This window comes from Onychostruthus taczanowskii, unplaced genomic scaffold (assembly GCF_017590055.1).
Source record: "Onychostruthus taczanowskii isolate IOZ18803 unplaced genomic scaffold, ASM1759005v1 scaffold201, whole genome shotgun sequence".
In the NCBI taxonomy this organism is placed as follows: domain Eukaryota; kingdom Metazoa; phylum Chordata; class Aves; order Passeriformes; family Passeridae; genus Onychostruthus; species Onychostruthus taczanowskii.
Window position 1 is genome coordinate 361,453 of NW_024499252.1, and position 56,704 is coordinate 418,156.

The 56,704-nt window shown below is 44.6% G+C and overlaps 4 protein-coding genes and 1 long non-coding RNA gene across 8 annotated transcripts; 2 read left to right on the top strand and 3 right to left on the bottom strand.

The window, feature by feature from the left end:
* The first annotated feature begins 494 nt into the window (after nucleotides 1-494).
* LOC121335549 (gastrin releasing peptide) lies at nucleotides 495-7,258 on the top strand. 2 transcript variants are annotated; one of them, XM_041403815.1, is made up of 3 exons: nucleotides 495-3,095; nucleotides 3,500-3,747; nucleotides 6,859-7,258. In XM_041403815.1, the coding sequence occupies exons 1-3, from the start codon at nucleotides 2,957-2,959 to the stop codon at nucleotides 6,910-6,912; spliced, it is 441 nt and encodes a 146-aa protein (XP_041259749.1). In that variant the 5' UTR covers nucleotides 495-2,956; the 3' UTR covers nucleotides 6,913-7,258. The 2 variants fall into 2 exon arrangements, with proteins under 2 accessions (XP_041259749.1, XP_041259748.1); XM_041403814.1 differs by lacking the exon at nucleotides 6,859-7,258 and adding an exon at nucleotides 4,082-4,261.
* A 293-nt stretch (nucleotides 7,259-7,551) lies between these two features.
* Nucleotides 7,552-25,448, top strand: LOC121335564. The gene is made up of 3 exons (XR_005952600.1): nucleotides 7,552-7,694; nucleotides 9,571-9,762; nucleotides 22,676-25,448. It is a non-coding gene; the product is annotated as an uncharacterized LOC121335564 (long non-coding RNA).
* RAX (retina and anterior neural fold homeobox) lies at nucleotides 11,946-13,633 on the bottom strand. Its single transcript, XM_041403836.1, is given in 4 exon segments — nucleotides 11,946-12,398; nucleotides 13,016-13,279; nucleotides 13,384-13,444; nucleotides 13,446-13,633. Coding segments are annotated over 4 exon segments (966 nt in total).
* Nucleotides 19,570-28,765, bottom strand: CPLX4 (complexin 4). Its single transcript, XM_041403837.1, has 3 exons — nucleotides 27,373-28,765; nucleotides 25,367-25,454; nucleotides 19,570-20,148 (listed from the first exon to the last, which is right to left on the bottom strand). The coding sequence occupies exons 1-3, from the start codon at nucleotides 27,537-27,539 to the stop codon at nucleotides 19,921-19,923; spliced, it is 483 nt and encodes a 160-aa protein (XP_041259771.1). The 5' UTR covers nucleotides 27,540-28,765; the 3' UTR covers nucleotides 19,570-19,920.
* Nucleotides 28,766-30,212: 1,447 nt separating this feature from the next.
* Nucleotides 30,213-43,532, bottom strand: LMAN1 (lectin, mannose binding 1). 3 transcript variants are annotated; one of them, XM_041403823.1, is made up of 13 exons: nucleotides 43,313-43,532; nucleotides 42,354-42,508; nucleotides 42,163-42,270; nucleotides 41,641-41,702; nucleotides 40,833-40,932; nucleotides 39,510-39,633; nucleotides 39,103-39,161; nucleotides 38,401-38,533; nucleotides 37,415-37,608; nucleotides 37,238-37,308; nucleotides 34,862-35,012; nucleotides 34,029-34,150; nucleotides 30,213-33,029 (listed from the first exon to the last, which is right to left on the bottom strand). In XM_041403823.1, exons 1-13 carry the CDS (start codon nucleotides 43,494-43,496, stop codon nucleotides 32,993-32,995), a joined length of 1,500 nt encoding a protein of 499 aa, XP_041259757.1. In that variant the 5' UTR covers nucleotides 43,497-43,532; the 3' UTR covers nucleotides 30,213-32,992. The 3 variants fall into 3 exon arrangements, with proteins under 3 accessions (XP_041259757.1, XP_041259758.1, XP_041259756.1); XM_041403824.1 differs by having other exon boundaries at nucleotides 34,862-35,009; nucleotides 37,415-37,611; XM_041403822.1 differs by having other exon boundaries at nucleotides 37,415-37,611.
* Nucleotides 43,533-56,704: the final 13,172 nt, after the last annotated feature.

A 56,704-nucleotide genomic window follows, 5' to 3' on the forward strand; every position in this document is an offset into this window, starting at 1 on the left:
ATTTGGTATTTTTCTCTTATCTTCAAATGTCAGTGTTGCATTTTCAACAAAGCAGAACTTGTTTTCCTTGCTGGCTTTGTTTTTGTAGCTTTGATAAGGAACAGCATGATGCTTTTTTCCTCTGGAGTTCTGTTTCTTCTGTAATCCCTTACCTCTGCAAAAATACTCTATTATACAATAATGACACCTTTTCTGTTGTAACAGCTCATGCTCAGCAGACAACTGCTGAATTTCTCCAAGTAATATTACTTCTTTTGTGTCCTACTAAGCGGTTTTCATGTCCAACTGTATTATAAAAGTTACTTATTTTGTGTCAAATTATATAGACATAAAATTGAGTATAATAAATGGCATGGCAGAATAATGTTGGGATCATTAATGCAGTCTTCCTGGAAGTGTATCATCCCAGTTAAGAAAAAATAATGTGTTTTTTGGAGACAGTGTATGTGGAATAAGATTTTTTTCTTTCTCTTGGTGTTGCTGAAATCCAGATTTATGCTGTCCACCTACCCTAATGCGAGCACAGTCAGCACAGACTTGGGGAGTGCAGTTGGACATTTTGCAGCTGGCCAGTGTGACACTGGGATCCAGTCACAGGAGTGGCTCAGAGCCGTGCCAGGGGGGATCAGAGTGAATGTCAGGAAGCATTTCCGTACTGAGAGGGTGCTCAGACCTGGAGCAGCCTCCCTCGGGAGAGGGTGGATGTCCCAAGTTCAGCATTCCAGGAGCACTTGGACAACACCCTTGAGCTTCTGGGCAGCCTGGAAGGGCTCAGGCTGTTGGGCTGGATGGTCCCTGTAGGCTGTTCTGGTCCACAGGCATAACTGCTTCCCATTTGAATTCTCCAATTATTGAACCCCTCCACCGCTAGAATCATAAACCCAAACTTGTGGCTGCCACAGCAGCCTGGCACAAGTTAAATGTGCAGTGAGCAATCACTGCTTAAGCTTCAACTGTCCAGGGCTTCCCAAAGTGCAGCACAAACAGTGTCAACTGTCTTACACTGGGCCTTGTTAAATGAATGTTATTATTTCATATTATTCAGCCTCTGTAAAGTTGTGGAGCTCTTTTCTGAGAAATGTCTTCAGTTCTTCAGGGAGCTGCTGCTGCACTGAGTCGATGTTGAGATTATTTGCAGAACACCTGCCCTGAGTGCAGGTCAGAAATGCTGGAGATTAGTCTATTCAGCATCTCCAACATTTACAGAGTATTCCTCGGTGATCACGCCTGTTATTACGTTGGAGATAGGCTTGCACCAGTGTTTGTTCTGTACATACGTCCTGGCTGCGTGTAACGCCAGGATCCCTACAAAGAAAATGATGAAAGGCACACCATTCTTGTGTTATCCCTTTTTATAGCCATCTAATATGCATTGCTGATAGAACAATGATGCTTGGCTAAAATGTAAAGGAAGTGGATTTGAATCCACAGTGTTGTCGTGGTAATAGCATTTAAGAACCATGAATGTTTTCCTGCCATGAAGCACAGCAATGTTTTGCTTTGCCATGGGGTATATGAAAAAGGGAAGGATATTTTAAAACAGAGAGAGCTGTTTCTTGATGTTTACACACAAATTGATGTAATCGGGCTTCTTCTTAAAGATTGTCTTGAGTGAGTTGAGTCACTCACAGTTCATAACACCCTTTGGTTGTACCTGGTTCCTTTTCTGTTGTGGGGGGTCCACAATAATATTTCTCTATATAATCAAGTTACTATTTTCCTTAGAAGGGTAATCAATTAAGAATTAGAATAAATCCTTATGAACAACTAAATAAAAAAGGCATAGTACATATACAACATATGAGAAAGGTTTATTTGTTTGCATGGTATTTTCAGTACAAGAGATTTGGAACTGAGTAAGAATTCATCTTTGGTGGGTTTTGGTTTTGTTTGCTGAAAATGGACAACGTCCTCAATTTTTCAATTTCCTGCCTTGATTGCTCCAAACAATTAGAACTTTCTCTGGATGGCAATGTTTTTTTTTGATCAGCTGTCACTCAGCACAGAGCACATGTCAGTAGCTGTACTGTGCGCTGCACAGTGCAACTTGAGGCTTGAGAATACTGTTGTGAATTAAGCAGGAATGCATAATTAATAACCAAAAGAAAAGAATGAATCACATTAATCAGTGAAAGAAGATGAAACAAACTGTGACTAAACAAGGGAACAATTTGGCTCAATAGAGCAGGATACAGGATTTACTTCAAAAGGAATTGTACAAGATTTTGCCTGGAAATTATGTTAATTCACATCCGTGTGAGTTTCCAGTAGTAGGGATAGTTCAGTTCTGTCATGTGGGGCTAGCTGGAGGAGCTGGCAAGTTCCTTACAGTCAGCTCTGCTCTGTGTATCCCAGCTCCTGCCATAGTTCTCTAGACAGCAAAATCATCGCATTACACGTGGCTTCATCCTGTCCCTGCTGTTCTCCTGGGTGAAGTCCTGTAAATGCGCATCCACTTCACTGTCACTTGTGACTGGAAATTTAGGAGATGCTGGAAATTACAATAAGCTCTTTACACCAGACTTGCTGTTCCAGCGAGGGACAGGGAGACCCTTTGCCCCAAGTGCAGCCGAACCGGAGCCCGCACGGTGCGGTCCCGCAGGATGGGGGGTGACGTCTCCCCCCGCGGCTCCCGGGTCCCCTCCGCGGCTGTCGCCGCCCTCCGAGGAGCTCCGGTGCCCGGGCGCTGCCGGCGGCACGGCCCCGCGGACGGAGCAGGGGAGCACGAGCTAGCGGGACGCGGCCGTGCTGCGAAGGGAAGCGAGAGAGAGAACGGCCCCCCCGCCCGGGGCAGCGCCCGGGCCGGCACCGCCCCGGCTCCCCCCGCGGGCGGAGCGGCCCCGTGAGGAGGCGTCAGGCGCGGGCTCCGCTCGGGGCCCGGCTCCGGATAAATGGAGGGCGGCGGCGGCGGCCTCGGCGGAGCCGGAGCGGAGCGCGGCACCGGCGGCAGGGCAGGATGCGCGGCGGGCGGCCCGCGGCGCTGCCGCTGCTGGCGCTGGCGCTGCTGACGGCGCAGGGCGGAGCGGCGCCCCTGCAGCCCGGCGGGACCCCCGCGCTCACCAAGATCTACCCCCGCGGCAGCCACTGGGCTGTGGGTAAGTGCGCTTTAACTCCTGCAAAGGCGCTGGAACGCGCGGTTCCTGCGTCCCGTGTCCAGGCAGGGTAAGTCTAAAACCTCAGCTTCTCCGTCCCCTTTTATTCCGGCGAATCTTAGCAAGAGCCTCTCTCTGTCTCCAGACAAAGCTCTTGGTAATCGCTGCCCCTTTCTCAGCCACTTTTTCTCTGACCATGTAACACAAGAGACAGAAGAAATTAATAGTACTGTGTGACACTGACAAAATCTTCACTCCCAGTAATGCTACAACTCGACATCATCTATCCCTTCCCTTCCCTTCCCTTCCCTTCCCTTCCCTATCAGTAGCAAAGTCCCACTGATGTTTGAACAATCAAATTTTTACCCTTTTTGGTTAATTTTATGCTACTTTAATTGTTGATACAGGACATTTAATGGGGAAAAAAAGCACTGGAGATTTTCCTTACGGTCTTGAAGAAGAAAACAAGACACCATTTTCAGCATTACCTGACAATATCAAGCAGCTGGAAGAGTATCTGCAGTGGGAAGAAATCTCAAAATATTTGCTAAGGCTGCTAGAAAGGAATGAAAATAAAAGTCACTATTCAAAAGGAGGGCTCCCCTGGTATACCAGGAACACCTGGGAGACAGATGACAATAGCAGTTGGAAACATGTAAGTAAGATAAAACCTGTAAAGATACTCCATGTTTTCAGTTTTTGGTTTACAGTAGCATATCAGCTGGTGGATTGTCCAGAAAAGCAGCAGAAAACATTTCATGTATTAGACATTCAGTACAATAAGACTCTGCCCTTGATTGCAGATTGTCACTCACCGACTGTATTTTTGATGACTTCATTTGCTAGTGGGCATAAACACAGCATGCATTCAACAGATTTTAGTGCCTGGGCTCCCTTCAAGCTGCTTGGTTGGGGCATTTTCTCTTTTCCTTTTCCTTTTCCTTTTCCTTTTCCTTTTCCTTTTCCTTTTCTTTTTTCATTACGCTTAGGTGATCACATCGGCAGCAGATATTGCCCAGCAAAGCCAAGCTGGTGTGAAAAACAAGTGTGAGGGCAGGAGGAACAGCATCACACTGACCGCCCCCTTCCATCACCCTTCTGCCTTGGGCTAAGTAAAGCCACAGGACTGCAGAATTTTCTCTGGTGCCAGCTTTGTCCCTGTTTCCTTTGCCTTTTCTCCAGCCCATGGTGCTGGCTACTGCTGTGGTCATTCCTGGGTTTGCTAAAGGAGTCTGGGGTTACTGATAAGCTGCCCCTCCTCATCCCTCAAGCTGATGTTCTTCCTAGTGCTGTTGCACAAGACAACAAGGTTTGGAACAGATTAATCCCTGTTATTTTGGGAAATCCTATAAAATACACTGGGAAGGATAACTGAGGCTTTAAAGAAAGTAGTTGGGGTCTAATGTAAATCACAGGGTCCTCAAGAAAATTCCTTTCCTTATATCTCAGGCACAGTCATGGTGATAAAGCTTCAGAATTCTTTCGGGTGACAGTGAAATAGAATAAAAAGATTAATACACCCCCTTAAAGACATTAATGGGAAGAATTTTTCCTTCCCGTATTCTACTGCAATATGATGTCATTAATATTCCTGGGCTAACTTTCAGCCTGGTTTCCCTCCTGAAATCCTGGTGCAATCAAATCAGTGAATACTTAGGCTTTTATTTGAATGTGGGTAAAAATTCACCCTTTAAATTAAGCTGTGATTTAAATCTGTAGCTTTATGGTAGTGATGCATCATAGTAACTGATTATTAATAATATCTAAAAGAGAAACTATTTATTCCATCTCCAGTTCTGCAGTGTGCAGCTTTGTAATCAAATTAAATGAACAAATTCCATTATTTAATGTAAAGAGGGAAATGTTCTGACTTCTAAAAGTATCTGTCAATAAATCCTACTTAGGAAGGCTGGAAGTTGCCTCCGGTAAGTTGAATCATATCCATATATGTGTACTTTCACCGTAAATTAACATCCGCATTTCTGTGGTCAGACATTGAACATCCTTATGGAATAATGAGGTTATTGCCTTAACCATCCAGATTTCTGCAAGGATTAGTAAAAAAAGCTCATGTTTTTCCTGTGACTAAGATAGAAGACAACTTGCAGAACCTCATTTGGCCATAGAACTTCTGATGTCCATCTTTCAACAGTTTCTTTGTCTCCACCCTGAAGTAAAATCTAATGAAAGGAGCTGTACCTGTAATTTCCTGCTGTTGGACACAAACAGCCTAGACAGGATATGATGTCCTGTTTTCCCCTTGGCTTCAAGAAAGCACCTGAAATTTAAGGTATACTTCTGAGGTCTTCCTTCTAGATGAAGAAAACATGAAGATCAAAAGGAATGTGCTTTACTCTTTTGAGGGCTGCGATAGTTTCCTAAACATTTAAATAGTGAGAAATATTTTTCATTTTAAAGTTATTTTGAACAAAAGAGGCCTTATTTATAAAGGTGTAACTCTGATATACAGAATGTGACATTCATGTGCATGGTGGAACAAATGCATACTGGCCTTTGGGTGTTGATTGTGTAGATTTGTCAGGACGTGAGGGGTTTCAGGTGCACAGGCTTTGGTTAGACAACACTGTGGGGTAAGGTGCTGCTGTACCACAGCTGTGGAAGGAGTCCATGCACAGGAGAAGATTACCAGGTAAAGGAAGCTGAGGATGATGCACAGCGCATCCAGAAAATTTGTCCTTGGCATAAAATACTTTTCCAAGCGTATTTGCTGTGAGTTTGGAACAGAAACTTTTTCTAGGAGGAACCGGACACCAGAATTGCAGCGGGTTACTGTTCCCTGTGCAGTGGCCTGTTAGACTGAGATACTAAATGTGACCAAAAGGAGGTAAATAATGAACCCAGCCACCAGCTTCTGGTATGGCTGTCCCAGGGGCACATGCCCACCGAGGGCTGCATTCCCGTGCACCGACAGAGATGCCAGCCACAGGAGCCTGCCTGCAGCCCTGTGCTCCACCTGCTGCACACAGCAAACACTGCCTGTGTTGGGAAAAACAGACTCCAAGAACTTTGTTCCATGGATGCTTTCAAATATAGCTGATTTAATTCATAACTTGAATTTTAAATTTAAGATCAGGAAGTGCCAAAGCTAGAACTAAATACAGATAAGTGCCTCAAGCAACTCAATTCAGGGTCTCTCTTATTAGCCCAAATCATCCGGTGCATCACCACTGGTGCTCACACTGGGCTGCATATTTCTTAAGAATAAAAGGATTCTTTCTAAAGGACTCACTCAGAGGAGGGAAATAGCTGTAACACACAAATAGTCAAAAAATTGAAGAGGTGAGCCCAATACTTCTTGGGGTTTGGCTTAGGATGGTGCACCTGTGTTATTTTATTTTCAGTTAATGCCTTGCCTGCTCTTTATTCTGTGAATAAATTACAGTTAATGTAGTTAAAAGGGATGGCAGATCTCTCCTGCAAGTTGGACTAAGTGCAAAAGTAAGTTGGCAAATAAGCTTTAAATTGTTTATATTAGTTGGCTTTTTCACACTAATGAGACAGGATATAAATGAGATGGCACACAGAATTATTTGGGAGAATGACTTTCCTCCTACTTTGGCAGTTGGTTATTACACTAACCAAGACAAATGGGGTCTGTTTCGGAAAGATTATTAGGAATATGTTTGTTATGTGAATGCACACAGCAGTTATCTATTAGGTTTATTAACTTATAGAAGCTTTATTATCTTAGCAAATTACTTTATTCAGGACTGGACTATAAATAATGTATTTTTCTTTTTATTAGATGATGGACTATCTGCTTCAAGTTGTGAATATGAAAGAGAGCGCTCCAAGCTGAAAGAAGATCACTAAATCATGAAGAAATCGAATACTTTCTGTAAGAGACTATATTTCACAAGCACTTGATTGTATCAGATAATCAACACGGTCACTTTTCTGTACACAAGAATTCCTTTGTGTAAAGTACTTAAATACACATATTCTTGTATGGTTCAGCAAGGACTAAATCCTCTACTTCATTTTCAAGGTTGCATTTTCTCATTTGAATGGCTTTGATATATATATATATATATAAAATTGTCACGGAAGGGTCTTCCAATTAATTATATTACTTACCTATCAAATAATTTCATCTCTTAGTTTGAAACTACATGACATTGCAACATTCGCAATAAATAGTAACAGGAAAAAGGTGGACTTTATGCTTTTATTTGAGCAGTGAAATTCGCTGTGTAAAAGCCAGTAGCTTTCCCCGGGACAGCGCGTGTGTTGTACTTCCAGCCGCTCTGCCGGGAGCCTCCGTGCCCCGTGTGTGCCCGGGGATGGCGCTGTCCCCGCCGGGAGGGAGCCTCCGTGCCCCGTGTGTGCCCGGGGATGGCGCTGTCCCCGCCGGGAGCCTCCGTGCCCCTTGTGTCCCCGCCGCCCCGGCCCGCGGCCGGCAGGGGGCGCCCTCGGCCCGGCCGTGAGGGGAGCGCTGCGGTGAGCCCCGGGATCGGCTGAGCCCCCTCCGTGAGGGGAGCGCTCGGGTGAGCCCCGGGATCGGTTGAGCCCCCTCCGTGAGGGGAGCGCTCGGGTGAGCCCCGGGACCGGCTGAGCCCCGGCCGTGAGGGGAGCGCTGCGGTGAGCCCCGGGATCGGTTGAGCCCCGGCGTGCAGGGTGTCCCGGTGCTCTCCGGTGCCCGGTGAGCCCCGTGGCTGCGGCTGTATGCCGTATCTCAGTCGCACCACACTGCCCGGCTCCGCAATCCCAATCTTTAAGGGGCAGAAGAGTCATATGACACAGGGATGACTGCCAAATGTCAGCCAGTTTTAACATAATGTCTTAGCAGAACACAGAGATACTCAGAGAGGGGACATGGTATTAATTCTACTAGAGAGACTGGTAGTATCAGCGTTCTGGTCCAACGAGCTTTTGAGTTCACTTTGTTTGTTTGTTTGTTTGTGTTTTTGTTTGGCTTTTTGTTGTTTGTGGGGGGATGTTAGTTTGTTTTGGGGTTTTTGGGGTTTTTTGTTTGGGGTTTTTTGTTTCATTATTTGGTTGGGGTGGTTTTTTTTTTTGTTTTTTTGTTTTGTTTGTTTGTTTGTTTTGTTTTGTTTTGTTTTGTTTTGTTTTGTTTTGTTTTTGTTTTGTTCCACTATTTTCTCCAATGCTAGCATTTTGCGGGTGGGTACTCTGTGGCTGACAAACTACTGAAGGAAATCCCAAGGTTTATAGCAGCGACAAAGGAGGACGGCTGACTGCATAGAAGAGAGAAGCTGAAACGCTGTAGCTGAAGGGAACCCCCTTGAATTAACACTTGTTCATAGTACATCCCTAGAGATGAGGAAAGATGTAATGAGGAGCTTTGAGCTGTTACTTGAGATGTTGCAATAGTAAGAAACTGAATGTCCATAATTGAAATGGCTGTAGGTGTAGCCAGGGCAGATGGAAATAAAATCGTTCAACTTTCTGCGCAGAGGAAGGGAACAGTACTGCCCTCAACCCCAGCAGCTAGTAGCAGAAATTCAAACTATGGCTGAGCAGCGCATGTTTTCATGTCACAGGGGCTGTGAGCTACCATGGCAGTAGCACACACAACAGCCATCCTGCTGCTCCAGAGGGTATGACAGCTTCCAAACCATCCAGCAGGGACTGAGGGTCCCTCCTGCACACAGAGACAGTCCTGCTCCACCGGGAAGCCAACGAGCTGAACCTCAAGTCAAAATTAAAGAGCTCAGGCATCTGCTCGTTTTCTTGAATTTTGAGAGGATTTTGAGCAGGGATAGAGAGAAGGAAGGGAGACCAGAATACACTCTTGAGCACAAATTCCATTATGGCATTTTCCTCATAATTACTCATCCTCTGGCAGTATTTTTCTGTATTATTCTTCCTTATAACTTCAGGTGTTGAAAAGAAGTCAAGTATGGACACTAAAAATACTACGTTGCTAATACAGTTTAAGCAAAAGAAGAAACAGACCACTCAGAAGGCCATGCTAATAGCCTTAGCAAAGTTAGAGTAAAGAAGTGGTTAAGGATCTAGATGATTTAATCCAGTTTTAAGAAAAGGTTTTACAGTGAGCAATTAGATGCTGTTTAAGGAATTAATCGCTAATGGGTCATTAACTCTGACTGGTATTGTACAGTTAACAAGCCGAGGCAGGATTATTAGACTCAGCACCCAATTAAGGAGGAGAAGATATTTACAACAAAATGAACAAATGGGCTTTTAAAATGGAATGGGACAATTTGAAAGAAAGTGTAGGAACACAGAAAACTAGACAGGCTAGAAGAAAGACGCGTTTGCATATCCCTCTGTCTCTTTATTTGCCCATTTCTGTGTAGCTGGTAAAATATTCATTTTTAGCAATAAACTCGCAGCTTTCCTTGAAGGATATGACTGCACAAAGTCGATCCATTTACAGGGTTCACCTGTACAAGGTATAACAAACACTTGTTTAATATGCCAATAAAAGAACGACCACTATATCTTTGCCATAATATTTATTTGTTTGCAGGTGCTGGATCAGGGCCTTATTAAAAGTGAGCAGGTGTCTTCAGCTGCTACTTCTGCTGCCCTGTCGTTGTGGTTTTATCTACTGCCACTCTTCGACTATCTCAAGTAACCAAGCATCACAGCGCTGGTGACAGCTGATCAGGAATTAGAGGGCTTCTTTCCAATGGCTTCACAGGATACAGAAGAACTGTAGGTAAGAGAAAGGGAGGGTAGTAATGCCAAAATATGGGAAAGCACTATGGAAATCTTGGGGAGTTGCTTATTAACCATGAGCAATAAGGACAGGCGAGAATTTTAGGGCAGCAATTTAATGTGCTTGCCTGCAGGAGGGTTTTCAGCTTCAGAGCCACAGCTGGACTACAGCCAAGTAATGATAAGTGAGATTGTTCCTACCCTGAGAAGGAGGAGTGTGGAGAGCCTGTGCAGTCACTCAATAGTGTGTGTCTCTTGCTGACATAAACCCGGCTATGCAGGCACTTCTCAAGCACACCAAGAGAAATCCTTCTCTTGCAGTCACTAAAAATGCCATGCCTTCTTGCAACTGGTGATGCAAGCAAAGCTTACCTGTGAAAGGACCACTAGAATAAGACCTAAAAACTGAAGCAATATGATTTTTCTTCTCCTTTAGGTGTCCTTACTAGAAGTTAGCAAAATACCTCCCTGTTCCTGACAGCAATGGCAGTTATTTTCCTGGCAGCACTTCCTCTCTGTCAAGGAAGCAAAGAGATGTGGGCTGGGGAAGGGTGGGCACAGCCACAAATGCACACACAGTAGAAATGTCAAGTCCAGAGCCCAGCAGGACAGTCTTCCCCAGCAGGGCTTAATTCCCCTCAAATTCAGGGGGGACCACTTACTTGGCTTCCTGCATGCCCTGGACCAGCACAGCTCAGGGGAGGGAAGCTGGGGGTCCTGAACAGTGTGTGCTCTGGTCCAGCGAGGCAGGTTGGATCTGCAGGGAGGCTGGGGACAGAGGAAAAGGCGTTTGAAAACAAGAAGGATTCCTATTATCTGTAAAAGGAGCTCTCCATACAATAGATGGGGACTGCTGTGGAGAAAACTATGAAGGGATGTTTAGAAACTGCTGTCTGAGGTTAAAAAGCTCTCTGAAGTGAAGCTGAACAAGGCTGACATACTTGTTTCTGACTGGACTCTTAAAAGATACGCACAGATTGTGAAAATATAATTAGACGCCAGCCTTTGTCTGGCCACAACGAGTGGGAAATGGTGAAAGGAGAGGTCTCCCAGTCTGCATTGAATCATCCCCAGGACACAATGAGGGCACTTGTGCATCCTTCTCTCTTCCCTAATGAGAAACATTAATTGCCACAACCTCCGAGTGTGTAGAGCACCCCATGCCCAGCAGAGGAGAAGGGGTGTTTCATTACAGCTTCTCAGCCCCATTACAGGCAGTAACGGAGATAATGAAAAATAAAGACGCCGCAGTTTTAGTTCAGGCAGCCTGGCGATGGGCACTGGGTGGGCAGGGGAGCAGGCATGGCCCAGCTCTGTGCCAGCCTCCAGGGGCTATCCTGGGCAGCCAGAGTGGGCAGGATAAGCCTGCCAGGCCCCAGACAGGTGTCAGTGTCCAACCTGAGGCTGTCTGTCTCTCCCTGTGGGCAGCTGGGCTGCAGGGGGCAGGAGCCCTGGGGGTCCTGCCATTCCCCTTCTTTGCAGAGGCAAGGACTGTCACTGACTTTGGCCTGCAGAGCCTACCTGAGCCTGGCATTGCTCCACAAGGGCAATAGTGGGAGTGGTGTGCCTGGCCCAAGGACTGCAAGGGTCTCAGCCCCGCTGTGCCCATTCCCATCTGGGCACACTCTCCATCATGGGGATGCAGGCCCCAGTGCCACAGCCAGCTTGGGCAGGGTTCTGCTGATGGAGAACAGAGAAGAGCCCACAGCCAGGCATCTCCCACCCCTCTGTACATCACACGGAGCAGAGGGTCCAGCCCAAGATGCCCATTTGGGTTCAGAAACATGATACACAGCCTCCATGCAGAATGTGCCATTTAATGGTGTAAAAGTAGAACCCCCTCCCCAGGTACAGCAGTCCTGAGCTCCCAGCCACCTTACATAGCTCTTTGCCCTGCTGTAGCTTTTATTGCAACTAAAGCATCCAGCCAAGGAGGGAGAGCAAAAGAGATTGTTTTTCCTAAGCTATGATCAGGCCCCTAACTCTTCAGGTGTTGTGGAAAAGGGAATTAAAAGGACCACAAAATACAAAAGCAAGTCAAGGCGTAGGGGAAAGGCGGGTGTATGGGACAGCCCTCCTGTGCCTGGCCATCCATCCGTGGCAGCCAAGGCAGGGTAAGCGTGTCCCTCAGGCGTTCTGGGATGCGTCTTCCCCATGGCTTTCTCCCAGGTGCTGAGAGGGAGTTCAGATTGTCTGCCAGGGCTTGCCAATGGACTGGATGTGCTCCTTGGCCTTCAGCCGCAGGGCGGCAATGCTGGTGTTGCGTGGGTCTGCCTCATCCAAAGGGAACTTGTCCACAAAGGTGGCTCCACACTGATAAGGCGGTGGTGGCCCCATGGCCCCCAGAGGCTGCAGCGCGTGGGTCACTGCCGGAGAGTTCAGGAAGGGCGGTGGCGTGTAGCTGCCGGGCAGGCTCTGCGGCGAGGCCACGAAGCCAGGCAGGGTCTGCAGGGCCGTGCTGCTGGGCACCGGTGGGCTGAGCCACGTCTCCAGGGGCAGGCTGCTGCTCAGAGGACCCATGGGTGCTGCCTGCGGTGAGCGGTTGAATGAGAGGATGGGCGAGTCCTGCAGCTTCATGGAGGTCACCTCCAGTTTCTCCTGCCGCCTCCACTTAGCCCTTCTGTTCTGAAACCAAACCTGCAAGCAGAGCTGTATCAGCCAGGCCCCAGGCAGTGGAAAGAGGTTCGCCTCTGGCTGCAGTGGTACACGCAAAACGGAGTGAGGGAAACACGCCTTGCCGACCTGGGGCAAAAGGGAATTTGGGGGGCTCGGAAGTTCCTCCACGACCCACAGCCCCGGCTTGGTGGAAAGCAGTCCCGCAGTGAAGCTGGCCCGCCCATCCACCCGCCACTGCCCTGGCACACAGCAGATTCAGCAGCCCCGAGCTGGGACACGCCGCTCAAAGGGCAGCAGCACCGACGATGCGGCTGCCGGACGCAGGTCTGCCCCGAGCCCCGCGCTGTCCCGCCGGCCGGGCCGGCGCGCGGCTGTGCGGCAGCCGTGTCCAGCGCTCCAGCGGGGCCCCGAGTGTGGCCGGAGCCCTGCTGCGGTCACGGGCCCGCGCGCCTCACCGGGGCTGCTCCGGTCGCCGGGACCACGGGGCTGCGCCGAGGCGCGTCGGGCCGGGCCGTGTGTGGCTTCCCGGCGCCGGCCGGGGGCCGTCGGGGGCCCGCNNNTGGGCCGTGTGTGGCTTCCCGGCGCCGGCCGGGGGCCGTCGGGGCCCGGCCGTCGCGGGGGGCCGGGCCGGGCGTTACCTGGACGCGGACTTCGGGCAGATTGACCTTCATGGCCAGCTCCTCGCGGCTGTACACGTCGGGGTAGTGGGATTTCTCAAAGGCACGCTCCAACTCGTGAAGCTGGTACGTGGTGAAGGTGGTGCGGTTTCGCCGGTGTTTCTTCTTGGGCTGTTCCTCTTCCGACGGCTTCCCCTCGCCGCTGCTGCCAGCGGGCAACTCGGGGCTGGCGCTGCCGGGACAGTACGGCTCTGCGAGGGGAAGACGGGGGGTCACCGGCGGGATCTCCCCGCGGAGCTTGCCAGGGGGCGTGGGGGAGCGGCGCCCACCCGTCCGCCCCCCGGTACCCGGCGTTCGTCCACAGCGCTCACCTTGGAAGCGCTCAGCGCGGCCCTGGGGCTCGGCCGGCGGCTGCTCTCCGGGCATCTTGGGCAGGCAATGCCGGGGCCCTCGCCGGTCCGCCTCCTTGGCGCTGCCGTCGGGCGGGAAGGCGCCCAGCAGCCCGTCTTCCTTGGTGAACCCCAGGATAGCCTCGATGCTGTGAAGCCTCGACGGGTTTCCCCCGGGGCTCCGCGCCGCCGGGGCGGCCAGCGAGAAGGCGCCCTCGGCCATGGCGGGCAGGGCGCCGGGTGGGTGCATGAGGCGGCCGGCCCGGGGCTCCGCCGCGCCGCTGCGGTCTTACCCGGCCTCAGGGCGGCGCGGGCAAGTCTGGCACGGTGTCGCCGGGCGGGCTGGCCTCCTTGGGGCGGGGGAGGAGTGCCAGGGGGCGGTAGGCGAGAGGGAAGGCGAGGCCCCCGCATCTCTTCGGCGTGAAGGGGGAGGCAGGGCATCCCCCGGCCCCCGCCGGCCGCCCCGCCCCTCCCCGCCGGCTCCGGACCCGGCCCCAGTCCCAGCCCCAGGCGGCGCCGGGCGATGCCATCCGGAGAGCCCGAGGCGGAGCGGGGCGGCCTCCGCTGCAGCCGGGGGCTGGCCCGGGCCGAGCGCCCCGGTCGGAGCCCCGGGGCAGGGGCGGCGCTGTCTGAAATCGCGGTGGGACGGGCGGCGAGAGGCGCGCCGGGCACGGGGGGACAGAGCCGGGACGGCGAGAGCCGCGGCAGCCGCTGCCGGGGGCGCGGTAAAGGGGACTCAGCGAACGGGAAGGGAAGGGGCGGGAGCCCGGAGGTGCCCGGCCGGAGGACAGCGGGTCCCTGGTATGGCCCCGCGCTGTTCGGCGGCTCTCGGAGCCTCGCCGCTTTTCTCTTGTCCGACGGCCTCAGCCCAGATCCTCCCGGACGGTTTGCAGGTGCGTCGGTTTCACGGCGGCCGCTCGAAAGCTGCCCTGCGGGACGATCCGCGGCCCCGGCCCGACTCTGCGGGACACTGCGCCCTGTTGCCTCCAAAGGCATTTCACAGACCAGGTGCTTCTGGGCAGGATAGACGCAGAAGGTGGGTTCAGCATTTCAGACTTCACAAACCCGAGGGAGCACTAAGCAATATTTGCGAAGAAGTTTTCAAGTATGCCACAGAGTATTTTCAAGTATGCCGCTTCTCACAGAGCCTGTGAGAAGAGCTGATTCGGTGACCCTGTGCTCCACGGTGTGAGTGCGGCTGGCGGGGTAGCAGGCAGGGCATAGCTTCATGGGGGATGCAGAGAGTGTTTTTGGAGGTGAGGCAGGGAGCCAAATCCCACACATTTCTCTTTGTACTTGGCTTGGTGGAAGGCGTGGACCTACCACAGGACCTACCGGTAACAGCATCACGTCTCCTGCATCGATCTTTTCCCTGCTTTTTTCTTTCTCTCATTTTCATACTAGCATTTCCCAGTTCCTCTGAGGCACCAGCTACCTTTTGTCCCAGCTTGTTTATGTGACAGACCCAGTAACATCCAGAGTGGTTTTCAGTCTACACTTAGCTTTGGGGATGCTTCCATTTGAAGCCTGAGGAGAGTGTATGTGAAAGAAAAACACCACTGCTACTCCTTGCTCTTCCAGATGTGTTAGCTAGTCTGATAAGTATGACCTCTCTCAATAAATCTGCATTTTTTTAGTTCTCCTTCTGCCCCAACAGGCTCCATATAATGTAGATTTTTTTCAGAGGAATCACTTCAAAGATTGGCAGTGCTTGCTTCTGCCAGTGTCCACACCTTTTGCAGGTTTATGTTCGGGTGTCCCAAAGTAGATTTCTTTTAGGAGTGCAGAGCTTTTCCTAGCTTCAGGGGAGGTTTGCCTTCACTGACTGCTTGGGGGTTGGTTTGAGGCCGAAAGAACTCAGACATCCGTTTGCACAGAGGGAAGAGGCCAACAGAAGAGACAAGAAAAGGTTAGTGTGGCTTTTGTGGACACTACAAAAAGCCAGTCAATACCATTGTAGGGACATTGGAGGGTACTCAAAGCAATCAGCCAGGGGCCATTGTGTTCCTTTAATCTACATGTGTGTTTCCCAGGAACTCTATTAGTGAAGATGAATGAACTGTGCAATGTCCCTAATTTCTTCTAATTTGAAGCTGGGAGTTTACAGCACTCAAAATCAGCACAAAACACACCTGTCCCTCCAGAAGTCCTGGGCAAAATTAGGAATCAGTTTTGCTTGTAGTTGAGAAAGATAGGAATGTGAGATGAAGGAGCAAAAACCCTTTAGTCAGTGCCATAAAGGGCATTAGATCCTGGCAGAGATGCTGCTTTTGGGGTACCTGTCAAAGTGGTCAGTTACAGAGTCAATACTCGATTTTTTGCTGTTAATCACAATATGAAGGCAGAAAAAAAGTCTTCTAGCCCTGGAGCACGGTGTTTGCGTCCCACACAGGACACAAGAGACCTTCCTCCCTGACAGAGAAGGCTCCTCTTTCCTCAGCAGTAGAATATTCCACTTGTGTTTTCCATGTGGAGCTATATTTGTCACTGTAGCATCCTCCTTGCAGGCGAGTGGAATTGTTGAAAGAGGAAGCCACTCCTTTGATCCCGATTTGAAAAAGTACCTGAAAAAAACCCCGTAACCCTGTAGCAGAGCAGAGAGAACTCTGACTCTTCCAGCTCTAGATCTGTCTTTTCTCTCTTGCCATGCTTCAGGCACAGACTGTGTGACATGCATGAGGCATTACAGTGCTCCAGGGAGGGAAGAAGTCTAATGGCTCCTCTGATTGCACAGAGGGTTTAGATAGGCAAAGAATGGTAACTGAACTTTTTCCTTTGGGTCTGATGTCCTGGCTGTCAGTTGAATTGCTTGCAGCCCTCTGGGATTTGTATCGTATTAGTATGAAGCCTCAGAAACTGATCCTGTGGTACATCCCAGCTTTGCAAAGACCATTGACCTTTGGAAACTTGTGGGGGCACCCAGAATCAAACTTGAGAGTATTCGTTCTCTCTTGAGGTAGGGTTTGTTACTTGCCTTTCCAAGGGGTATCCCCATTCCATCACCTTTTTTATTTTTCTTTTGCAATGCATTATTAAAATTTCTGCTGAAGTTATGCTCGGAAAGTAACAGAAGTTCTCAAGATGGCCCATCTGTAAAGTGCAGCTGTATGCTGTACCTCCTTCCTGTACATATATAGTGAAGACTAAAGGGAAATAGTTTTCATCCTGTAGTCAATATTGAGACATATGCATGGGATGTAGTTTCACACAATGAAATCACCATCATAAAATGCCACAGGTTCCTCCTTCCTTTTCTCCTGCCTTTTCTTTATGTCCAGGTGAAATAATTGCTGCCTTGCAGGGCAGAGATTTGAAGCTGAAGTCACACTGCAGGAGAGACATCACTCTCCAGACCAAAGATGTGCAATAGGGGGGGACCTCCCTGAAAGACAAATGGGGCTTTCACGGTCAGACTGCAAATCAACAAGAGGGAAGCAAGGAAAAGGAGGAAATATTCACCTAGAGCAAACCTGTATTCTCCTGCAGTTTGCATGCTCTGTATCATCCAGGAGATTGTTAAAAACAACCCCAAAAAAGGAATTTTTCCTCCCCAAAAATTCCTAAGGGTGCAGTTTCAGAACCTTCTTGAAAGCATAATGCATGAGGAAGCTGCTGTCTCCTCCTGTCACTGTATCACTCACACTTTTGTTGTTTTTCTGCTGAGACTTTTCTTGATCTGTCCAGGAGAATCAGCTGTGTTTTCTCCACCTCCCAGAGTCCTGTCTGGCACCCAGGAGTTGCACAGAGATCTTGTTGTCCTGCTGTCTGTCCAGGTTGTGGGTGTGGAATAGGCTCTGGGAACCAGGCAGCCCTTTCTGGCGGGGGCACCATGGACTGGGTGCAAGAGTGCTGGCATTTGGGCTTGCCATGCTCATAGGGAGGGAGGGGAGGTTCATGCTATAAGGCTATATTAACGCAATCCTTCTTTACTTGTTTTCCAATTAGCCTAATTGAATTCAGATTGCTTAAGAGTGGGCACTAGAGACATTTATCTTGATGGGATGACGGTCTTGAGCTCCAGCGATCCTATTAACTCTAAGAACCCAAATCCCAGGTAGGGTCGGTGCAGCAGTAGCTGCCATGTGACCTAACCCTTTAATCTGCTCCTGACAAAGACACATGGACACACAGACATGTCCCTGTCCATTCTCACACGTGCATAGCTGCATGCATGCGCGTACATGTGCATTTGTGCACGGATATGGACACAAACATTCCCAGACTCACATACCAGCACATGCAGTGGCTGCCCTGTGACCTGTCCCCAGAGCTAAGCACCTTGAGAGCTGCATGTACCTGGGGTGGCCTCACCACCTCCTACTCGTGCTTCCCCAGGCATGTGGGCAGCAGCTGAAGATGGGAACAGCCGGTGCTGGAGGGATGAGCCCTGCAGGTGCTGCCAGGAGCAGGCAGCCACCTCCAGCGAGCCGAAGATCAGGCTCCTCTTGAGGGCAGCACAGATTTGCCCCCCCCTACCCTGGCTCTGCCACTCCAGACTAAATGTGGGAGCTCTGGTCTAACAGTGGTGCCTAAGGCAGCTCACTCCTGTACCCGCAGCACTTCGGTGGGGGTGGGCTCCCATCCTGTGCCAGTCCCAAGCCACCTCCCAGTCCTGCTTGTCTCTGCCAGCCCTGACACTTTTTTTTGGAGTCTCATTAATCGTTTGTTTGGTGATTCTGACTGTACTTTCTTCTCTGACCCTTTAAACTGTGAAAATGCTGATCCTATATCTGCTGACAAATTTAATTAGATCTTTTAAAGCACCAGATGCTTTCAGTAAGATTTTTGGGAAGTTCCAAGCACATTTTAATTCAAAGGTCAAAACCCTTAGGCTTGTTTATTTTGGTGTTTCATAGATAGGACAATTCAGTCTGTAAAGCAACACAACAGTGTGGAGACACCACCCAGATTTATACCAATGCAGAGGGAAATGCATTGAGCTTCACAAACCTCAGGCTGGTTGAACTGAGATGGTGACTATTTTATTTACTTTATGTGAAGACCTCCTAAAAGAGCTCACTTGTCTTTCCACATAGATAATTAGATTCTGTGGTGCCATGTGAGAGCAGAATCCCAAGAGGAAGAAATAGAATCAGAAGTCTTGGTGGTTTTAGGCAAAATAGCTCTGATGCTTGAGGGACCTGCTAAAGATAAGTTTTGTGCACTAAAGAAATTACCTGTTGGATGAGAGCCATTTAATGCACTAGCACATCCTCCAGAAAGAGCAAGGAAGGTCAGAACTTGTAAATTCTGTGTTTCCTAGGTAAGAACTAAATGAGTAAGAAAAAAGGGCGTATTTTCTTAATGCTACAATGGGGAAGAAAATAGATAACAGGTTTTCAAGCAAGGGGAGGGGAGAGAGAAAAGACAAAGAGAAAAGGAGGGAAGCAAGCAAGGAAAGCAGGAAAAGAGAAAGAAGATAAATCATACTTAGTGCATTTGTTAATTTAAAATTATTATTTTTACTTGATTGATTGGGGACAGAAAGAGAGAGAGAGAGAGAAAGAGACTTATAAACCTGTAGGAAGGTGCTGCATGTATCCATTTCCAAATTTAATTTCCAGGCTAGCTCCTAGAGAACTTACAAAGCCATTCATTTTCTAGAATTCCTTGAGAGTAGCAGCCTGCATGTTCCATAGACACAGGCAGATGTAACATTAGTGAGAGCTATGCCTTTCCTCAGGTTTAGATGCCCCACCCTGGCATAACCTTCCATGTTTAGCCTTTGATGGAGACAACTCCCAGAATCAGCGTGGGGAGCTGGTTTTAGCCTTGCGCTGGTACCCCCAGCCCCAGAATTTGGCACACAGAGCAGACAAGCAGAGAGTCATTGCTGTCCCTTGATGTTTGAAGTGTTTTTGAGAGGCTGGGAAATGAAAGCACACTGGAGAAGCCTGCACTGCTCCAGAGCAGGGCTCACTGAGAGCCACCAAGCCTTACTTTCCTACAAGTCCCCACGCAGTGCATATGACAACATTTTTGACCCAAGCTGTTGAGTTACATGCTTCACTTTTTGCCTTTGCTACACTTAATACAGAGATGATTTTAAAAGTCAAGGTTTTGCAGCAGATGTCAATATCTGAACACTGTGTTTGCCTCAAGATGCTTGAAACAGACATGTTTTTAAAAGAAATATATGTGTTTATTTCTGAAAGCAGGATTAAATGAGCGGTTACCTCTATGTGATGTATCAGAAGTACAATTTTGTTCAAACATACACATTTAATAGCATTTCAGTCATGTGGAAAAAATGGAAAAAGGCACATTTTTTTCCCAATATTAACTTTTATAAAGCCATTTTTTTTCCATGGGGGAAAAAGTTATGTTCAAAACTGAGGATCAATTCTAACTTCCTTCTAGGCAGTCCCAGCAGGTAAAATTTTACTCTTCCCTCAGGGTTTTAAGCGTCTCTCTCATCACTTTTCTATATTTACACTGAATGCTATAGACCTAAGTGCTTCCCTCTGCCTGCTCTCCCTCTGCATCCCCAGCAACACAAGACTGAAGGTACACTGCCTTTGGGCAGTGGTGGCTCTTCTACATCATGGAACATTTCTGCTCTGCTGCCTGTTTCATCTCAGTGAAGGTGGCCTGTGCCTTTTCTTTGATGGCATCCATGTCCATATTCTGGATGTTCTGCAGCTGGCCCAGGATAGAGTCCTTGTCTTCTTCCTCCTCCTGATCTTCTGCCACCATCTTCTGAAGGTCTTCTGGCAATCCCACATCATCTCCAGCCATCTGTATTTGATTCTCATCCAATTCACTCTAAAGCAGAAAACAAAACCAGCAGATGAGAGTATTTCTGCCTCTTTCCAGGATCTACCAGTGAGCCTCTTGTTTTGATTTTTTTTTAGGTTTTTAGGGAGAGCCGAAACATGCACAGATTTTTCAGTCAATTTTTTTTTGTGCGCAACTTGTAAATTCAGGGCCTCAATCAGCCTCCATGAAAGTTCTAAGATTTTTCAGGCAATGTCAATTATATTTCTTTGAAGGGATTCAGCAGTGTCAAAACTGAAGCCCTCAGTGTCACTTGCCGTTTTAGAAATCTTTGCCATGCTGATGGGGCAGGAATTCCATTCCAGGTTATTTGTAGCCCCCAAAACCATGCTGCAGGACACTATCGAGCCTGTCAGCCGTTGTGCTGTGCCTGTCAGCTTCTGGTCAATGAAACAAGAGCTTTAGAAGAGCTGTGGCACCATTTCCTTATTCCATGGTTGGGCGCGGCGGGGTGGGGGTGGGGGGGATTTTTAGATATCAGCACTAAACTGAAGCCTTCTGGAAGAAAGATGAATGAATCACATCTTTCCAAACGATGTCTAAACTCTGTCTAGGTCTTTGGTTGGCCTCTCTGGGTTGTGATGAAGAGCAGGGGCTGCCTGGCACATAATCAGTGTTGCGGTGCTGCTATGTGGGGTAATAAGAGGACTTGGGCAACAAAAGAGAGGAGGGAGCTTGGTTGTGAGTCTGGGAAAGCAGAAGGAGACAGGAGAAGAAACTGGTTAAGCAATTAAAAGGGCTGAGATGCAGTAAGCACTACACACACTTGTTTCCTGCCTGCCCACTGAAATACACCATCAGTGGGATTATGTCAATTTTTCAAACAATGGTGATTTTGTTCACATTTTCTGGTGGATTCTGATGGATCCAGATCTCAGAAGAACAGGATATTTCGACACAGTTCACACATCAAAGATAAGCATTAATGCCTCATTACATCTCCAAAATTAACCATGACAGCAGCAAAGGCCTGATATGAATAAGCAGCAATGCTATCAGCAGGAGGTGTTTTTTAGAGTGAGGGGTATGGGTTTTGCATGAATGAAAGGACAAATGAATGCAAGAACATATATGAGCAATGTCTATGTTTTTGCAGGCCTTAGCAAGGACAGGCAGGCTGGGGGTGGTCAGCTGCATAACCACTATTTACAGTTCCAAATTTCCACACTTTATGTTTGCAATGACTGTACTTCCCTTTAATCTGATTTCCCCCCATATCTCCTGTGAAACTGTAGGGAGCTCTAGCAGGATTGTTACTGCTATGTGGAAAAAATGGGTGAAGACATCTCTTCACCTTTTTAGTAAGGGTTGCTGGAGTCAGATCTGTGGGAGCTAGAAACAATCTCCTGAAAAGAAGAGGTATTTTTTATTGATTGTAGCAGGAAAAATTGTTTTAAGCTTTTATTCAGCAACTGATGGCTATCAGAGGAGTTAACCCTTTCAAAATCCTCATCAATCAGTAGCGATAGAGAATAATAAAAAAATGTTAATTACTGAAAAAGTGCCCCTAATGAGACAATCACACATGCTCTTTCCTTTAAAATTATTTCTAATTGAATCACTGTAGTGATTCACATCTTTGGCAATGTGAACAATTTTCTGGCACGTTCTTGCACCAAAGTCCACTGTCCTGTGGAAGTCTGGGATGTGATGTGCAACAGTTTGGGGCTTCAAAGGGTTCTCTGGCCAAAAAAGAATATATTGAGATATAGTCTAAAGCTGTACAGTTCTGCCCAAGCTATCTGCCTCTACCCACTTGACATTTATTTTTAATAGACCTACAATGAGCTTCAACAGGGTGTGGTTGCTCAACAAGAAGCAAAGAAGCACATGATGCACATATGGCCTCTTCAGTTCCTTCTAGAATTTGAGTGTTTGATTCTTGTTTACTTTTATTTGAAATGGAAAAGTGAACACAGAAGCAACATCTCTTTTACTAAATTAAATATGCCTGGCACTGTCTCTTGCCCCAAGGCCAGCTGGCCTGGAAAAACCCACTGGGATGCTATTGATCTCTGCACCCTACCAAACAGGGTGGTCCCATCTAACTGCCGATTGGGAACGCCTGTCCTAACTCCCAAACTGGCCGTGGGAATTGCTTGGGAGAGTGCCCAGGCCAAAACTGGGTCAGACATTATTCTGACAATTCAACAGCATAGGCAATAGAGTCTGAGTGCATGGTAATACTTTTTCACCCTGATTATGCCTCTGATGTAGTCAGACCCAGATCTATTTTGCTATAGATGCAATAGAGTTCTTTACATATACAACGATACACAGGTGTGAGCAGAAAACTGTCTAAATATCTGCTTGGTTACAATTTGACAGTAAAGTCCTCTGCCCAAATTAAGGTGCACGGGTCCAGTTCAAGCATACCAACTTTATTTTGTAGCATGAAGTGAGTACAGAAATGAGAAAAAAGGTGAATGAGAGAGGGAGAAGGATTAAGATAGTGCAAGCAGGAGATGGTCACCATCTGATATCCCAGGGGAAATTCTTTCTCTGTCTCCCACAGGTAAAGGATACAGTTTAACATCAGACAGCTCCATGTCCGCTGGGCAGGAAAAGCAATGGCCCTCAGGGAGAGACACAGTCCGTGCCCACAGGAAAAGCAATGTCCCTCAGGGAGAGAGCTTCTTTCACCAAAAACTTTTGTCAAGCTCCCTCAAAGGAAGACAATGCCCTCCACAAGGGGAGAAGAGCAATCAAAGTTTGGTATTGCTTGTTAAATGGCACTTTCAGTCCTCTGAACAATGATGGTAAAGTCTTCTGTGCAGCTTAAGGAGCAAAGAATACCAAATGCTGGTTCAACGCTGCTTGTATGAAGTCTACTTGTAAACAAAAAAGATCAAAGCTCACAGACTAATCCACAAGGGAACCGAACTCTTTGCCAGCATCCCTGTGTGATGTACTGCTTTACTTATGCCTAGCTTATCCTGTCATAACATTTACCTATGCTAATGTGCAGAGATCCTTAGGTAGCTGACTCCAGACCTTATCCTGTGATTCATCACCTATAATGCACCAGTAACATACAAAATCAGAGTTCACCTTGCCTTGACCTGAGGGCGGGACTTAAATTAGCAACACAGCAGCAGCACTGTCCTTTTGCCACCGAAGGGCTGCAAGTACCTCACAAGTAGGTACAAGGAGTCAAATGTTGGTACCACCAGCCTTCCTCCCCGGAAACACCCTCAGAGAATCCAGAGATCACAGCTTGGAGCACAGAGCTGGTGAGCAGTGCAGAGCAGTGGGGACTGCTCCTTCCTGACATCTGCATTGGGGCTCCATTTTCCACCATCAAATCATGCTCCTGTGTTTAGACCTTGCAGAAATTAATTGATTACTGAATCCCAGTTCAGGAAAAAGGCAGCAAGTGGATAAGAGAATTTGGTGAGTTTTTTTTTTCAATTCTTATTAAAATATTAATGTCCGTATTTATATAATATTTTAAAATGTTTTGTATTAATGTGATGCACTGAATATGCCAAAGATGAAAAAGTTGTCCATAGATCAAATGTCTCATGGCTAAAAACATCTTTCTGATGACAAACCTAAGTTGACAACTCTGTTAATAGGATTAGGTTCATTAAGGGTCTACTTTCTCTTATAAATCTGGCCCAGATAGCATGGAGCTTTAGATCTTATGTGGCAAAGGGGGGCCCTGCTTAGTCCTGAATTCCATGTTTTTACTTAAAATGCTTGCTAGTGATTGATATTGGTAATATTCAGTGTTTCTAGACTATACTAGGCTACCTGAAATTACTTTCAATTTTCAAAATATTTAATGCATTATCACAAGCCTGAGAGCATTTTTTGCCAGAATGTTGTATTACAGCACTGATTTTTTTTTCAGGGACACATTAGCATGCATGTAGTAGTTTCATTCTCTTCCTGCTATAACACGTTTTCATAAGGGCTGATGAAAACCAAGAAATGCTGTATAGAGAGAAACAAATGCAGGAAAACGTATCCTGCAATACTGTTTTCTGGCTTAGAGCTACTCTCCTACCTTGGAGACAAATCTTCTATTGTTATTACTGAAATATGGCCCCAGAGAGCCCAAGATCCTACTGGACATGGGTCAGATCACCACTGCATACTTGTGTGTCTATGAGGTGCTCAGCCAAGGGAGACTGGTGACCTGGACACCATCTCCAGCTGTAAAAACCATTGCAAGTGGGAGAATTTGAAAACCAGAGATACCCAGCTCCACTGATGTTTAGTTGAGACCTGGACATTCAAGTATCCTGGAGCTTTCCAAAGCAGCCCCTCTTGGGGCTGAAAGCTGTGGCAAGACACTGGGTAAATGCTGTTCAGGAGCTGTCTCAGCCTATGCCTCCAAAAGGAAAGCAAAGCCTAATGATATTTTACTCCTCAGCTGCTAATTTAAATGCTGGTGTTTAGAGACTTAGGCCTCCAATCCAATAAATCACTTAAAATCTTGGACTTAATTTTTTTGCATAATTAATCTTTCTGTAATTAAACTCACCCTCAGGGTATGTTGTCCAGCTAGAGCACCAGAGGAACCAGGCTCTTAGGGGTGGAATGCATCTTACCTGAGTTCAGATGCTGCCTGGCTTCCCTCTGGAAGAGACACAGCCACTGGGAGGTGACCCAGCTCCACCTTGAATGCTTATTTAAAAGTTTGGCTAGATGAGGCCACAGGTGCTGGTCTCTTTCTGTTGATGATAAGTCCCTAAATGACTTGCTTGGATTAAGCACTACATGTTTTAGCAGCTAAATTTATAGGAGATAGATTCTTTACCTTCCTCCATTTTAATTAATCAAAAAAACATGGGAAAGTACTGATCAGAAAATGAGTGGTAATGACTCGTAGCTGACAGGTCACTAATACAAATAAACTCTCAAATTGCTAAGAACCACATATCCTTGAGGGGTATAAATGAAATATGCCAACATCTTCCCAGTAGTGACAGGTCAGAGGAAATGTGTGATCCAAACCCCTGGGAAGAGTACTCTGTCCTGTATTACCTCTCTGCTGCCCATGGCAGAAGCCTACAAAATACCACAATCATTTAAAAAATTATTTGAAATAAGTTGCTTGAAGCTTGTGCTTTCAATATTTTGGTTTTCCTGGAAATATTTGACAGTGCCAAGTTCACTAAAGAAAAAGGAATGGACAGTTTAAAATTGGTTGAAATTTGGCCTCTGGGCTAGATGAGCTCATGAGCTACAGGCTTACCTTGGGCAGTCTGTACTTTTCTCTCAGGTGAACCCTCAGAACAGCTCGCTCTGCTTTTTTCTGTGCAAATGCTGCATCTCTTTCCATCCTGGAAATCAGAAAAAATATTTCTTCAATATGCTAATAAAAACAACCTTTTGCACTAAACCAGTTGCTTGCTGCAAAAAGCTACACATGGGAGTTATTCCCCAAGATAAGTAACTTGTCCAAAGGCAAAAAAGGAGCAATACCAATATAGTGATGCCAAGGGGACACACTTCCTGTGCTTCTGTCACCTGTGAATTTTCCTGGTCTTTCTTTGTGCATTAATTGTTTCATAAGAGCAATGAATTCTGAAGCTTCTCTGTATGGAAGAGCACTGACTTCATCTGTGATTTTATAAAATGTTTTCATTAGATTTAAGAACTGGTCTGCACCTTTGTTTTTTTTAGATTACACATGCATTTATCTGCAAAACGTGTCTCCTCAAAGATTTTTGGTAACATTTGATGACACTCATCTTTCACCCCCCTCTCCCTTTAATTTCTTTTTTCCCCGGTAGCATTTTCATGGAAGTTCTATTGCAAAGTTGATCTTGTTTCACTACAGGTATTTTGGCACATAAAAGATACTTCCAAAATGAAATATTACTTTTCCTCTGCTTCCAAAATGAGTGCTTGGATTTCTCTCCCTCCAAAAACAAAACCCCCGCAAACAAACCTAAAATCTGAGAAGTAACCAAAGCCTGGTTGTTTATGGGTTCAAAACTGCCTGAGCACAAGTTCAGCAAGGCATATTTACTTTTCTGGTCTCCACTCCTGCGCAGCTGAACACTGGGCAAAATCCATGGAGCCCTGAAACAGGAGCATGCTCTGCCCATGTCAGAGATTTCTGACACAGCACCACATCTCATCCAGAGGTGATCTTTTCTTTTAGAGTTTCTAAGTGTCCTATAGGGGTATTCCTGCCCTGCTTCCTCAGTACAGTTCAACAGGGAAGGGACACTTGCCCCACTTAAAAACAGTATAGAAGTAATTCTTTTCCTAGGCATTTCCCTATCCCAGGAATCCTGTGTTTCTTCTCAGTCTCCATAAAGCATCTTCCTGCCAGCAGGTGGACATTTCTCTTTTAGGTATCACTTGACAAAAGGAAGAGCAAAACATTCTGTGCTTTTTTTCCAGACCAAATGAGACCTGTTCAGGTCTTCCTGATTGAAATGTCTGATGCTAAATACAGACCTGGATACCTCAAATTCCATCAGTCATTAACCTGGCACCTATAATCATCTTACAAGAAGGATTTACGCAACCATTATGTAATTGACCATTAGAGGAACAGATGCATTTGAGATTTAAAAGTCAATAGTTTTATTTATAATTATGCATGGTTTGAACTCCTACACACACCAAATCTTCTGTTTTACTTGTTTTCATAAACACAGCAAGTGATAAAGATTGTCTTTACAGACAAAATTGAGACTTAATTGATTTTAAAGTTCTGCTTTATTTAGTAGATAAAAAAAAAAAAAAAACAAAAAACAAAAAACCAAAAACATCTTAAACCTTTGCTCAAGATAAATGAGCACTCGGTACTTTTTCAGGTCTGCCGTAATAAATGTGGACAGTGAAATATTACATATTGAAAGTGTACTCCACACACATGGAGTTCTAGAACAAATCATACACATAACAGAATTAAATCCTGCACTACAAACATCTTGGAAAATTTTTCTAGATAAAGTAACATCACCTAGGAATGAGTCCAGCCTATCAAGCTGTGGAGATAGCAGGAAAGCAGAGGAGAGAGTTGCAAGAATGGGTGGGAGGGGGGGCAGGAAGAGGCAATGTAGTATTTTACCATTTCCAGTTGGGGAACTTTTCTTTTGGAAAGTCTTTCTAGCAAAGATTCATCTGCTTTTTAAAAAAATAGTAAAGAGCAGCATGTTTCCCTTCTTCTTGGGCTATTTTTATTTGCACAAAGTTACCAAGAATCAGCCCCATACTCATAATAAGGGAACAGGTACTCACTTCTCCTCAACCATTTGCTTTTGATATTCCTCATACTCCTCTCTGGTCATTCCTGCAGCTGCTGCTGGATCAGAAGGAGTGCTTTCTTCTTTGCTTTCTTCCCCTCCACCTCCAAGTCCCAAATTCTTTACCTGGTTGCTCAACATAGTTTTCATTAGAAAGGCCATCTTCTCAAAAAAGAAAAAAAGAAGAAAAAAAAAAAAGAAAAAGAAAGGAACTATAAGAAAAAAACTACAAGAAAGCCAAACAAAAAAATGTTTTCAAACACAACAGTTGTATGTGAGAGAGTTTCTACAGCCACATCAGCTCTTCAAGGGCATAGTGCTAGTGAAACGTGAATGCCAAAACCAGTTTGTCAGCCATAATCTGGATTAAAGAAAGAACTCCTTAATATATAGAGGCAGATGGTTCAGATTACTCAAAAAAAATCATTAGATGCAACTACCTACTTTTTCCATTAATACTTTAAGCTAATTGTACACACACACAAATCAATTGTAGTGTGCAATAGCATTTTAATATCTTCAGTCTTGAAGTTTGCTCTCACTTTCTCAGAGATCACAGCATTCCCTGGATCTGAATTTAAAACCTGCTTGACCCAATAGCCATAGTAAAATAGCAAAATTCAAGCTACTGAGTGGAAAACCCTCAGATAGGAGATTTGAAAACTTGAATTCTTCATTAGGCAAAACCCCTTATTCTTTTTATCCATGAATATTTTATCCCGCTGGACAGAAATATTTTGTGTGTTTTTTTTTCAGCCCCTCTTAATATGATTGGTTTATCTTGCAGATGAATGAGGCATCAGTGTTACAATTGCTTTATTTCAAGAAAGTAACCCCAAAGAAAGCAAGTCAGATCTTCCTAGTGTTCTTCCTTTGAGTTTCTGACAGCTCAGCTGTCTCCATCTAGACCCATGCTTTGGTGCTGCATAAAACATCTGCTGTTTGTTATCCTAACTGCTGATAAAGGATGACTAAATCTGAGTCTGTATGCCAGAAAAAAGTATGGATACCTTCTGGGTCTAGATTGTTTCTGTTGGTCCTTATCTTTCTAACCTTTAGTCACATCATTAGCCTCACCAGCTCTACTCAAGTGAAGATTTCCAGGATCTGCTACCTAGGTCACAGACTATTTTGAGAAAGAAAATCACCTGCTAGGTTTCCCAAGTTCATGAGTTTGGGTTTTGAGCATTTATCCTACTGCACTGACTGCACATGCCTTAATGCAACATTCTGAAATTTTGATTATCTAAATGGTTCTCCCAGCACTCTCATAATTTCAGTGAGAATTGAGAGATGGGAGGATTCCAGTTTGCCTAATGCTTTAATCTATATTACAGCCTTTCTAATTAAAGCAGACCTATTACTATTTAAAAAACAAAACCAAAACAAAAAACAACACCACAAAAAACCCCACCAAAAATCCCCAAAAAACAAAACAAAACAAACAAAAAAAACCCCAAACCAAAACAAAAAGGAAAAAACCGCCACAGGACATTCTGAAATCCTGGATTATTAGTGACTAAACAAGAAACTCTTTTTTTTTGAAACTGTCACTCAAATGATGAATTCCGAATAACAGCTGCTTCATCTTTATTTAAAATTCTCCTAGCTGGAACTTTGCAAACACTGATTTTTCCAATGTTTGGTCTCAAGGGTCTTCTCCAAGTGTATGGAAAGTGGCACCTGTTAAGCTTTGTGCTGTTGGTCTTCACTGAAAAGAAGCTTCCCTGACTTTTCTGTAGGCTTTGATCCCCCTAGAAATGTTTCTAACATAATTTTGTGCCTAGAAGTGATGCCTTCACAAGACAGAGAAAGGCGAGGACTGGCTTGGGGAGGGACTGCTAAGAGGTCTTGCCCTCCACCTCTCAACCTTACAATCAGCAAAAGGCTTTCCCATGTCAGTTTTCAGGTCAAAGATAACAAAGGGCTTTAAAAGTTACCGGGCCTGTTGGCACTGAAGCTGCTGAGAAACACAGGAGAGGCTGGTGACAAAAGGCACAACTCACCCCACAGTAATTCTGTTCAAGGCAGGTGCTCTATTGCACTGTAGAAACTTACTGCTTTTTGTTGATGACAGGAATCACAGACTTCATGAAAACATACAAAACAGCCGCTAATTAAGTACTCATGTTGTCACTTCCTTTGCTTTAAATCCAGGTCTTTTCCTTCTAGCTTAAGTGAAATCAAAATTAAAGACTCTGTTCCTGTTTTATCTGATGAAAGTGGGTGATACATAAAAGCCTGTTCCACACCCAAGGAACACCCAGATCTCTAACCCCAGCAAAGAATTCAGTCTCAAAACAGGCAAATTCCAGAGGGAGGCCAGCCCAAAAATGCCACCCAAACTCCCAATCTTTTCTAGATTCTGTGCTCCTATCAGTCACATAACGCAAAAACACTTAGGTGTTCTTGAAAGAACCAGGACTCTGCCCCCTGATTCATCCCTCTACCAAGAGGATTCTGCCTTTTCTAGCAGCTGGAAATTAGAAAGAAGTATTTAAGGGTTTTGTCAGCTAGAATAGATTCAATTCAAGATTCCTGTCCTCCACTTGCTAAAAAACTTTCTCCTGGCTGGGGAAAAGTGACAGTCACAGAGGGAATTCAGACTCAAAATGTCATTACTCCCCAGTGTTAGGTAGAACTAAACTCAGATCTCTGCACGTTCTGACTCTGAACCGAGGGTAAAGAACGCTTCAAATACACTTGCTAGATTTCATGTACCAAATGAAAAGAAAAAGGCTTACTAAAAATATGTACCTTTATTCAAACAAGGTTATCTCTGAACTCCAAGTATCAATTTACATCAGTCAGAAAAAAACAAGAAACTGTCAGCTGTTTGAATTCAAAATAATTTTTTTTAAAAAGTTGACATTTTTTGCTGTTACAGTCATTGATCATTGAGAAAGGTCGGATTTTCTTCCCACAGAAGTTACAAACCAGAGCAATTAATTTACAAACCGAAAACCAGGTCATTTACAAACTGTACTGTGCATTTGACTTGTGAAAGATTCAGGGGTGATCACTGTTTAATAAACCCCCACCAGTACAATCCTATTATCTTGTCATTGCCAAATATTTGCACTTATTATCCACAACTCAAATAGAACTTGGTCTCCCTAATACTGTCCAACTGCATTCCCTGTCTTTTCCGCCTAGCTGTGAAATCTTACTGGATAAGAATCAAACACATTGTCACTGCTCAAAGACACCTAGAAGGAGGCTACATTGACTGAAAAACATTCTTAGAATCCTAATTTGTTGCTATCACTTCAAGAACAGACAGGACGAAATTCGAGCTGGGCATCTGGGAGTTTTCTTTTGATCCAGTGAGTTAAGGAAGCTCCAAGGGGAGACAGCTGTGAAATGAATCATGAAGAAAAGCTACCAGTTTTCTGGTGTTCCATATTAGACCTTCTGTTCCCTACCTCAGAAGTTTTCGCATTGCATGTGGGAGACACGTCTGATCCAGCAGCCTCCTCCTGAAGAGAAAACTGTAGGCTTCAAGTTTCCTTCTAGACATCACCCCCAACCTGCTCTTCTTTCTAACCAAACAAACAGAAGTATGGGCTGCTCCAGCTTTAAGTCAAAGGAATGGGTGGGTAAATTCACAGTAACAAAAATCCAGGCTCATTCCAATGGACGCATCAGAACTGCTCCTCGTTCTGCCACATATGTATCAAAATACTTTCTGCATGGGGGGTTTTGCAAAGCCTGCTGTGAAAGGAGTTCTGTTTGGATGTTGCACTGATGCAAGAAAGTCTGCAACTGAAAGGAAACACCACTGTACACTTTCAGAACCATTTAAGAAAATATATTAAGTTTCGTTACAAGAGTCCGGGTTGTAATATCTTACACTTAAGGCACCTGGAAATATTTGCTGGTGTTGAAAGAACTGAAGAGATAAATTCCAATAGGTTATTCTGCTTTATCTGAAAAGTTGTTTATTCATGGATCATCCTGAGGCAGTAGTTTCTCTCATTAGTACAGCAAAATCTGCTCAAATTTAGAAATGAATCTATAAAGCTAGACCACTTGGAGTATCCTCCATGCTGCAGATGTGTTAATTGGTGTGTAGCCAGTGTCATTTTCTTAGTATAGCACAGACATTCACTTTTTGGACACTGTACTTAAAGTAACAAAATATATTGCATAGATTTATCATTTCTCCAAACTGATAGGCACGATACTGAAGTGTTCTTCATTACAGTGAATTTGGCAGCACGTGTTGCACTCCAAGGGAGCAGACTGCAGAAATGCAACAGGAGTAGTCATATTACAGATAATTTTTGCAGATTCAGACAAACAAATTAACAGTTCTAAGTGAAAGATCCTGATGCATTTGTGTATTTTACAGAATTTAGGAAACCACAGAAATACTTATTCGAATTCTACATACAACTCAAGGACAAAGTCACCACAGATATGTAAACATGGCAAAATTAATTCATTTCACATTCCTAAGCTGGGCCCTCTGCTTTCTTTCTTTCCTGAAGCAAATTTTCACTTGATAAGCAGTATCAAAATCGCATGTTCAGTCTTATGCTTTTGATATCCAAACAGGAACTGACACAAAATACTGGTTCTGCAGATGAACAAACATGTCTGAAGCAAGTTTGTGAAGAAATGGGTTAACATTTCAACAATATTTCATCAACATTTCATCAACAGCTGCAGTTTACAATACTCACCATGTCAAGATTTAAACCAAAGCATCTGTACTTGATACATGAAAGACACAAGACAGCTTTAGAAAAGTAAAGACAAATTCACACACTAAATATCCTTGATGCAATCAGATTGGAAGATGGATAAAGCAGTCACCTTTGTTGGGAAAGTTCCACAAATCTCCCCAAAAAATTACAGACAGGCTTGAAACCATGAAAAAAGAAATCAGCCCCACAATATACTTGAAGGAACTACTTTATCACATTTTTTCTCACTGCCCAAAATCAAACTGCAAAACAGGGAGAGAAGCCTTTCTTTGCATGTTCTGTATAATTGGTTTTTTACATCAAGTATCAAGAGTCAGGGTCTTAAAGGCCTGTCTTTGTGTCCACATATTAAAAAGTGTTTAAATAAGAATTAACTAAAATATTCTTATACTGCTAAATCCAAGTGGTAAACAAATAAAATGGTTGTAATAAATTTTTACCCGCCAAAAAAAAACCAAACCCCACAGAAGAACAGTTCTTTGAGGTGTGGGATTTTTTACCGTCTTTTTTTTTTTTTTTTTAACTGCTATGTCAGGACAGTTAGTAGCAAGTTTTCTGCACAAATCATCCATCTGCAATTCACACTCTGGACAAACACCAAGCCTGGGTGTTTTCAACTCCTCCTCTGGAATCTTAACAAAAGCAGAGGAACGGGGAGTTTGCCTTTCAGTATTTATGAAAAAGTCAGCTGAAAACACAGACAGGGTGCAGAGTTTTACCCCATCCAGCATTTGCTCATTGTTTTTAGCATCAGCACTTTAAATGGGAACTCATTTTATTTAATAAAATTCAATAATTTATAATATTGAAGTATATCCAACACTAAAATTTCCCTCATTACAGAAGTGTAGAATTTTCTGTGCATACACACTGCTGTTATGTACACACAAACGGAACAGGTCGTCAAAAGAACTTTTTGGCTGCTGCTTCTTGTTGGCTCCTGAAAGAAAAGGCAGAAAATAATTCTTCAAGTCTTTTCAATTTGAAACTAGCTAACTGCTTTAAATTGTCATTTATCTGAGGATTAAAAGATTCCATTCCTTATTAATAGAGACTTAGAGAAAATGTAAGTCGTATCACAAAAACAGAATATATTCTTTCCTATTCACAAAGACACAGGTAGCATTACTGTACTTCCAATTTTGCATCAGACAGAAAAGGAAAAAAAAAACCAAACAACCCCACATGAACAAGCAAACTGACTTTTAAAATACTCGTGAACATTTTCTGAAGCTTCTCAGTATCTGATTTGCCTAAATATCAGGGAAAGAATTGACTTTAAGTGGGATTTCCTTCTACCCTCTGGCACAGATCATTAATTTTCTTAGTGGATACAGACACTGTGGATCAACCACATCCAGGTGCTGGAATTACAAATGCATCACAAAGAACTGCAGGGGACCAGCTCCTTGTTTGTCTTGGAAATCATCATTCCAGCTCATGGCAAAAAGACTATCAAGCATGGAGGTTGTGTTTTTCATCAATGCAAATATAATTTCAACATTATGACATCACAAGGAGGGGGAAGAGGAGAGAAGACCATCCCAATTAGAAGAAAAAAAAAGAAAAAAGAAAAAAGAAAAAAGTTCAACAGTCAGGTTGAACCAGGTCAGCTTCCTACTTGATACATGGGGGGTGAAGGGGGGTAGAATAAACCAAACTTCATTATGATAATTCAACATCTCCAGTGGGTTCTGGAACAGTGGCAAATTTTGCATTCTTAGAGGTTTCAAAGACCTGACCAGTTTAAATCTCAAGTGACCCTATCTGCATTCAGTGTGGACCCCGTTTGGAGCAGAAGATTTAACTGGAGACCTCCAAAGGTCTCTTCCAATTGGAATGCTTGCTTGTTTTAAGATTAACACAATGATAGCATTCCAATGACATTATCAATCAGCAGTTCTAAAACTATTCTGTCTTTAAGCCACACAAGACTTACCTATACATTACATAAGCAATGAATAACACAGTCTGCACTGCCACAAATATGAAGAAATGCATTGTAGATAAGCAGGATGGAAACGGTGGCAACTCCGGACACTTTTGTTTCTCACTGGATGGCTAAAAACCAAGAAAAGAGCAAACAAGACATCCCATCAAAAGACTTACAAAACAAGGGCTTTGCAATGAGATGTAAAAATCAGAGAAGATGGAGAGAAACAACAGTACTCTGAAAAAATAATCTTACTCCTCACCTCACTCTCCCCTTCCACCTTTACATTTCTCAGACAAATTCCCTGATGTTAAATTGAGGTTTATATGGGAAAGAATACATAAATATGGTAAATTAATCAAGGACCTTCTACAGATCATAAACTAATTCAGCTTAATTGCTACCTGGGCTAGACTAAGGTACTGCTGAATGCGAACACAGTCACACAGTCTTTTTTTTTGCAGTAAGAAGCCTTAAGCAGAGCCTGCCTGAGTTTTCCCCTGATTAAAGCTCTCCCTTGTGTGCAGAAGCACCACAGAATCTCCTCTGTATAGAGCTGTTAAGCAGTGGGGGAAACACACAAAAAAATGCACCTAGAAAACCTAATTGCTTGACCTTGTTTCCACAGGAAATTAAGACTAAAAATCATGCTCTTTGTGCAAAACTTCTCATCAAGACGCAGATCATGCAGTTAGGTCAACGCAGCATAGTTTTAGCGAAGCAGCTTAATGAAGGATTAATTGCTCCCTAAATTGCATGCTGGCTCATCCTAGCATTTCAAAAACAGCCAAAGTAAGCCGTCTTACACTCACACTTTACACTCCCAGCACATAAATTACCGTGTTGCGTTGCACTAAATGCTCTATGTCCCTCTTTACTACATGAAGGTGTTCTTTGATGTCATTGAAGTGCTGTGTTGTTTCATAGACTCCTGCAGAGCCAGGGTGTTGTGCCCCACTGATGGATCTCAGAGCATCAGTCACAGAACTTCTGAAACAAGACAAATAACAAACCAGCTTTCAACACACACCAGCTTTTCTACAAACAGCAGTGATTCTGGACAGCTTTTAGCTCATTAGAATTAGGCTGAAATACACAATTGCACCAAAAGGCAGAAAATTTTACTAGCTTTCAATAATACCTCTCAAGAAATAATCCTTTAGTCAAACTATGATTTTTAAAAATAGTTAATTGTGCAGAGAGTTGCCAATTGTAGAGTGCCCCATCTCCCAGTCACGCTGAGAATAGGAACTAGCAAATATTCTGTTGCCAGACATCTGCTTTGCCTGCCTCACTGCTGAGGGCTATAGAACAAGAGTTCTGTCTGAGGCACTGGCCAAGCCTTTAGGATCAGCAGAGTTTGATGCAATCTTTGAAGAAACCCAAAAGCTGTTTGAAAAATAAATAAATAAATAGATAAATAAATAAATGAAATCAGTCATGTAAGAAATAAAAACAAGGAAGAGGCTTTAGGGATAAGAAAAGATTTAGATACATCCTTGTTTCATGATTACCATTTATATGAGGAACTCAATTCCCATATGCATTGTCAAAATACTTAATATTGTCTTATTGTGAATTCATTTTCCTTCTACAACAAATGAAATTAAATCCAGAAAAAGTTGAGGTTTCATAACTAATTTGGTTTGAAGTAAACTAGTCAATGAGAGAAAAAAACCTTAATCTCTAATCAATATATTTATATAATTTTCCCCTACTGTGCTGTTTCTTTCAAGTTGCAAAGAGGATTATTCTACAGCTAAAATATTTATCATGTGAATGATAATCTCTTCATTATTAACAGAATAGACAATCAAAATGTATGCCTTTGGATTTCTTTTTAATTTACTTAAAACTTTCCATTTGGTCCAGATGGAAGCATACTTCAATGCTTTCATGGAGCACTCCTAACTCTCCGTAGAGTGGTCAGCAATTTTTCATTTACCTTGACTTGCAATTAGTGTTATAATGATACCTTTTAGAAGTAAATTTCTCACTGGAAGGTTTTATCTTAAATAACCTGTCATGCCCACTGCCTAATAACCACCGATAGTAATTCTGTCTTTCCACACACCTCACAGTGTTACAACACAAGTGGGACACTCACTTCGTTCTTCTCCCTCCTAACAGAACCATCTCTACATAATGAACAGAAATCTGCACACCCACCTTCCCCCAGACTGATCCAGACTTTGTTAAAAGCAAAATAACTTCCCTTAATAGACATGGGCTACATCAAATTGAATTTACATTGACTTTTGCATTAACAACACCCTGCTGACAGTTTCTATTGTAGGAACATGCGAGCTTCTTCTGTAATCAGGTGATTAAGAAATCCACAATCTTGCCAAGAAAATTACTTGGCCCCTAAGTCCTTTTCCTGAGGGATGACAAGCAATGCACGGAGGGGATGTTTATTTCCCTCTCTAAATAAAGCATTTCTTTAATCTAAGAAAAGTATTAAGATGATGTTATGCAAACTGTGAGCTAGTAAGTAGTCACTAAAAGGGCAGACTGCCAATGTTAACAAGAAAATCTAATTTGCTTGCAAGGTATAAAGATTTGTCAAGAATATTAACATAAAAGCTTCTGTGGAAGAACAAGTGCAAAAATGGAAGCACTCTAATCTTCATTCTACAAAAACTGACCTACTTAGATAAATCACAGGAGCTGCCCTTAAACTAATATTGGGGGGGGGGGGGGAAGTACAACTGAAGGAATTGTTTTTCTCCTTTTTTTTTTAAATACAAGGTAAGTAATGTTTCAACTGCTGCAAATGAAGGGCTAAACCAGCTTAAAGCCATTCCTGATTAAGACAGCAACAGTAAAACATCTTAAAAGAAGTATTGAGACATCCCCATCAAAGCATCTTCAAAAATCTATTTTAGCAGTATAGCACATTCAAGATAAGGGGTTTGCTTCATTGTTTTTAAAGGGGCTGAACTTAGCTGTTGAATTTCATTATAAAAATAATGGAATTTCATTACAAAAAACAGACAAATTAGGGCACTTAGTAATCTTTGGGGTATGAACTGATTTTATTACAGAAACTAAATATATGCAGGGAGTCTTCACTAAGGAACTGGCACAAACATCAAGTTTATCAATACTGTCCCATATTGGAGTGTACCAATGGTCCCACTGAAATGATACACAGGATTTAAACAGAAATTATAAAATTCAAAACACAGCCATAATATTTGGAAGGTGTTTACCTTATTTCCTTTACTTGTCTAATGACCTCTTCTTGCGTTTTCACAACTGTCTCTATCTCTTGCTGGGAAACCTGGTAGGGGCAGGGGGGGAAAAAAGATCAACATATCTTGGAAAAAACAAATGGATACCACTGCTGAAATCAGGCTGGGCTCTGAATCACCATGGGTTTTATTTACCTGTCCCTGCTGACCTGGAAACCCAGCTCCTCTTTTGACAATCTCCTCTGTGACTGCAGAGACGTATTTCCTCTGCTCGTCCAGAATCATGTCCAGCTGTCTGTTCAGCTGTTTGATTTCCAGATGAATTCGATTCTGCCCCTCAAAGATTTGCCTCAGTTCACGATCACTCACAGTTTCAAAAGCATCGTCTGCTGCTAAGAAAAAAACACAGGGGCTTTTTACACTCGTGCACATTCCTCACAAGTTGCATTGGATCATTCTTCTTGCTCCCTTAACATATTCACATCCATCCCAACTTCACCATCCCAACATCCAAAAGACTCTGTGGCAAACGGATTATTTCTTATCAAAGAAAGGCTGAACTGGATCTCAAAAGTGCAGGTCAAAATAACCTACAGGACCTTTATAACGTGTCATAACGTATCGCTGTGCAATAAAGATGACAGCCTGAAATTTCATGTCTAGATGCCCAAAGTACATTCCCAGTGTATTTGCAGTCACATACAGCTATTAAAATCCATGGAAGTAACAAATGGCTTCCATTATATTTTCAAATAATCGGGTTCTTGTCTGCCCAGCATTAGGCAAGCATTAAAAAGCTTTTCCATGGTGTAAGCACATGCTCCACCTTTAAAAAAGTTTTCTATGAAAAACTTTCCTGTGCAGAAATGGACCAAAAAGCTATCCTTTAAATAATGAAAAAAGGCCATGCTGTCTTAATCACCACTTTACAGAGATGCATGACCTTCTCTCCCTTCTGTTGTTCATAATTCCCACCACGTTTCCAGTCATTCATTTTTTTCTCAATACAGGCACCACCAGGATAACTTTAGAAACAGGAAACAAATTACAGTAAATATTTTAAAATAATGTAAGTAACATCAGTGGGAGCTTAGCAATATCAGCCAGAGTATCCCTAGTTCACAACATCCTGGAAAAGAAATGTTTTCCTGGACAACTGAAAAATAGCTCAAATAACTTGCCTGGCTGTCCTTGCACATCAGGATGTTCCCTTTGAAATTCTTCCTTCTTCTTATCCAATTCTTGCTGAAAGTGTTCAAACTCTTCTTGATACTTCTCTTTATCTTTCTGAGGGATTTCTGCATCTGGTGCTGGCTTTAAAACATTATCGGAGAGAAGGGCACGTGTGAGACTTTTTGATGCTCCCCCACTCTTAAACACAACTGACTCTCCTGTTCAGATTTCAGATGTGAACACCTAACAAAACTACTGCAGCACATTCATACATTTATCTGCCGTGAAAAATGACACATTCCCATGTACATCAAATAGAAAATTTTCCCAATAGAAAATTAAAACAAGTTTTACAAGGACAAATGCTGTTTGGCAGTACAGAAACATCCTAGAAGTAGGAAAAGTTGAAATTTGCCCACTTCCAAAAGAAAATCTACTTTATAGCACTGCATGGTTTGATTTAACATCATGAGTTTTGTTGCTTCAGTGGTGCTTCCAGAATTCTGGTCTTGAGAATATTAATAACAATATTACTAAAACATTACAACACTAGTTTAATTTTTCTAAGCCACATGACAGCACAGCTACATGCCAAAACTGTGAAACAGGAATGCCACGTGTGACTTAAGAGGAAATACCATAATCTGGTGCTGCCCATACAATAACATGTACAATAAAATATTTTACTAATCATGCATAAAAATTCTTACTGCTTCCTTCCCAGGTTCAGTCAGCTGGAAGGTCAGAAATGACAGCACATCATGGTCATCTGTATTCAACAAACAAACAAACAAAAAAAACCCAAAAACAAAAAAACACTTTACAAATGCCTATAATTCCCAAGACAACCCTCCAAAAAACAGCATCCTCACAAGAGTTTGTGCAGTGGGGAATGAAACTATACAGGGGTTTTATCAAGAAAAAATGAAAATTCTTTAGCTGGAGCCAGGAAAAGTCCAAAGCATGTCAGTAATTTGGGACTGCAAGAGGGCTAATTACACCATCATGGTCCAAAATTGGTATAATGGATCAACACTAGTAGTAAAAACCCAACCAACCTTTCTTGCAAGCCTTGCAAGTCCCCACAGCATTTGCCATAATTTTTAACGTTTTCTACCTGCAAGTCCCCCTGTGGCTGCAGATATTCCAAAATACCCTTGTGCTGGCAACACCATATCTTCCACTTTGGCACAAAATTCATAGTCCTCTTTATCCGGAGTAAAGCCATTATTAATTAATACCTAAAAGGACAAACACTTATGATTTTCACCACATTTGTGTTAATTGTTTTGTCAGTTTGCAGTAATGCTCACAAAATACAACTTTATTGGGTAACTCAGTACCTCATACTGGAAACCAAAAACTATTTCTCTTCTGAAAGAGACAATTTACCAACATTTTACATAAGCATTCTATTTGCAAAAGTCCACATCCTAAGGTTCTGGGCAACACAGAACTGACCTACACCAGTCATGCCTTGCAGTTCTGATTCAAAGCTTAAGAAGATTCTGCAAATGCATCCCTGGAGAAAGAGAGAACTGTTAAGTTCAGCAGCAACATCTGGGACAGAGGAGTTCCTAGAGGAGGCATCACGGCCCAAGTGAGAACAGAGCAGCCTTGGAGGATGAAGTTTAACTTTCATTCAAGAGTGACAGGCAGCTTTTCCCATTACAACACAGTACAAGGTCTGCTCTCTTCCAGGTGCAGTCATGTTTACTTTTACAGAAACTTCTACTACAAAATGACAGCCCTGCACTTAATGGCTGCTGCCTGTGAATATATGAATAGCACCTTTCCAGGAGGGATCAGGTGCCAACAAACACACACTCTGCAGCTTTCACAACCCGGCACCACATTAGTATTTTTCTCTCCTTACCTAGAAGGAATTCACAATCAGCTAGTATTTAGAGAAGCCCTGAAGACCAGTGGGCTTTAATCTTTAGTGTTGAAAGCCCTACTACTTTTTGGAGGTAAGAAGCCTCCAGTAGAATATTTAAATCTACTGTTGAATAGTTTTAGATTTTTAGCCACATTTCAAGAACCTCTGGTTCAAAAATCAGCTACAAAACCCTCTGCATCTCTCAGATTAGCTCAAGAAATACCAAACTCAGGAGCAACTCGATCACCTGTAGCTTAAAGAGATCCTGACTTTGGGACACCTCTCCAGGCAGGTCCAAAGCAACAGAAGGGTTTGAGCACATCACGAGTGTGTTTGCACAACTGCCTCCTAAGTCACATGAGAAAAAATCAGCAGTATTTGCATTCTAATGCAGCCAAAAGAACCTGTGTAGCATTTAAACAGAGCACCTCTTTCCAACCTCTGCTGCCAAGCTCCACGTTCCCAACACTGGAACTGACATATTTGTCGCAACTCTGTGAAAACCCAGTCTCACATTTAAGAAGCTGAGAAAAACAAGTAATTCTGTTATTTCAGACTTACAGTCAGTGTTTTTTGGTAGTAGGTGATCTTGACTCGCACAGGATAGGGCTTGTTCCGAAAGTCCCTCTGACAGGACGCCAGTGCTTGCGTGGATCCATCGCTGTGCAAAAAGAGAACATCAGTAAAACTCTGTGTTATGATTAATCAGCGGGGACAAAAACGTGTGACTCTCACTAAGCAACCTCAACTCATTTTTTCAAGCTGCAAGCTTTTCCAGGCTGTTCTGTAACTGCACGGAGTACTCCAGTACTGCGTGCTGTACACAGGACACAATGCAGAGGGAATGCAGCAATGGGGAAATCTGTTTTCTGAGATACATTCTAAGATACAATTTTCAGCTATATTCCTGCACCCGGGAACCTAGATAGAAATAAGCTGTAGTGACTGCACCAACTGAGCTAGACACCTCTCCTCCCCAAAATCCAAAAAGGTGTCCATTGTACTGCTGATAAACAATTAGAAATCAAAAGTAATCCAAGTAATTTAACAGCAACTTGTTTTCAGTTAATCACTCCTGCCAATTATCAGCTGTGTGTGGAGGACTCCCATAAGCAACAGTCTGTACTGTACCTGTACTCATCTGAGTTCATCCATCCCAAAGGGCATAGGCCAATAAAATATCCACCAGTTGCCAACTGCTCTGCTGTTACTGCCAAAGCAGTGTTTTAACAAATAAAAACCCTCACATGTAAAGGAAACAACAAAGTTTCATAGGAAAGAAGCCTTTATAATGCTTCTCAAAGGGTTTCATGGAACATTTCATCATTCAAAAGCAAGCATTCAGCAATAACACCAAAAATAAACTTACTTCTGATGGTCATACAGCAGCTTTCCATTGTTGCCTACAACAATCACTCCAGGATTGTTTTTCTAGGGAAAGAAATGGCACACAAATGGATTAGTTTAATTTGAAGGGAAACATCAGCAACATATCTGAAAGCCTTCTGCTAAAATCAGTCTAAAATGTCTAAAAGCAAGCCAAAGTTGTGCAGGGAAAGCAAAAGCACCAAAGCAGACCTACTATGTATTGTTTAAGTTTCAGGATCATTCTAGACTGGAAAATTGAGAATTGAAAACAGCAACTGTCATCCTCATCTGCTACAAAATTTTTGCTGCTGAGCTGCTCAAAGCAGATTTCTTCCAAGAAAAAGACCATCTCTGAAGGCACTCATAGAAATTGGTGTTTCCAGAGTAAGGGAAACTTGACTGTTTTATTTTATCCCTTTGAAGTGAAAGAGGGAAAGAGTAAGAAAGCACCATCCTAGTGTCTTCCTCAACAGGCAGGAAATTAATTTGTCATCTTTGCTGCAAGAGTTTCCTTCCAACCAACCTTCCCATCATTGTCAAATGAATCAAAGAAAATTCCAACACCATTCCATTTATCAGCTGCCCCAAAAACAGGACCTTCCAAGCCTTTCTCTTCTGTAAACCAGATAGCCTGTGAAGAAAGCAAAAAGCCATAAGTCAAGATTCACTTTTAAAGCACATTTGTTTTTCTCAGTTAGATGAAACTGCTCCTACCAATCCATCAGCTCCAATGCGGCCTCTTCCTGTAACTCGAAAGGTCACTTCCACTTCCCAGTATTCAAATATTGATTTGTTTTTTGTCCACACTGAGCCCTTCTGGCTTTTCAAGGAGGTTGTTATACGGATCTGATCTGCACTTGGGATGGCATCTAGAAAGGAAACAAAATATTCTAACTTTCTGTTTAGCAGTCTAAAAGAACAATAGGCATACATTCAGAGAGATTCATTTGCTCACATTAAATAACATTACTTTTAGGCATTATTGTCTTGAAAAAGAAGGGGAGAAAAAACTCAGCTACAGACAAGTTGTCTTCATGTCATTTGTATCATAATGTCAAGTAAAAAAAGATACATTTAACAATTAAGCAGTAACAACTAAATTAAAGTCTGACAAAAACCAAAACCACAGAAGTTACCGCAGAGAAACTACGTGAAGATGGAACTGTAAATGTCAACGCCTTTCACAAGGGGGGACACTCAGGAAGGGCAACAAGCCCTTCGGAGAACACCGGAACCCTTAACCCAGAGCGCACAGAAACAAACGCTGTTCAGCCAAGTCCTATTCGCCAAGGCACACTTCGCACTTCGAGCTTTAAGACGAAACCCAGCAGTTTGTCTGGCAGCACGGCCCGGGCCGACCTCGAGCGCGGCAGCAGTGACACATCAGCACTTCCCGGCAGCGCCACGAGTCCCCTCCGCAGGGCCCGCGGCCGCCACACCAGGAGGCCACAGGTGCCTTCGCACCGCAGGTGGGAGCCCGGCCGGGCTCAGGCACTTCCTCGCCACAGCAGCAGCTCCTCTGCGCCTCTGGTGCCACGTGGAGCCCGGGGGCACGGCCGGCACCCACGGCCAGCTTCGCCCGCGGCTTCTCCCCGCGTCCCCCGACTGGACAATGCTGCCTCCACCTCAGGAACGCCACTGGCCCGGCCCCGTCACCCCCGCCCGGCACTTACTGCCCGTGTGCACCCAGAACGGCACCGTGCCGTCCGCCTGCACCAGGTGCGGCCCCTTGAAGCTGTACTTGTACTCGAAGCGCCGATGCGGCGCAGCCGGCGCGCCCTCGGTGGCCTGCGCACCGGAGAGCGCCGGGCGGCCGAGAGCCAGCAGGAGCACCAGCGGGGCGAGCAGCGCCGCCATCTTGGCCGAGCTGCGGGGCAATGCACAGGGCCAGCGGGGCGGTCCCTGATTGGACGAGCGCGGGGGCGGGCGCGTGGGGGGCGGGAAGAGAGGCGGGACCGCGATGAGGGCGGGCCGGGCTGAGGGCTGGGAACCGGGCGGGGCTGAGGGCTGAGGGGCGGGAACCGGGCCGGGCTGAGGGCTGAGGGCCGGGAACCGGGCGGGGCTGAGGGCCGGGAACCGGGCGGGGCTGAGGGCTGAGGGGCGGGAACCGGGCCGGGCTGAGGGCTGGGAACCGGGCGGGGCTGAGGGCTGAGGGGCGGGAACCGGGCCGGGCTGAGGCCTACTGGGCGGGGAGCGGGCCGAGAGCCGGGAGTGGGCCACCGGGCGTGGTTAGTGCATGGGCCGGACCGTGGTCCCTCCTGGTGAATTTCCGAGCTGCCCCAGGTCCCAGGGGCTGGTTGCGGGTCAGCCGCGATCGTGCGGCCTCTCAGACAGCTGCGAGCCGCTAACAGTGCACAGAATGTCTGAAAGATAAGCACCCTGTTCGTTCCCCTCAATATTACTTTCAGCAAAGACAGCACTTCCACGGGCTCTTCTCAGTTCATTTTCAGAGTAGTCGGAAGTCCCGCAGGAAAATCCACACTGTTTCTCCCAACATGCGAGACCAACCTTCTGCAGAGGTGAGCAAAACAAAGCTCAGGTGACGGGCAGGCCCCAGCCGTGACAGGTGACAGTGGTGACAGGTGGGGAGAGCCCCCGACCCTGCCAAGATGGGAAACACGGCTGTTTGTCAGTGTGCAGTGTCACAAAGCGGGGCAGGGCTTGTCTCAGAGTTCAACCAAGCACTGAACCAACAGTTAAGCGCTTCCTTTTCCACTCTCTTCGTTTTCATTTAGTAGCCTGTCTTACAGCTCTATTGGAGAAGAAAATAATTATCAGGAGTCAAGGGTGGTTTTCTTTTTCAGTTTCTTTACACCCTTGGGTTTTGTTCTACATTTTTCATACCCATTTGATTCTGACATCTCTTCTTTTCCTCTTGATCTGCAAGTATGAGCAATCTAAGACTCAGTAAGTAGGTTCAGAGCCTGCTAAAAAAGAGGATGACCTTGGAGGCATTCAGGAGAGATTAAGTTCTTTTTCTAAAATGGTACACTTTTCCTTCAGCATGGGTAAAAGTAAAACCTTACATTCTCACTTATTTGTCAGCTACACAGAGGAGTAAGCAAATATATGACCAGATGAAACTTGGCAAGCAGAATGTTTCTGAGATAAATTTTAGAATTTCTACACATAAATATATTGAGTATTCTTGACCAGTTAACACTTGTTTCTATAGAGAAAGAAGTGCTTGAAGTTTTGTTTTGTATAGTGTCTTCCATCCAACAATATCCTAAACCATCCCTGATTTATGAATCTATTTTGCTTCTTTTAGAACATATATGTGGGAGATGTCAAGTAAATTGGGAGCCTCTTCTTGGCAGCTTTCTAGACACAGAAAACTCATCTGTTTTTCTGTTCTTTAAAGATCTAGAAAGTAATTTTTGAGGTAAAATTCTGGAATTACTTCAGGAGGACAAAATGGGGTGTGCATCAGAGGTCCAAACACAGCAGCATGAGGCCCTCTCCTGTCTGCTTCCTCCATTTGCCAGGAACCTCTGAATTTATGCCTATGAAATACCGGAACCATGCTGAAGGAGACTAGAGACCCAAAAGCACAACCTTGAAACAATTCCCTCTTAACCACTCACTCACACATGTGAAAGCAGGCCGAAATTTAGACACTTGCAAAGGCATTGGCATAAACGTTGTCTTAGCAATTGTGCATGGAGGATTTGTAAAACCTCCTTTGAAAATGGAAACTCCTTTAAAATTCTTCTTCGCAGGCATGGAAAGCTGCCCTCCAATCCACTGTGACATGCAGGAAAACATCCAGAGACTCCCAAAATTATAGATATTAGCTGTTTAGACTCTTCAAGGTACGTCTCTTCAAATTGTTTTGTTACATGAGCTCACTAGAGGAAAGAAAAATGTTTCCTATTTGTAAGAACTTCTTGAATTCTGTCCTGAAAATTACATTTGAATTCAAACCCAGTAACAGGGAAATGAAGGCTCAGCAAAGAGAACAGAAAATGGCCCACTGGCCTGAAACACAATTGGATTGGCAGGGACTGCCTGCACTGGCAGGCTGATAATCTGTATAATCACAATTCTGTACAATCACAATAAATTAAATCCCTTCATTGTCTCAAATTCTGCCTGGAAGTAGTTAGTATAATTTCTCTATCATTATTCTTATAAAAATGCCTTGATATTTCCCATACGTCTCATCAGGGAAGTCAAAACCCCTGTGAACACACAGTAACTACAAATCTCTCCTTCAGCCTCCAGAGCTCTGAGCATTTGGACACATTAACAAGCCCACAGTGGAAAGGGCAGGGGAGAAAAAAGGAAAACAAATGAGGCTCCAGTGAGTGAACTCCTAAAAAGTGTGGGGGGAACCACTGCTTATGCTAATAAATTTTTGAGGTATCTTGTGTTGAACTTGAGGATTTTAAGTAGAAACGCAAGACCTGTCTGGTCTCCTCCCATCTCAGTGATCAATCCATGATTTTTATAAATGTCCCTGAAAGCAAGCCTTTGCACACAGGCAGAATTACTTTCTGTGTCACAATAGATGGAAATGCTGAAACAGACTGGGTTTTTTGCACTGTCTGTGCTCTAATATATGTGCAGTTAATTAAGTGCTGTGTGGAAATCACAGAGGATTTTACTTTTGGTTTTTCCTGAGACCATGCCTTAGCATTGGAGCCTTAGCACAGCTTTATAAAGCCACTCATTGAAGCCAAAGACTCACTGTCCTTGAGTTGCCCCGGGAAACAATGGATAGGAAAAGCACTGGGCATCTTAGAGAGCCTTACCTTTTCTCGTTATTTCTGTTTATCAAATCAGTGAAGGGAAGGTGGGCTTTCAGAAATTTTAATCCATTCTTCAACAATCCAACCCGATTTAATCTCTACTCCAAGACATCTGGAAGTAACAAATTTTCTTTTTAGAATTATAAAATTATTAAGGTTAGAAAAGACCTCTAAGATCATCAATCCAGCCTTTAAAAAAAAAACAACCTTTTTTTTTTTTTTTGACAGAAGAATTTCTTAAGATGTACCACAATTTAAAAAAGACAATTAATATATTGAGCCCTGTTTTTCTGTGCTTCATTTCCCTGTCACAGCCTTGCTGATTCTCCCTTGCTCCTCCTCCTAGGCCAGCAATCTTTGTGTGAAAGTGTATTATTTAATTTCAATTACAATGTTAATTACAGCAGACAAGTGGTTACTGAATCTTGCACCGTAATTAATCAACCTGATATTTACTTACTCCGTTGTTCGCACTGCATTAAGCTGGGTCTGGACAAGCAGGGCAAGGAAAGTGAGTGACAGGAGCATTATCATGGCACACTGCCTCCCATTGGGAAAGTTCATCTTCCTTCTGAAAGAGACGCCTTCAGGGATCATGGAATTTGAATTCCCTGTGAATTTGGTGTCATCTTAGCTTGACCAGCTCTGGAAGAACATATTAACCTCCTCTTGTGATTTTCAGAAAACCATTCTAATTTAGCAAGTAATTAAGGGTCACATGTAGGATAAAGAGCTAGATAAGCTTGGATTACGCACAGGAAGCTTTGTTTCCAAGGCAACCCGAGCAGAGGGGGTGTTAATGCTGAGGTCAGGCACTTAATGAACTGGGAATGGTTTCTGGCTGCAAAATGTATTCGAACTGGGCAAGGCGAACTAACAACTGCATTACCATTCGATGATTTGATGAGAGAAAACAAATGCCTACAGGGCTACTTATGAGACAAATACTGAAGAAAAAGCTTACAGGCGGTGCCACCGTTCTGCTAAGTGAGGCCAGGATAAGTCCAAAACAATGACGCTTGACAAGCCCGAAATACTTCAGTCTGCACTGACGGATTTCGTGACTTCCCAGTGTGAAGGTGTCGCCGTTTGCGTCAGCTGCCGCTGCTGACACACTCACCTTGTGCTGTGTGCTCCTTTCCTCCCGAGGCTAGTCCTGCCCGGAGGTTGCTGCCTGTGGAATCGCCCTGGGGGATTTAGCATACTGAAAAGCAAGACAGCTCTTCCTAGAGCTCCGGACGCAATCCACTCCTGGGATTTTAGACTCTGGGAATTAATCCCCCGGGGCATTTGACGGGGCAAATCTCACACACAAATACCATGCACATGGATAAAATGGTCAAACAGCTCATCTGTAGCAAAATAGATGGATTTAGCAAAACAAGTTAACGTTTTCAAAATGGATTTTTGCATTGTTTTCTTCTGTATGCCGTAAGGAACAGTTGGGAATGAAATTACTGCGCTTGAAGAATATTAGAGAGTACAGAAATTGGAGATGATCCATTAAATCCCTGCTGCTTTCTCAGTTCACTTGGATCATAGCTCTGTGACAGAAAAAATTGCACAGGCATTTTTCAAAGCTTTCTTGAAAACAAAATGGCATTCTCTGCTTTTTTGGACAATCACAGGATATTCTGTAAGGCTGGGGTGTTCTTGTGGCAGGAACACAGGCACGTCTAATTTTGTGCTATGCTTTTTCAAAATATGTGGATGTATAAATCAGGGCAATTTTAGAGGCCAGCTGATCCCTCTTTTTCGTCTGTGTAGCCGTGGAATAAAATCAGGTGACTTTACATTAGGCACAGTGGAAATTGAAACACTCCGCTCTCTCAAACAGGAACTGTAGGACTTTCAGTTAAGAGTAACTGTGCTGAAGGTGAGCTGGCAAAACTGAAGCTGCTCACAATATCCAAAAACAAACCAATACGCAAAAAAGCCACCAACCAAAAAAACCCCCAAACCAAGCTAACAAACAAACATCCAGAAGGGAATTTACCTTCTTTGCTCACAGGTAGCTAGGGAAAAAAAAAAAAAAAAAAAAAAAAATTAATAGCCTTAAATAAGTTAAAGGTTTCAACAGTGGCAAGGAGAATTTATGAAAAATATTAGGGGATATTTTGCTTTTCTTCTAACTGCCAAATACCTGGCGAGAGGGCCAACAAGGCCGTAGCCTCTCTACACAAGATTTTTGAGGATGCCATTACAGGATTTTTGGTTGATTTTTTTTTTTTGAGACATAATTTGATAATGATTCCTGGATCAAGGCTAAATCTTACAAATAACAGCGGGGCATAAATTAAAGGGCATCGTGCCTTCCACAGCCCACTTCATAAAAAAAAAGCTAGATTTCAAAAGGATTCACCAATTGGGTGACTAAATCCACTAAAGGAACTGCAAAAAGCTTAACATGCTTGGGAAAATCAAATGCCTTAATCCAACTTTGGCCCACAGAAGCTCCAAGGTGGCAGTTACTGGTTTGACAGCGACCAGAGTCAGGCCATCTGAGATGGAATCAAGGTGTACCATCTTCAGTTTCCTCTTCAGTGACAGACCCCCTTCTAACATGTCCTTCTGCGGTGCTGGATGGCTCTTTTTTATTTGAATTTTATTAAAATGAACAATTGGGCCATTCATGTTTATCTCATACAGGGATGAGCTGAACAGATTTAAAACTATCTAAACCTTTTTGAACATTAGGAGTTGTCAAATTTAGAATCTCTTCAATAGAATGACCCAGAAGTGAGCCATAAAAACCATGGGAGCATCCCTGCCTTTGAACTTTGGCTTCTGAAGTGCAGGCACTGGACGGGCTGCTCATGTGATTCTCGGCACAGCTTGAACCACCCCGTTTCTCACTGCTGCCTTTCTTCTGATTGTGTGACAAATTCTTGTCACTTGTCAGATATCTTCCCCAGACTCTGAGCCTCACCTCTGCTAGACTTTTCTTATCTCCCTTGTTTTATCTCCCCTCCCTACCTTTGCTGATTTCTTTCCCCAGCACATTTCTCTGCTGCCTCTAGGTCTTCCTTCAGCTCTGTCCAAGTTTCCATGTCCTTTCTTGTTTCTCTAAAGCCCTATATGTCTCAGTGGGGAGGGCAATATAGGGCATGATCCCTAATGCATCCCTTGATGCACAGAGAACCATCCAGACAATCTCATTTTCAGTGCAAGCACATCACTGCCACTTTTCTCTATTTCTGTATGTGAACAGGAAGGAGTTCTCAATGGGTTTGATAACCAAAGGAATAAGTATGGGGAAGTCCCCTTCAATTGAGTTTTACTGAAAAGAGCTCTTGGAATTACCACGAAGAAACCTGTGGAACTCAGGGGGAAATAGACACACACACTGACACACCCACACCGAATTCTTTGCTGTCACCCCTTGTGTTTTGCATCCAAACTAAATTTGTAAACCTATTAAACATTACCCCATGTGAATTCTTACTGCACTAACATTTCTAGAGTGACCAAAACTGAGAAAAAGCCATTTTCAGACTATGAGACAAAGCAGCAGGAAAGAGGACAGGGAAAGGCAAGGCGGGGGGGGGTCACTTCCCAGCCTCTCCTCTTCTTGCTTGCTTTCTCCAGCTTCATTATGTCAGCAATTGATGGATATGCTGCCATCTGCCACCTCTCCTGCACCGATAGCTGCCAAATTCCCTCTGAGGTCAAAGATGAGGTTTATTGGCCCCTGATGGTAAGAGCAACAGATGAGATAGTCTGAAAAGGCAATCAGGTCCCACCAGAAACAAACCAAAAAGCTCTACTCTAGCAAAGACAATGCTGATTACAAAGGTGATTTGGCACATGGCACTCCAGGAGCTTTGCAACCACCGAATTGCTCTCTGCCTCTGCAGGAAAAAGCAGGGTTTACCAGTTTTGCATCTTTCTTAGCTGTTTTATAGCTGGATGGCTAAGGGCACCCTTTTGGAGGAACTGGTTGTAACTTTGTTCTCTAGGAAATTTCTTTCTAGCAGCCAGCAAGAGATCCCTTGGTCTCCTGACAACCAAAAGAAAATAAGAGACCATGCATAAAAGTGAAAGGAATCCGGTTTAGAATGTGAATAGAGCTTTAAGTTACCAAGCATAAACACAACCCCAAGGAACTCGCTGTTTGTGTACCGAGTGACTTTTCTATACACAGATAAAAAAAAAAAAGAAGTGAAGAAAGGAGGAGCCCTGCCACTTGATTGCTCCTCTACGTAAATAGATAATCAAAATTGTCCTACTGAAAAGTTCATTGTCTTCTTGAGCTGACTGGAGGAGTTTCCACTTCCCTCTTTTTGTCCAATAGGAAACCGCTAAGCTGCTGGATTTTAAAGAATTTTGAGAGTCGATTGTTGGGCCTGAGCCAGTGCCAGAGACTCTGAATCTGTCATCATAGGGCAGCCTCTTCCTGGAGCCGTGAAAGTGTTGCTTACTTGGACAAACAGCCTGAAAAAGCATCCTGTGCCCACATTGGATATTAAAAAAACCCTCAGCAACAGCAGAGGATTGTGTTTAACACAGGGATTTGCAGTGTCGCCTTCAAAAACGCACAGAATTATTATTTCTGTGTCTTGCCAGGCAACACCAGCAATAGAGCAAGGCCTTTTTGTATTCTCCTTTAGCACTCAGAATACTCTCAATAGCTGGGAAACTACAGAATTGGTCCTGAAAACCAGGAGCTGGTATCAACCCACCTACAGAACACATGGAAAACACAGAGTATTTAATGTTATGCTAACCCTTTTTTAGGAAATGCATTTGCACATGGCAACGGCAGGACCTCTGGCTCCAGTTGTAGTGACAACAGGTTTAACACTCTGATGGCAGCACTTCAAATTAAAAAAAAAAAAAAGCCAAGGACGCTGGCCATAGTGTGGGCATTCATTTAGTGCTGGAACTGTCCCTTTCGCTCTCAAAACTCAAACCCTCATAGCTATTTCCCTCATGCAGTCATTTCCCTTCTCGGTTTAGTTTCGAACAACAGGAGTTGGTTTAGGTTTGGGTTTTGAGGATGGTTGGTTTTGGTTTTTTTGGTGTGGGGGTTTGTTTGGTTTTTTTTTTTTTTTTTTTTGCTAAGCCCTCATTAACTCCACTCACGCTGTCTTACTCTGTTTGCCAGTGCTTAAGTAGTGCTTTTTTAAAAAAGCAACCAATTAGCACCTCATCAGCTTCAATTAGAGGAAACAAAATCAGTGTAAAGATAACTCAATGAGAGGGGGTGGCACAACATCATGTAATCACTTAAGACAGCGGTGAGCATTCACTCTGCTGGCTCTGCCGGGCTGGGTCTATTGACCTTGTTTTGCTTCTTTCCGCATTTAAGACTTTTTTTTTCTCTTTTTCTTTTTTTTTTTTTTTTTTTCAGGGAAGCCAGGCCTCCCAGGAGTCTCAGAGTCTGTCATTCAGGGCTACCTGTTTACAGCTCAGCGACCAGAAGGACCTAAACAATCCTATATTGTACGCCCAGTGCTTCCTTAAACTTAGGCCTCTACAAAGGCATGTTTTCAGAAGCTGAGCAGAGTAAGTTAAAGGCTGGCTTTATACTCATTAAGTGTTCTGCTTGTACTGTCTTCTAATTACATGGCAGGGCAACAATGTCTTTTTTTTATCAATGGCGTTCTTTGGAGCAGTTAATTTGGTGCCTGTACTAAATGCCCCCAAACATTAATTAGTGTGGAAGGAACCCTAATTTCCTCGGCGGCTTTCCTCTCCATTTACTTCCCTTGTTTTCACATAGGCTTGGATGAGCCTCTATAATGAAATTACCTCATTAATGCCTTTATTCTTTCAAAGTAATTCATTCAAGATCTACCATTTAGTTTTAATTTGATGCTGTCAAAAGCAAAAGGTGCATTCATGTCTTTGATTAGTGCATTTTTTTCCTCTCTAAAGAGTGGACAGATTTAAATTATTAAGACGGCAAGTAGTGAGTTATAATTGGATACAAGCAGCACTTCAGTGAATATTAAATGCTTTCAAAGCCTGGCCTATCTGTACTGCTGACTATTAACTGTGTCCAGCGAGGAGTTCTGTGGGGTTTGAATTAACGGCACATTAGCTACTGTGAAGCAAATGAAGTTTAATTTTGTTTATAAAAAACGTTGCAGTTGCATTTATCAACATGACATTTCATTGTAGCAGAGCTCACTTTGCCCCATTATCCTACCCTGACCTCATTGCTTGGTTAGTCCAGATCACACGGGAGCTCATCCTGTGCTCAGCCTCGCAAAGTCTGTCTGGAGATCTACCTGGGTATGGGGCTTGGAGGATAAGACCTGGGAAACTCTAAATATTGTCACCTTAGCTGCATTTAATCACCCTGCTAATTTGCTTACAGAGTAGAGGGGCACAAAGGGAATGCACAGGCATGGACTGAGCAGGGAGGATTTGACACCAAATCTTTGATCGTTTAATGTCTCTATCCTTCCTCCTTTCATTCACAACTCACGTCACAAACCACCTGAGATGCATCAGAGAAACACACATGGCAGAAGACTTCTGCAACCTGCTTGGCATGTGCAATTTAGGACTAACTACTTAGACTTTATTGGGTGGCTGCAGTGCTCCCAGTCGTCAAAGATCAGTCACATACTTGGGCCAGGACCTCCACAGGGCCCTGTGCTCCCAAGGCCTTGCAGTTTGGAACATCTCCCTCAACCTCTCTGGGTACCTGTTGCAGTAGTTACCGGACTCCAGATGTTCTCCTCCAGTAACTGGGAGGGAAATATTATATATTCAATGCAAGCATAAACTGTAATAGGATAACTTGAATTTATAATATTTTATAAATAACATATATTAAAACTTGATATTGTATTATATTTATTAAAATATTAGATATATTTAGTGCTTATTACATAGGATATGTGTAATAGATAGATATTATACATCTATTATGACTGCAATCACAAGGCACGCACAGAGCTGTGCTGTTTATATTTAGAATCTTTCCCACCTGTGCTGTAAAAGCATCTTGGGTTTGGATTAATTTCTCCCCCCAGCAAGAGCAGGAGCAAACCTTTGTATTTATTTGTTCCACGGTGGAGCAAGGTCAGGGGAATTTTGAAGTAATTTCTGAAAGCTTTCACCATAAGCTGTGTCTCACTGCCCTCTCATGGCTAGATTATCCATGGATATCCCACTCTCATTTTCCTTAGGTTCTTGCCCGGAAGTTCTGGCCAGCATCGTCTCTCTGAATTCCTGTTCCTCTCGGCACAGCCAGACACCACAACTCCATCATCCCTATGGATCTGTGGCGTTTGCCTCTTCACCCCCGCCCTTTTCCAGCGGACACAGGTGGGACCGGGCCATCAGAAATGTCATTCTCTAGGCAGTTAGTCCCAACAGTTGGGAAAAGAGTTCCCGGGAACATGAACACAACCCCCCACCTCCCACCTGGCTGAGCCCGGAGTCCATGCAGCACTCGCTGAGAGCTGCGAGGAGCTGAAATTCCCCCTGGGAAGAATTCTGCCCTTCCCAGCAGCCTGCGCCTGCAGCCCCGGGCCTCTCACCTCCCGGCCAAGAACGGCTGCCTCCTCCTGCTGGCTGCTCCGGCTGCAGGCACGGGATGGTTTGGGCAGCTCCGCTCTCCAACTGTGACAAGGGCAGGTGACAGTGCCACTGGGTCACACCAATGGGGAGGAACCTCAGGTTGTTTGCAGGGAGTAACCAGCCAAGCAAGGATGCTTTCCCACTGAAAGGAGCTAACCAGAGACAAGAACTAAAGAGGCTGAGGCAGCACAGCCCCCAAACCTGCCCAGTCTCCAGCTGCCACACGCTTCTGTGGCCAGACAGGACCCAAATCCATACCCAGAACAGGGTGGAGGGAGGCCCGGCTGCTCATCTCCAGCCGTGCCCAAGCATCCAGTGCCAGTGTCTGTCAGCCCCTTCTCCTCTGTCCTGAACTACCGGTGCCTGAGCCATGTTGGCACCGCTGCATTGACTAAATACACATTAACACATATTGTCAATATCAGATTTCTCTGCCCATCGACGCCAGTTAGGTGTGTCACTTTCTCCCACTCTCCCAACAGAGACCTCCTCATTCCACATCCCAATATCAGGGAACAGCAGCTTAGCCCTGGGCTGGAAAACAAAAGACAACAAACATTCAAAAAAACATCCCTGCCTTGAGGCTGTCCAGGCCTGGGAGAAAAGGGTTTCCCACCACCCTCTTGGCCTTTTCCCAGTCCAAGTAACTGAGGAAATGCACATTCAACCCCAGAGCAGACAGGCTGGAATGTTGTCTGCACACCAAACACAGAGCCCCAAGCACCAGCTCTGGATTGCACTTCACGGCCTCAGTCAATGCCACATGGGAAAGCCAGGTGACTTCTCCTTCACTGAGAGCCAAAAAACAATGGCAAGGGCTGTCCCAGGTGACTTGGCCCTCGTGGACATCACTGAACAAGATTATCTGTCATATCTCACCCTGCTGTAGGAAAATACTGCAAGCCTTGGGTCTGTGGTTTAAAAGCTACTTTTAGATCAGCAAAAAGGTCCCTAGCTGGGACAATTCACTGAATTTACTGACGGATCCCAAAATCTATTTACAGGTGCATAAAAACCCAAAGGAAAAGCTGAGCACACAGGAGTTGAAGGTGCTTTGGGCACAGGTTCCCTGAACTGCAGCAAAATGGTCCCAAGTCTGCACTTAAGCTACACCCCCTGCACCTTGTGTTCTCCGGACCAATCATCCTACCTGAGAAGGCTAGGGAGAAGGGAGGGGGTAAGGGAGCCATTCTGGGAGTGAGCAGCAATGCTGTCAGTGCCTGCAGCCTTCACTCCAATTTGTGCCACTCAGTGGGTGCTTCCTGATGTGGCACTTGGGGACGGGGTTGGCTTTGGCAGTGCTGGGGCAGCAGCTGGACCCACCGGTCTCCAAGGGCATTCCCAACCTCAGGGATTCCATGGGACACTCCGTGACTGTCCCAGCTGCACAGGCAGGCACGGGAAGCTGTTACACACAGGTTATATTGCCATGAGCCAGAGCACTCCAGGTTACCCTTGAGAGAGTGCAGAGAGCAGGAAAAAGACAGCACTGATCCTGCTCCATGCTCTCCCAGTGGGGCAGGAGCACCATTTCATCCTGACCCTGAGATCTCAAGGAAAAGAACTACTGGGCTGGCACAGAAGATGTCACTTTCCTGACACTCCTGCCCCAGAACCACAGCTCAGTAGGCTTCTTGGGAACATGAAGCTTCCTACTGGCATTTTTTACTCCAAGGTACACTTTCAGTGCCTTTATAGTGTTTAAATCAGAAAAAAGTGACTTGGTGACAGCACAGCACTAGATCAGGGACACTGGGAGACTCACCAGACAACATTCACCGTGGACTCTCCATTCCCATTGCTCCAGCTGCAGCATCCTCATTTCTCACAGTTCTGTTTCAAGGTCTCCCCTCAGGATCAGGAAAAGGATCTCACTAGTCCCAGTAGCAAATACCCAAGGCAATTTTTACGCCCTGCAAACAACAGGAATGACCAAGAACAGCTGCTGTCATAGGAAAAAGACGGGATTGTGATGATCAAACACCTTCCCCTGCGAAGGCTTCAGTTCCTACCACCACCCCTGAGCAGCTCTGCCTCAGTTCCACCCACCTGCTCCAAAACGGCTCAGTGGGGTTCGGCTCCAGCTCTTTGGACTTGTCCATCCCTACTGCTCTGACATGCAGCACCAACAGCACAGCAGGGGAACACCTGAGTAGGTACAACCAGGGGCACACCAAGTCCACCACGTCCTGCAGCACAGCTTCTTGTGTTTCAGGGGGCCTCTGATTTTTGGTAGACATTCACTGGAATTTATTTATAAACTCATTTTGAAATATGCCCTTTCTATCTACTTTATCATATACAGGAATATAAGAAACTCTGAGGGGACATCCAAAGGTTTTGAAAGTAATGCCATGACATATTGATTTAGAAAACCGAGCTGTGCCCCGAAACCGTAAGAACGGCGGCAGGGGCTCTCGGGCACCTTCGGCCTCCGCTCTCCGCCCGTCCCCCGGCAGCGCCCGGCGCCAGTGCTGCCGCCTTGTGGACAGACAGCGGTACTGCAGCTCCCCCGACAGCGCCCTGCCCCTCGCCGCTGGGCGCCGGAGGGGAAGGCCGGCTGCCGAGCGAGGGAAGGGCGGCACTGCTGCCGCCTTGTGGACAGAGAGCGGGACTGCATGCGTGCACATCTCGGGGGGCGCCAGCAACCACGCGCCAGGACCCTTGGACCAGAAGCCGGGCCAAGCTCCAGAAACACTCAAGATGGCGGCCGAGTCAGGACAGAAAAGTCAAGACTCACAGCAGCTCCTGGGCCATTCCTGAAGGCTCCCC

Coding starts and splice junctions, on each gene's coding strand:
- LOC121335549 (XM_041403814.1), top strand. CDS start 2,957: ATGCGCGGCGGGCGGCCCGCGGCGCTGCCGCTGCTGGCGCTGGCGCTG. Junction 3,096..3,499: donor CGGCAGCCACTGGGCTGTGG/GTAAGTGCGCTT, acceptor TTGTTGATACAG/GACATTTAATGGGGAAAAAA. Junction 3,748..4,081: donor ACAATAGCAGTTGGAAACAT/GTAAGTAAGATA, acceptor CATTACGCTTAG/GTGATCACATCGGCAGCAGA.
- CPLX4 (XM_041403837.1), bottom strand. CDS start 27,539: ATGGCCTTTCTAATGAAAACTATGTTGAGCAACCAGGTAAAGAATTTG. Junction 25,455..27,372: donor AAGCAAATGGTTGAGGAGAA/GTGAGTACCTGT, acceptor TCTGATTTCCAG/GATGGAAAGAGATGCAGCAT. Junction 20,149..25,366: donor AAAAGTACAGACTGCCCAAG/GTAAGCCTGTAG, acceptor TTTCTGCTTTAG/AGTGAATTGGATGAGAATCA.
- LMAN1 (XM_041403822.1), bottom strand. CDS start 43,496: ATGGCGGCGCTGCTCGCCCCGCTGGTGCTCCTGCTGGCTCTCGGCCGC. Junction 42,271..42,353: donor GCATTGGAGCTGATGGATTG/GTAGGAGCAGTT, acceptor CTTTCTTCACAG/GCTATCTGGTTTACAGAAGA. Junction 38,534..39,102: donor CTGAACCTGGGAAGGAAGCA/GTAAGAATTTTT, acceptor AATGTTTTAAAG/CCAGCACCAGATGCAGAAAT.